The sequence below is a fragment of the Haliotis rubra genome, unplaced genomic scaffold, assembly GCF_003918875.1.
Source record: "Haliotis rubra isolate DU_JTF1 unplaced genomic scaffold, ASM391887v1 Scf66, whole genome shotgun sequence".
In the NCBI taxonomy this organism is placed as follows: Eukaryota; Metazoa; Mollusca; class Gastropoda; order Lepetellida; family Haliotidae; genus Haliotis; species Haliotis rubra.
The window spans coordinates 1,358,365-1,430,453 of NW_025767368.1; the positions used below are offsets into that span (position 1 = coordinate 1,358,365).

Below are 72,089 nucleotides of genomic sequence, written 5' to 3' on the forward strand. Positions count from 1 at the left end.
GCCTCTCATGACGAAGGCTGATTCGTGCTGCTGCTCAAAGTAGTGGGTTGATAGTTATAGTCATTGATGTAAGCCATTGACAACATTGACATAAGCCACTGACCATCCCGTACATGGATTCAATTATAAACCACGGAAGTGGATTTGGTACTGACTCCGCTGATAACACTACGCACAGCAAAGATGCTATGAGTGGCGGATCTGACATTGGTACCTAAGCTTGATCATTTAACTGTACCTCAATCTAATAGTTGATGTATAGATGTCGACCTGTGAATGTATCAAGGCGCCGCTTCACGAACCGACCGTAGAGCCAACACTTTGGTGTCACTGCTGTGCCCAGATGGGTGGCACTGACTAATTACCAATTTAGCACCGATATTTGTTATAATATATAGTGTTCAATGTCAATGCACCTATATAAGGATTGTGCATTCCATATGGAAAATAAGCCTATGACAAATGTTGAAAGGCCTTATCAGGAATCTCTTTCTTTTTGTGTTGGTGCGTGTCTGTGTGTATGCGTATGTGTGTAAACAATACATACCCTTCATCCTGTTTTTATCGTAAGGTTTAACATAAAGGTAAACGCAAGATCACTGCACTTACGCAGCGATATGAATGAACATATGTTCATAATTGCTTTTATTACCGACGTGGTCAACGTATGGGTAGTTGCATACTAATCTCGTACGTCACACGAGTATTTTATCGCGTTGACCTGTGTCGTAACGACTTCAGATTCTAACGATTTGATTGGATAACCGATGACCTCTCAATTAGTCACGTTCTGACGTAACTATTTTTTCATTCATAACATACACGTGAATTCATTCATTCTACAACTTATATGCATTGTGGGAATGTAAACATTGCGAACGTTGCCGTGTCGCTGTTTAATTGTGAGTCGAACTGAGACATAAACGCAATGTTTCCACCAGTGATGTTAGCCGAGTGAAGCAACTGCAAACCAAGAAACGGGGTGCTACGGAGTAGTTTAATGTAGGAGTCTGTACGAGGCGATGACAACTGACATGCATCGTGACGTCGGTTACCAAGGTAGTGACGTCATTACAATGTGACGTCATGCAAATAGTGTACTATGCTGGCTGGCCGCATGGAAACTCTGGGTAGGAGATTGCTACAGTGCAATACTCTTCCGCAACATCTTTAGGAAACCGGTTTCGGTTTGAAAACATAAAAATAACAGAAAATACGCTATTTTGTCAATTTAATGCATGTAAGACGTGGGTAATAAATAAAATACCACACTCGGTCTCATTACATACGAATTATACGAAACTCCTGACCTTCCTATGGTATCTGACCGAGCTTTCGCTCAGTCAGATACCATAGGAAGGACACTCGTTTCGTATAATACGTATGTAATGAGACCGAGTGTAGTATTCTCTATGTACGTCAGTCCGTATTTCTACAGTGCTAACCCGCTGAGTTTAACATGGGTACGTAACCTAGACACGGTATACGGACTCCGACCTGTCCTTGTCGGGCAACAACACATACCACGATCACACATACCATTATATTTGGGATAACACTTTCTCAGTATAGCACCACTGTCAGACTTCCATTTTTGAGAGGGTTAGATCGCTGACATTGTGTGCTGGCGATTAACTGCCTGACTTCGAGAGTGTGGCTCGGAATTCCGGACTAAACCTCTGAGGAGTAACATGATCTGTCCTTTCTTGAGAAAGTGTAATCCCCAATATAACGTCTGGTACAAGTGCTTTCTTTAAACGTCTTTCACTATGACGCTGCTACAGCTCATTGGTGGTCTTTTCTTACTGTGAGTGAATAAGTAGAGTTTTACGCCGCTTTTAGCAATATTCCAGCAATATCACGGCGGGGGACACCAGAAATGGGCTTCACACATTGTACCCATGTGGGGAATCGAACACGGGTCTTCGGCGTGACGAGCGAACGCTAAACCACTAGGCTACCCTACCGCCCCTCGTTTGCTACTGACTTTCAGGCATCTCAGTCAAGCGATTCTAGAAAGTTTATAATAAAGAGCTGTCTTCTTGGTTTGGTTGTATCTCAAGACAGATATACCATTTGTTACTAAACATCCAGCCTGACAAACTGATTATTCTTCTTTATGTTAATAAGAAGCGAACACTTTGGCAACATCAAACTGTGACATATCCCAACCTGGCAGAGAAGCTCACCCTCAATTCAACTACTATTGTCTTGTAATGCAACTGCTAAATTTGGCCCGAACCTCTGTGTAAACTCACTGCCGACAATGATATTTCAATCTGTAAAAAGTCATAAATATTGATAAACAAAGTACACAGTTCACGGCATAATTCAATTCCATCTTCGACATCAGCGTATGTCATCTACCAAATGGTTGTATTCACGTTCAATGGCATGTCGGTGACATCTGCCTATCTATCTTTTCCGCAGACCTACACACATATACATTCAGCTCATAAGTCACACCAGTCACGTGAAAACATTTACTGTTATCGCACAGGAAAATTCCCGAATTCACCCTATGGATACATCATTATTCCAGCTTGAAGAATATCAAGTAAGGACGAAACTCATAGCAGGTACATATGCTGACGTACAGAAAAAAAGCATACATCGGCGCTTTGGGATTATTTGAACGTCAGTTTGAATGACAGATGACTACGACTATATTCAGAAACACAAGCATGAGGAATAAAAGAAAATTCTAGAATTACATGTACGTGAATTAGTGAGTGAGTGAGTGAGTGAGTTTACTTTCAGGAATATTCCAGCAATATCACAGCAGGGGACACCAGAAATGGGCTTCACATATTGTACCCACGTGGGGAATCGAACACGGGTATTCGGCTTGACGAGCGAACGCTTTAAACACTTGGCTACCCAAAGGCCCCATATGTACATTGTTGTATGACGCTTCGTGAACGTTCATCGCTTAGACGTTCGTTACTCACGAACAGTATGTGGATTTTAAATCTCCATAATATTAAATAAATAAATTTTCGTTGTATTCATTGTAATTCCTGCATTCTGATAAGTTGGATTGGTCACGCGTTATTGCATTCGATTTCCAATGAATGTCACCCCAAACAAAGCGGATATGAAAGGAAACAACAAGTACCTGCAGGCTCGCTCATATGTGTTTCTTTCACTCGCCGGGGTTGGAACAAATGACGTGTTCGATTTTTAATCCTGAGTCGCATGTCTTCCAGTGTGTCTACCCGTTCTCAGGAACTGATTGAACTTGGCGGTTACTGACTGATTTGTATCGGCCATCTTTCTGCGTGAATCGGAAAACCGATATGCCATATCGTAAGACTCCACTACACAGTGGATCTGTAAATTGAAAAGTCGTTTCTCAGAAATTATACACGATATGTATATATGAAAATATACTAAGGGAAATAAATAAGGGAACACCTGAAAGTGCAAGTCTTCCTTTATTCTTTTCACAAGCTTTGTATTTCACTGTGGGTGAGAATCTGAGAATAAATACAGGGACACTACCATGAAGCTGTGTTCCCTTATTTGTTTCCCTCAGTATATATTGAAAGAAGCCGCGACATTCCAAATAGTTTGTTATAACCGTTACTACGGTATCTCCGTGTCAGTTATAACCATGGTCAAAAGACTTTAAGCTGAAATATTGGTTCGGAATAATTAAGCCGAATCAATACATTTTTGTTAAACCTCACATATTTTTTAAATACCTTGTGTTACATGGATGCTACACACACTTTGAACGTCAGGACTATTCACTTTGATGTTTAAGATGACATTAATGGACATTATGTATGCATTCCATCTTTATCACTAACCGCCATTATCGTAAGTGAGAATCTTCTTTGACATTCAGAATAAAGAAATAATTGTAAAGAAATATGTGACATATAGTTATTACATACGAGAAACAACTAATACGATAAATGGATGGTTGCATATTTGTTTCTCACAAAGTATCTGTAACAATGGGACTTTATCTTGTGTTACCATGTGACATACCACCAAAACCAGTTATACAGAACTGTAAACAAATATAATTAACGTTTATCAGAAACGAATGACTACAAATGACCAGTTTGGAGATTAAGGACAAATGTTGCACAATGTATTTTGCCCAATACGTATACTCTTAAAAAAGGTTTGGGACACTATGAAATAACTTAAACAATCAAAATTGTAATAGATATTAGTTTCCAGTGATAGTTGTATGATGATAAGGCAGAAGCTGGGAGCACCGTATTACCGATAATGAAGTATAACTAGCGCCACGATAGCTTTGTGAAACGAGGCCCAGTATGTGTCGAGTGCGTAACGACTAACGTAACTCCTATGTTGCAACATAGACTTACGACAGTCGTAGCGCTACGATAGCTTTGTGAAACGAGGCCCAGTATGTGTCGAGTGCGTAACGACTAACGTAACTCCTATGTTGTAAGATAGACTTACGACAGTCGTAGCGCTACGATAGCTTTGTGAAACGAGGCCCAGTATGTGTCGAGTGCGTAACGACTAACGTAACTCCTATGTTGCAACATAGACTTACGACAGTCGTAGCGCTAGCGATAGCTTCCACTATTAAACAATTATGCCCAGTATGCGCGTATTCGACTAACGCTCACTTAACTCCTATGTTGTAACATAGACTTACGACAGTCGTAGCGCTACGATAGCTTTGTGAAACGAGGCACAGGATAAGAGTCTTACAAATGACGATTAGAGATTGTCCCAGTTTGAAGGGGTAGTACAAAGCTCGGGGAACAGAGGATTGCTCGGACAAGCGAGCATCGATGTATTCCACCATTAAACAATTATGATCATGTCATGCTACCGTTCGGACAGTTTATTCTGAGCCCGAAGCTCACTTGACTTTCTGAACGTACATTGTAAACAAGTAAAACTGACGCAACTATAGGGAATTCTGTAAAATTAATGAGTGAGTGTCGCCGCTTTGAACATGAAAAATAATACATGAACAATAAGATTGTTTACTCCTGGGCGGGTTCATTCCATTTCCGGAGTCAACATGCTGTTTGATAAGCCCAGGAAATTGTGATTTCCTGGCTGATCAATCAAAAGCGTGTATTGTACATCATGGTACGATTGTATTGCCATGTAGACCTGCGTTGCTCTGGGCCCACCTAAACAAAGCGGTCTCAGGTGGCTTAAGTGATCATTATGTGGCATGTATGTACTTGACCCGATACGCCAGATATGACCACTGCATGTGTTATGTGCCATGTATGTACTTGACACGATACGCCAGATATGACCACTGCATGTGTTATGTGCCATGTATGTACTTGACACGATACGCCAGATATGACCACTGCATGTGTTATGTGCCATGTATGTACTTGACACGATACGCCAGATATGACCACTGCATGTGTTATGTGGCATATCATGTGCTTCATGTGACGTACGCTGATTGATGAGTTCTGGCTCTCACATAGAAGACCTTGGCTTCAGGGAGTAAAATTATTTGTTATTCAAGACAGTCACCTTCCAAACAGATACACTTCTGCCAATGATGTTAAGTTAAGTCAAGTCAAGTCAAAGTTTATTCTCATGAGTCATATACATGACATAGAGTAAAACAAATATATGTGCAAAACAATGAAACACATACATATTACATGTTAGAATAGAATAGAATAGAATAGAATAGAATACTTTAATGCCTTTTCAGGAATTTGTGTTACATCAGCAGAGCTACTGACACAATAGAGAGATACCAAACATATTTACATAAATTCTTTGATTTAGGTATGTTCACATTTGTTTAAGAGACATATGGTACTTGGAATAAAGGATGTACGGGCTCTCTTAGTTTTCACAATTGGAACTTTGTAGCGGCGGCCTGAAGGGAGGAGGTTGTATTCCGAATTTAAGTAGTGAGTGCGGTCAGATATGATTTTGACAGCTTGATTCACGATTTGCCGCTCATATATTGATGATAAACATTGAAATCTGACTCGAGCGATTTTACTTGCAGTGTTAACAATTTTGTCTATTTTAGATTTGAGATGAACTGAGAGAGACCCGTACCAACAATGGAAGGAAAATGTTAAAATACTACATGAATAAATGCTACATAAAAAGATGAGATCACAGATGGGTTAACATTAAAAGATCTCAGTTTACGCATGAGATGACACTTTTTGTATAGGGCTTCAGTGTTAGAGTTCTAGTTCAGCTTAGAGTCAATGAAGGTTCCCAGATACTTATACTCCGACACTGTCTCAACACATTCACCGTTGATTATCACTGGAAGCATTTCTGTGGGTTTACTCCGAAAGTCAATTATCAGTTCCTTTGTTTTTGTGACATTTATGAGTAAGTGGTTTTCTGCACACCAAGTCGTAAAATGATTAATGTCCTCTTTATACAGTTCTTCAGAATCAGTGTCGTTCAGTTTGCCGAAAATTGCTGCATCATCTGCGAACTTTACAGTTGAACAGGTTGAATTCGAGCTTGCACAATCATTAGTGTAGACGGTGAAAAGAACAGGAGGTATTACACAGCCTTGTGGTGCACCAGTGTTGGTGGTCCGTTTACTTGATACAGCCCCGTTAACTTTCACGTACTTCTGTCTATCCACAAGAAAGTTTTCGATCCACTTGATGAGGTATGAGTTAACGCCCATGTCTAACAGTTTCTGTATCATGATATGTGGCTGGATAGTGTTGAACGCAGATGAAAAGTCAACGAAGAGGATCCTGATGTATGACTTAGGTGTCTCTAGATGTTTATAGACATTATTAAGGAGTGACAGTGTGGCATCAACAACTCCTCTCCTTGACCTGTAGGCGAACTGGAGCGGGTCCAGTATGTCGGCAACTTCCTGACGGAGATGTCTCAACAAGATGCGTTCTAGGGACTTCATTGCTATAGATGTGAGAGCAACTGGCCTGTAGTCGTTGAGTTCTTTAGGTTGTGTCTTTTTAGGAACTGGTACAATTTCTGATGTTTTCCAGACCGAAGGAATAACGTGTGTATTCACTGAGAAAACTGTACACACTTGAAGCCTGCACTCCTTCAACACAATGCCGTCAAGGTTGTCAGGTCCTTTTGCTTTTCTGATGTTAATTCTGGAGCAGCTTTGAATGACGTCAGCTTCTGATATATGGATACGACTTTCACTATCCTGTACGGCTTCACTAACTTGAGCTCTCACATTGGTAAAGTCGTGACAATCAAAGCGGCTGTAGAAAGTGTTGAGGTCCTCAGCAAAGGTTTTATTATCCCCGGAGTTGGTTGTCTGTCGTCGCCTGCTCTTGCCAATCATCGTGTTCACGCCTTGCCAGGCTTGTTTCAGATTGCTTTGCTGAAACTGTCTCTCAACTTTCTCTTTGTACGCTAGTTTACACCCACGAACTTTAAGATTGATGTCCTACTGTATGCATTTGAGTACAGAGGGATGTTAGACACGTTTTGGAAAAGAGACTTTCTCTTGATTGTTTAATTGGTTCCCCACAGCTTACATGTCAATCGGAATGAGTTCTTGATGATCTTTGGAGATCTTTGATGAGTTGATGGTAAAATCAACCGTGACCAAGGTTATTAAACATCCCTTGCATACCATCAACTCATCAAAGATCCCCATCAGTCATAATCCCTGTCTTTATACTACAGGCTTCACTATCCATTTTTATACTGCGCTCTTCACGCGTTAAGGTTTCTATCTATCTTAAACAATGTGATGTCAACTGGCTTCTCTAGCTATTACAGTCCTAATTCCCATTATAAAGTACAAAACCCTCCTCACACTTACATGTATGCTCCCCAATCACTTGCTTTCAAACGGCGTTAGAACCTACAACGAAATGTCGCTCTCACTGTAATAAAGAAGTTGTTCATCCATATAGTTATCTTTCCTTAGCTTTGTTCATGTTTGCTAACAGGTGGAAGTCGTGACAGACTGGCCGACGTCAGCAGAAGGAGTTCAAAAACACACTCGTTGATTGTCCCTGAAAGAATGGCTGTTTTGTGCACAATTGTCCGAATGGAGGAACACATCTTTCTTCAGATTGCCATGCGTCTTAGTCGAAGACTAATTCCGTATTTGCTTCAAACTGCAACATAATGTGCTTATTGTGTGACCTTTTGAAATGTCATCCACAATGATATCACTCTGGGCATCTAAGACGATTGCTATAACCTTTCCAGCCTGAGCCAGTCTTTGTCTTTGTTACAGGTGATGTTGTCAAATGCTTCCATTGTTTTTTACCTGTTTGAAGTGTCGAATGCAGGATGCATATAAAGTCGCACATATTTGCAAGAACCTCCCTGGGCTAGCTTCATACATAGTTAGATTACCATAAGACCCTTGTTCCCGTTGCGCTTTTGAGATGTCAGAAGGTTCAGAACCACTGGCTAACGAGTTCATACGTTTGTCGTTGCCAGAATGTATGTGAGAATTCATGTACTCCGTCCTTGGGGATGCCTACTGAACCGGTAATCGGTTATCTCCTTGCCACTCAAAGAAGGTTATCTCCTTATCGATGATTCTTGGGATCATTTCTGATGCTACCGATTCCTCCTTCAAATGTACCCGTGAAATAGGCGACAAACGGGATCGGGTGGTCAGGTCCGCTGACAAGGTTGACACATGTTATCGTATCGTATCCCAATCGATGCTGATACTGTTGATCGCTGCGCTGTCTTGTCCGGACTCGGTTATTTACAGACAGTCGCCATATAGCTGGAATATTGCTGAGTTAACAACCAGCCAACCATCCAGCCAGCCGACAACCCTTCAGCTGTACTGCCTGTGCTTTTACGGTGGCTGAAGAAGGGGGCATTATTCCTCAGAGGGTGTTTTTTGGTGGGGTATTTTTGTGCACGTTACATAACTTTTGTCCATTGTCCAAAAGGTAACTGATTCCTGCTTATGTCACTGACATGCAACAGCGAAACATTTGCTCACCTGACTGAAGTTTTGGGTGGACTTACCTCTATGACGTGTGGTACTCACAAGAGGTTTCACTATGACACAGGTGTTTCATGTAAGGCATAGAACTAATCAGTTAACGCTCTCATCAACTCTGCCATGTTGTGTGTGAGGTTGCATTTAAGGTGTGTGTTGTATGAAAAAATGTAGCACAATATCATATGAGATGAAATCTCTTTATGATTAATACATCACCGGATATATGAAACTGATGTTCGATGTTGGTTGAAAGTGACATGTGTTTGTATCTCGTATTAAATGCACTCTTCTATGTTATATATGATGTGTTATAATTATATTTTACTACATGTCACGCTGTCGATGTCGATAATATTTATTAACGCGGATTCTTCAAAATATTGGATCAACACACCCAGATGATAAGTTTATTTGGACGTATGGGGATTTCGACAGGAGTGAGTGAGTTTAGGTTTACGGTGATTTTAGCAATATTCCAGCAATATCGAGGAGCGATACACCAGAAATGGGCTCCACACATAGTACCCATGTGGGGAATCGAACCCGGGAATTCGGCGTGACGACCGAACGCTTTAACCATTAGGCCACCCCACCACCTTACATCAGAAAGATAAACAAAAATATGGGAAACTTTGACTCTGCTTTAGTGTGCCCGTTTTGGAGTGCCTAAAGGAAATATGAATCCAGAAAAGAAGAGAAAACCTTTAATTTATTCTGTTTTCTTTGATATTCAGGAAATAAAATATACATACAGCAAAATATTTTTTTGTCAAAGATGAAGATTTTGAATCTACTACACTGATTGCAAGCACAAGCAACAGAGAACATCAAAATATTTTAAATCAGAGGTTAATTTCACAACAGAACGTTGGACACCTTAGTCATTAAAGGTTTCTTTACTCTTTAATAAATGTTAGTGTGCTCATACATCAAATGTGAAGAAAGAAGAATGTAAAATCCTAGCGCTCAGCCTTCTCGTAAAGTTTCAGGTGTCCTCTATCTACACCTTCCTCCCTCACTGACACAGGAAGCACGTAGTTCAATAAACTGTCGATATGTCCTTCGTTCCAGGTGGTGGATATGAAAAATCCTCTTTTTAAAAAATTTTCGGGGTGTTTCCGCCATTCGGTGGTGGGGGTGTTTCCAAATCGCTTTGTCAGAAGAGATTGTGAATCAACCAGTAATGTATACCCTCCCTGTCATTTGAATGAAACCATCCCCAAAATTCTACTCTTCTTGCAGAACTTCCTTGTGTTCCTTGAGTAAGCACTCACAGGCAACATGTTATGCTACCGTTGTCTCATCCATTACGATTTAATGATATCATTATTTCAAGAATAATACAGTGCCAGAATATTGTAAATTCTAATTAGAAAAATGTATTTTTTTGACTGGAATAAGCACATTGTCATATCGCGTTTTGCCTTGGAAAACATAATCCTTGTATCGAGACATGCAATAGTAATTTATCCATATATATGTTTTTTTAAGAACATTAACTAGAAATTACTTATAACTAGGGATTTCTTCTATCTCATAATCGTTACCTGGGATCACGTCCGTTTTAAGTCCCATGTCTTGCTGGACATCCTCTCAAGTGATGGAATACGTAACATGTGACACACAAACAAAATGAAAACAAATATTTATTCAGATAACAAAAATAGACTTAAAATCATGTGAAAAAGTGCAACATAACCAACAATAAGATGACGGTAACAACGAACAACGACATTTTACAATGATGACACAGTTTTAAATAAGAGGCACAAAATCTAAAATGCGTAACTTACATATTCCAAACAGACTTTCCCCTGGTACTTAAGTGCCGTGTCATCACCAGTGTCGGAAGTAGTATTGACGGACGCTAACCATAGTCTTAAAGATCTGTTGTGTGGCGCGGCTCACCCTCCGTTGCATTGGAGGACCAACATTAGGCCAGCCGTAATTTTTATGTGTTTCTCAACTCCAACTTCAACTAACACGGGCAGGCGAAAGGTGAAAAATGTAAATAAAATGCAAAATGAATACAAAACAAAATCTAAATGCGTAACTTATTCCATAAAACTATAGATGAAGAGGATCAAGCTGATTTTGGTTTTGCATGAGTGTGCAAGTGAAAGAGCATTTATTTATCACATTGGGGCATACATGTCCACAGCGGCAGGGGAATTCAAGATGAGAAGGTTTAACTTCGGAATGGAAATTCGGGTTGGAGTGAGGAGCAGGAAGTGGGAGATGGGACACACAGCTGGAAATGGGAAACACAGTTGGAGATGGGAAACACAGTGGGAGATAGGAAAGATAGTGGGCGATGGGAAACACAGTTAGAGATGGGAAACGTAGTGGGAAATAGGGAACATAGTGGGAGATGGAAATGGGAAACACAGTTGCAGATGGAAAAGATAGTGGGCGATGGGAAACACAGTTGGAGATGGGAAACACATGGAAATGGGAAACACAGTTGGAGATGGGAAACACAGTTGGAGATGGGAAACACAGTTGGAGATGGGAAACACAGTGGGAGATGGAACACAGTGGAGATGGAAACACAGTGGGAGATGGAAACACAGTTGGAGATGGAAAACACAGTTGGAGATGGGAAACATAGTGGGCGATGGGAAACACAGTTGGAGATGGGAAACACAGTGGAGATGGGAAACACAGTGGAGATGGAAAACACAGTGGAGATGGAAACAAGTGAAAAAACACAGTTGGAGATGGGAAACACAGTGGGAGATGGGAAACACAGTTGGAGATGGGAAACACAGTTGGAGATGGGAAACACAGTGGGAGATGGGAAACACAGTGGAGATGGGAAACACAGTGGGAGATGGGAAACACAGTTGGAGATGGGAAACACAGTTGGAGATGGGAAACACAGTGGAGATGGGAAACACAGTTGGAGATGGGAAACACAGTGGAGATGGGAAACACAGTGGGAGATGGGAAACACAGTGGGGGAGATGGAAATGGAGATGGAAACACAGTGGGAGATGGGAAACACAGTGGGAGATGGGAAACACAGTGGGAGATGGGAAACACAGTGGAGAGATGGGAAACACAGTGGAGGATGGGAAACACAGTGGGAGGATGGGAAAGACAGTGGGAGATGGAAAAACACAGTGGAGATGGATGGGAAACACAGTTGGAGATGGGAAACACAGTTGGAGATGGGAAACACAGTGGAGATGGGAAACACAGTGGGAGATGGGAAACACAGTGGGAGATGGGAAACACAGTGGAGATGGGAAACACAGTGGAGATGGGAAACACAGTGGGAGATGGGAAACACAGTGGGAGATGGGAAACACAGTGGGAGATGGAAACACAGTGGGAGATGGAAACACAGTTGGAGATGGAATGGGAAACACACAGTGGGAGATGGGAAACACAGTGGAAAGATGGAAACACAGTGGGATGGGAAACACAGTGGGAGATGGAAACACAGTGGAGATGGAAACACAGTGGAGATGGGAAACACAGTGGGAGATGGGAAACACAGTGGGAGATGGGAAACACAGTGGGAGATGGAAACACAGTGGAGATGGAAACACAGTGGAGATGGGAAACACAGTGGAGATGGGAAACACAGTGGGAGATGGAAACACAGTGGGAGATGGAAACACAGTGGGAGATGGGAAACACAGTGGGAGATGGAAACACAGTGGGAGATGGAAAACACAGTGGGAGATGGAAACACAGTGGGAGATGGGAAACACAGTGGGAGATGGAAACACAGTGGGAGATGGGAAACACAGTGGGAGATGGAAACACAGTGGGAGATGGAAACACAGGAACACAGGAGATGGGAAACACAGTGGGAGATGGAAACACAGTGGGAGATGGAAACACAGTGGGAGATGGGAAACACAGTGGGAGATGGAAACACAGTGGAGATGGAAACACAGTGGATGGAAACACAGGGAGATGGACAGTGGGAGATGGAAACACAGTGGGAGATGGAAACACAGTGGAGATGGAAACACAGTGGGAGATGGAAACACAGTGGGAGATGGAAACACAGTGGGAGATGGGAAACACAGTGGGAGATGGGAAACACAGTGGGAGATGGAAACACAGTGGGAGATGGAAACACAGTGGGAGATGGAAACACAGTGGGAGATGGGAAACACAGTGGGAGATGGGAAACACAGTGGGAGATGGAAACACAGTGGGAGATGGAAACACAGTGGGAGATGGAAACACAGTGGGAGATGGGAAACACAGTGGGAGATGGAAACACAGTGGGAGATGGAAACACAGTGGGAGATGGAAACACAGTGGAGATGGAAACACAGTGGAGATGGAAACACAGTGGGAGATGGGAAACACAGTGGGAGATGGAAACACAGTGGGAGATGGAAACACAGTGGGAGATGGAAACACAGTGGGAGATGGAAACACAGTGGGAGATGGAAACACAGTGGGAGATGGAAACACAGTGGGAGATGGAAACACAGTGGGAGATGGAAACACAGTGGGAGATGGGAAACAGATGGAGATGGGAGACAGTTGGATATGGGCAACACAGAAAACAATAGGGGCTGCCTCACATGTGCCATCGTGACGTTAGGACCACTTTCAGTTGCAGGGTGAAAGAAACGGAAGCTACAAAAGTTCGAGACTGCTTTCTCAGACTCGACCCAGTACTTCTTCTGATACAGGGATCTCAGCGATAGACGATTGCTACTCAAACTTGTGTAGACCTAACACAGTCATAGCACTCAGTTCCACCAATTCTGCTCCCCTCCTTGTGGATCTGTTTCTTTATGCATATCAATCAGTATTTCTGCTAGGGTTGGCAAAATCAAAACAGGGTAATTTGGCCAAGAAGTTTAACTTAAGCTCCCGATACATCGATGATCTAATATCGTTCAATAACCATCAAGTCGCCAATTGCCTTCCACTGATTTAGTCACCTGAACTTGAAATTAAGGAGACAAGTGAGACCGCCTCAACTGTTTCATATTTACATCTATACGTAAAGATTCAGAGTGACAGAACACTCTCCACAAGGCTGTATAACAAAAGGGATGATTTCAACTTTCCAATAGTCAACTTCCCTTTCATGTCGATCAATATTCCAACAGCTCCAGCCTTTGGTGTTTACATTTCACAACTTTTGAGATACAATCGAGGGTGCTCTTTCAATCAGGATTTCAAAGAGCGTCATGCCACTCTTGCTCAGAAGTTGTTTGATCAAGGTTACAACATTCAAGGCCTCAGTAAAGCTTTCAAGAAGTTTTTATGGTAGACATGTGGAGGAAATTTCTAATATTGATGCATCAGTGACAAAAATGATCTCCGATGCAATTCCCTATTTTGACTTATACCATACTTTCAGGAATTATTTCAGGTGAACAAATGACTAGACATACCATATGTTTATGACGGGTGCCACCGGTGGGGCAGGATACGCCCACCTTTTCACTAACACCTGGTATCATCGCTATTTCATAGTGATTCATAAACACACGCTGTGTCATGGTATAGCATGATGACATTCACTGGATTGTCTGTTCACAAACAACATCATACAGCTGTAATACTGCCGACACAAATATCTGCTCACGATATAGTCACAATTGTACAATCGACTCTGCTTTTGGAAAGGGTTTTGTCGCTTCTATTTGTAGAAGAGGACCCGGAGGTTCGTTCCACAAATCCATAGATGATGAAAAGGTGGAGAATTCAGGTAACAATGGCTGGTGGTCTCGTATAAAGGTGCATTGACGGCGAGGAATTGCACTGAAATAATGTAGGGACAAATACGGGCGATATGCCTTCGCTAGTCGCAATGCCATAAATGGACCATTGTACCAGTCGCTCAGCTGCTGGGCGAAAACATAAAGGGTAGTTAACTCTATCAGGTAAATATATTTAGGGACCGTTCATAATTTATGCCTGGGGAAGGGTGTCTGTGTGTGATGATTTGTATGGGGAAGCATGTACAATGTGCCCCCACCCCCCAAAATTTATATACTAAGTAAGTGACTTCCCATGCATATTTTTATGTGAAAAAGTGCTGTCCCCCCTAGTGCATGTGTACAAAATTGATGACCCCCTTCCTCCCAAAAACAAAATGGGTGACCCCCTAACACACACACCCCAACCATAAATTATGAACGGTCCCTTATGTTTATGAAAATTGGCACTTGACGGGTGAAAGTGTCTCGACCAGTTATTCATGTAAAAGTACCCTTCAACAATCGATTCGACATTGGACAGAGAAGTCTACCATGTGTCGGGAAGTGAAGGACGGACAGTAGGATGGATAAACATACACCTGGAGCTAATGGGGGGACTGAATACTGCCTCATTATTCACCATATAACAACTAACATTTGAAACAGTCGAACATATTTTGTAAAAACTCAAAGCAGTTGACGTTGTTGTAGAGGATAAGAACCGTACACAATGATGTACACACACATGTACAAAGATATACTCACATATACAAAGATATACTCACATATACAAACACAGACAAACAAATGGAAACGACAAAATAATTCCATAGAAACTACAATAAAACGTGTACGTCCTACACTGACGCGCAAAAGAAAGTATACCCCAATGTTTGATGATGGCAAAAATGAAACAAACGAAAAATGATCTATTTCAAATCGGGTATCGTCGTTGTATGTGAGACAAAAGGCTTGCAGTGTTTTTTTGCGACTGTTTTGATCCTTGTAAAGTTTTAATAAGGTTTGTAATGTTTTGGTCAAGTTCAGTTTCTTTGTGTATTCTTATTTCACCCGACAATTGGGGTACACAACCCACACAACAACCATCAACAACATGTATTCACTATCTCATATCGCCAGTCTTGATACATGGAATGGTGGGAATCGGAAACCAGTCGTACATCCTCAAATGTTAACAGCATTATCTATTAATTTGATGCTTTTATCATTTCATGATGTAGAGTCAAAACGATCTGAAACGATGGATATAGCAGTACGATGCTTCACAGTAAGGGCAGGTCACACATCCGGGTACTTCACACCCACGACTGGGGAGTATGGGAGTTAGAATAAAAGCGAGAACAACGTATATACGTCTTGTATTTTTGAGATCGGTAAGAGAACAACATTTTTAACTCTCGCCTGAAATATGCCCCTGTGATGCTGTACAAGAAGAAATTGATGCAATAATTAATATAGAAAATAGAACGAGTAATCCACAGTGTTCCTTGGAAATGTTCAAAGTCACGGAAGTCGTCGAATTTAGCTAAATGAACGAATTTGGAGGTGAGAAACAGCTTACACCACGTGGAGAAGTAGGGCACATTGAACACTATGAAACATAAAGACACCGCTAGGAGTATCAAGGTGAACTCCAGGCGTATGATACTCTCCTCCGTGATGATCTTACATGCTATCTGCCGCTTGTTCCTCCGAACCAGCTTCCTCACGATGAGCAGATTGAGGACTGTGATGATACAGAAGGGCACGAGAGTTATCATGACTGCGAAGATACTATCCAGGATAAACGACAGGTGTCTGTACTCCGGGTTAGTGGTACACATCCGACCCCATTTCTCCACATCGTTCACAATACTCAGTATTGGTTTAAAGATGTTGAGGACGAGCGACGCTATGACGAGTCCCCCTACGATACGTCTGGTGCTCGACAGCGTACAAACGTCCCGTCGGCGTAACGGATGACATACGCCGATGTAGCGTTCCACGGTGAAGGCCACGACTAGCCAGGCAGAGAGGAATCTGGATGCGTAGTGGAAGTACATTATCATCTGACAAATGCCATTCACGTGCATAAACGTCACCCGCTTGTCTGGGTGAAGTACGGGGATTCCCCTAATCAGCCATTCTATCATGACGTAGAACAACAACGCTGTTAAATCTGACGTGGACAAGGCGGCGAGGTAGGTGCTGGCGGAGAGGGTCCGCATGTTCTTCGACAAGAAGACGTTGAGAGACAAGGAGTTACCAAGGATGCCCACGATCATGATGATGGGGGTGAAGTAGGCGTAGAACTGGCGTCCCATGGTCAAGATGGCTGGTTTGCTGGGATCTTGGTGGTCAAGCCAGTCCATGACGTCGTCGTATGTACAGTTGGAAGAGTTCACAATCTCCATATTCGGGCTTTCGGCCCAAATTTTCACCATGGCGACGATGTCTGTGTTGGTTAAGCATCTTATGCTGGCGTTTCCCTAGAAATATATGGATAAAATAAAATTAGAATGAGGAACCACAACAACAACCCAAAAACAAAAACCAAGCAAACCCCACCCCCTCCAAAAATAGTAAAATATAAATAAATTAAAAAAAGAATATTAACCCAAAACGAAATAAACATCGCTCCCACGCACATCAAAAAGTAATCTATAAAAAAAGGAAAAAAGATTGAACAATACGAAATAAGTATTTAAAAAAGGGAAAACAATATAGCACCCCCAAGGGAACCCAAACCCTCCAACCTATAAAACAGTCCTACCCCCTTCTCCCCCTCAAATAGAATGCAACAAACAGAAAAAAACATAACAAAAACCCAACCCAAAGCCAACAAACCCCAAGAACTTCAACAAACACCACAAAAACAAACTTATGTAATGTGAAAAACACCAAATGAAACGGTGTTAGAAAGTTAGAAGATAGAAAACTTTAAGGCACAATGAGCAATGGTGAACCAAACTATTTTCTCTGTATTCTTCCCTACTCGTATCTTTAACTCGACCTTCTCACTGGGCTATGTGCTGACGGTGCCTTCCGCCGTGTTACCATACTGAAGCACATGTCGTAAATATATACTGCCATCACAGGAGTCGGAGGTCCACCCGGCGTCTTCATCTTTACACACCAGCGTTATCCTACCGTGCAGCTTTGTACGTTTGACCTGAACATGGTTTATGTGCATGCTCTATAGGTTATGGTTGGTTATATCCCAAAACTTCCACATCCCAATACTACCACACATTGTTAAAACAAAAACTCCTCATCACCCCTTTTTAGGTAATAGGATAGCCCAGGAAGTGCACTGAACCGGACTTAGAAGTAGAGATTTTAGTAGAGAAGGGAGCAGTAAGTAAATAAATCTGATTAATATAAATTCGTGCATATTTTATATAGGCAAAAAATGTTAAGTTTTGTTTTCTTGTTTTACCTTGAAATGTTGTTGATTACGTTCATAGTATTCTGAATATACAAAACATAAATTCTCCGAGCTTAATGTATATCTAATGTATATTAAAATAGGTAGTTTTACAAAATAATATGACCAATGAGTTTTGAAATTTTATATTTATTGCTTGAAAGGGGCCAACAAACAAAATAATTCCTTTCAATTTTGATTTGCAAATATATAGTAGTATGTAGCAAACAAATTCAAAATGAGAATGTGAATTGTATTATGCTTACTTGAAGCTCTACTACCAAACATACTTGCACTACCAAATCCAGGAATAAACACAAAAATGTCTGTGATATTAATCATGATATGATGACATCGTTATGCTTTTATTTATCAAACAAAAAAGAACATGCGGAATCATGCGGGCGATAACAGAGTGAACAGTTGACAGTTTTGCCCTGAACTATTATTGTTAAAGTACGAGGAAGCTTGCGTGTACTGTATTACACTATACATGGGGTAGAGCGAACTGAATTTCAAAGGGGGCTGATATGACATTCATGTTTGTACAATGCCAGGACCAGGAAAATGGTTCATCATTCTGTTGTCCCGTTGAACATCGAGTGAGTGAGTGAGTGAGTTTAGTTGTACGCCACACTTAGCAATATTCCAGCTATATGGCGGCTGTCTGTAAATAATCCAGTCTGGACTAGACAATCCAGTGATCAACAGCATGAGTATCGGCCTGCGCAACTGCGAGACTGACCACCCGATCCCGATAGCCGCCTCTTACGACAAGCAAGGGTTACTGAAGGCTCATTCTAACCCGGACCTTCACCCGTTGAAAATTGATATCATGGTTGTAATTACCATGTTATATGTAACGTATTCATACTCTATCTACCATTCACGAGAGCGGTCTTATTATATTTACCTGTGACGCAACCATTTTATACCTATCTGTGACGCGGGCATGTCATATGTACCTGTGACATGGTCACGTATATGTACCTGTGACATGGCCATATTATATGTACCTGTGGCATGGTCATGTTTTATTTACCTGTGACATGGTCATGTTATATTTACCTGTGGTATGTTCGTACTATATCTACCTGTGACGCGGTCATGCTATATTTACCTGTGACATGGTCATGTTCTATTTACCTGTGACAGGGTCATGTTCTATTTACCTGTGATGTGGTCATGTTATATTTACCTGTGGTATGTTCGTACTATATCTACCTGTGACGCGGTCATGTTATATGTACCTGTGACATGGTCATGTTATATTTACCTGTGACATGGTCATGTTCTATTTACCTGTGATGTGGTCATGTTCTTTTTACCTGTGACGTGGTCACGTACAATGTATATGTACCTGTGACATGGCCATGTTATATGTACCTGTGGCATGGTCATGTTTTATTTACCTGTGACATGGTCATGTTATATTTACCTGTGACAGGGTCATGTTCTATTTACCTGTGATGTGGTCATGTATATGTACCTGTGAGGTGGTCATACTATATCTACCTGTGACGCGGTCATGCTATATTTACCTGTGACATGGTCATGTTCTTTTTACCTGTGACATGGTCATGTTCTATTTACCTGTGGCATGGTCACGTATATGTACCTGTGACATGGCAATGTTATATGTACCTGTGACATGGTCATGTTTTTTTTACCTGTGACATGGTCGTGTTCTATTTACCTGTGACATGGTCATGTACTATTTACCTGTGATGTGGTCATTTTCTATTTAACTGTGGCATAGTCATACTATATCTACCTGTGACGCGGTCATGCTATATTTACCTGTGGCAAGGTGCTGGAGAGACCAGGGAGGGATGCCGGGATGCCGAGGTCAACTGCCAGCTCTTCCTCCATGGTGGCAGTTCAAGACACTAGTCACTGCAGGTTTACATATCTGCAAAACACAGAAAAGGAAGCGATATTGTACAGCAATTCACTCTGACATGAGACGGTGAACATTGAGTTGAGCGTTTACCAGTAAGTGTCAGCATTACCCCAGGATCAAGCGAGAAGCAGACATTGTGTGTGTGAGAGGAGGAAGGGTTGGGACGGATGGCGGTGTGGGTGTGTGGGAGGCAATCAAACCTGGGCCTGGATTTTCGAAGCTCTCTTAGCGCTAAGATAGTCGTAAGTGCCATACATTAACATTAACTTACGACTATCTTACCGCTAAGAGAGCTTCGAAAATCCAGGCCCTGGACGTGCATTCTATCGTCACAATTACAATGTACTGACATTAAAGGAACCCACACTAGCCTTCTCTACATGTATTTACTTATATGACCCAATCAATATACGTACAGTGTATTGAAATACGGAACTGAAGTATGGATCCGATGTAACAGATACACATACAAGGGCCTGTTGTGCTGAAAGATCCCTATCCATAGCTTCTGACCTTACATTGAAGAACAGTCAATTGAATTAAATGTTCATTAATCGAAGTGGATTAAATGAGTGAGTGAGTGAGTCGAGTCTAGTCTAGTTTTAATAATAATTCAGAATATTTATAACGCGCCTTTCCAGGCATCATAAGGATGCTCATCATTATTACCCCGGATAACTCAAGCTTCCTATGAGGCACTAGAAGGTAAATAATCACATGACTTATACCACCATTTTCTGGTGGGCGAACGCAGATAATTTTAACAAACTCACTTGCCTAAGGCGAGGGCACATGTATCACATGTGCTTCATGTGCTTGTAAACCTACACCACAGCACCGCAGGGTCAGGCTGAGGCAGTATGGAGGACATTTTATTCCAGAAACGGTTCATAAAACAACAGTCGTGATGACGCTATTGATCAAAAATGTATCTAATCATAAAGTCTATTTAAGTCTCACGTCTTTCGCATTAAGCTTAAGCAATAGTATTTAGTTAATCTATAATAGTCAGTTAGTTCCTTTGGATTTCTTTGAATTCTGTAATTTTCCTTTGTGATCTTCAGGTATAGCCAAGTAAAACAATTTCTATTGATATATTTATATTTATCCGAGCTTCTGATAACAGCCAATTTTTCAAATCATTCTTAACGTAGCGTATATAATGGCATTCCCTGAACAAATGGAATATAAACTCCTTTTCTGTAGAACAAAAGCTGCATAAATCGCTTTCAACGTCTTGTTTATGTGTTTATACAATGAAGTTTCAAGCAGTCAAACGATGTTTCATTGTACACAAATAACGAATTAATGCCTACCAAAATAAATGAAAAATCAAACAAAACCAACAACAACTCACAAAATGCCAAAAGGAAAAACAAAAACCAAACCAAAAACCAAACTAGAAATAATTAAAATGAAACAAAAAAACAAACAAAAAAACCCCATAAAGCAACAGTTAACACATGAGCAATGTGATCCCCTCAGTATCATGTACTGATTGTTCCCAGGGACTACTCCCATTTGCGAGAACTCCCAATTGTGAGACTCCCAGTTATGAGACAGTGGACTAGGTAATTAACAAAGAAAATACACCATACTCCCCTGTCTGATAGAATGGATTAACCCTAGCTTATTACTGATTTGAGATGTAAATGAATTTTGTGGAGGTAACTAAATGAAACTTACTTTATTTATATGTACTTAAAAATATATTTATGCAAAAGTCAATATCGCTGACGTCACATCCTCCATTTCATTTTGTATTTTATGTTGCATGGGAGCGGTGTTAACATAAGCAGTAATGCTTGTTCACCAATCCCAATTCATTTTCATAAATGATAATAAAATATGTTTAAACCAAAATGACTTTCAAACTTCATAATAGTGAATAAAAATGTGTTATCATAATTACTATTCTTCTGAATAAATAAAATATTTAATGAACTATTTCTTCTGTGTAAATATAATCTTTGATAATCTATTTCATTAATCAACTCATCAATGAACTATGCCTCCTGTGGGTACTCTTCAATAACTTGGCTGATCCCACTTTCATTGTAGGGATGTGGTAACACCACCTATGTGCACTGAACCATTAATTAATTTGTCTCACAACTGGGAGTCCTCACAAATGGGAGGACACCGTTCCCAGCATACCGACACACTAATCTAAAGCCGGCAAGTGTCATCGTCTCAGCGATGGTCACCCACAAAGAGTAGTCTGCAACACTTCTTCATGGAATGCAACTTAATCTATATGATCATATGTGCATACTGAATTCCACTTCAAACAGCCAGCACTTTTAACATATAATACCATGGGATCACATGTAACCTTGACTGAACTGTATTGATACGAACGCTGACAAACTGACGGCGCGGAATCCTGATGGAGACCAGAGTACGTTGTGTACGGTATGGAATCTTCATTATTATAGATAAAATACATGGAATATCATGAAACGGCCCTCCCATAATCAGAAATTTGAGGGCCGCTGCAAATGATATTGGACCGCTCAACCTTAACGACGGGCCACTATCAGTTCTGTTGTCAAGTGACGTCATAGTGGGTGCGTGGGCTTACGGTTCATTCGACACTGGCTTTGGACTGGCAGATATTCTGGGTCAAAGAAGTCAAAGCAACCCGAATTCCCGCTTTAAATAGCGGTAATATTGGCTTTCTTGCTGGTCCTAACCTTAACAATTGCACTATTAAGGTTGTTGGTGGACCAACACCGAACACTGACATAGTTTGACATGTTGCAGGCTATGGTCTTGTCAAAGGCCAAGGTCGAATATCGCCACTTTCTGTTGTGACGTCACTTAAATTGTTCGATGACGTAATTGCATTCGGGCAGTCAACCCCGTCAGAAGTTGGTTTTGAGTCAACTTACAGTAAAATTCCTTCATTGTTTCCTTTTTCTTTTCAACACAAATTCCATATATTTTAGTTATATAACGGTAATGTTATGCATATTCAGAAGCCCTTGGTCTTTTTCAACCGTTCGGGCAGTTAAGGGAAGACGGGCTTCTGCAAATGATAATGCCCTAAAAAATAGCATTACATGAAGTTCGAGTAATGAGGACGGGTTTGCATGTGAATATCTAGCTTTTCATGTTGCTCTAGTAATGGTGCTACATGTACTCTAACACAATTAGGGTAATTTTATTGCATACACACATGGAATTATTAAGTACGTCAACAAATACTTGACCTCTGCTGTTATATCATCATGCATATTCTAGTTATGACGACACCTACATGAATTATGCTCATTGGAACTTGTTCCCCATAAGTAGTAATTACAGGACATTAAAGATGCTGTATGTCAGATACCTTCTGAAATAATTAATGATTTCCAAAATTGTGAGAGAATTGAGTTTCTTGTAATAGTAATAGTTAGTAATAGTTCTAGTAATACATTTATGATAATAATGCACGGAACACTTCAAAAGATAGGGAAGTATAACAACATATGGTATGCCCACCAACGATCTTGACGGGCTGTATGTTAAAATGAGAAATATATTTTGATGTCTTTTTTTATCATTTTTGTCTATTACCGCCACGATTTGTTAAGCATTCATTCACTCGACGAGACATACTGCATATCAATATCCCAATGGCGACTGGAAGGGATCTGTCACTCTCCTCTTGCAGCGACAAATTCAACTAACGTGGACGGCGGCCTTTGACGTTCACGGCCACATATACCAGTCATGTTCCAGACATGGTGAGGGGGGTGGAGGTCTGGGCTACTTGTTGGCTACGGCCTTCAGTGGATGCTGTGCTACTGGACGTCAACACTGACGTTGATGTGAATCAGGACTCGTCTGAAAACATGGCATGTGACCAGCGACGGTAACTCCAGTAGACCATTAGTATGTTGGCAATATGGAGACTTGCATGGCTTGGGACAATATATGGCCGAATTTTAATCATCTGACCCGTAAGTCGAACTCGAGTAACCTGATGAAAGTTTGCAGCATTTTTCACGTGATCTGTTCGAGCCCGATTTGACAGCGCCTGGTTTCGGATAAGTCGAACCTTTTGGTTGACCAGGGACGCAGCGAACAGGATCGTTCGTCAAGATTTTGGGATGTGTCTGTACCTGGTTCACATGCAGCTTGTAACGGAATGTGAAACAACTATTTCTGCGAGGATATCGCATGCCAAAGGCCTATAGATGCACCTTGCCCTGCAGATAATCATGAACCCCTCCTTTGCTTATGTATTTGGCTTGTGATCCCATGAAAATCATATCTTAATCTTAATTAAATAAATAACAGACATATCCTGTAATAAAGCAGATATGACATACATGAAGCTAACGATACAGAACAGAGATATACCTTTGGTTAACCAAGTTCAATCTATCATAACATCAGTTTGCGAATGCATTATGTTAAATATACAGTCACTCAACTGAAATAAAGCATGCTATCTAACCGTCTTATTCCCTGAATAAGGACAACATTGGATGCCTCCATTGTAAATATGTAAAACTGGAATACGCTATGCTAAGCACAGAGTACTGGCAAACATAAATTAGTAGTATTCATAGTATCCGAGGTGAACCTGAGAGTATGTTTACGTAGTCCTCTTAGTATCCGAGGTGAACCTGAGAGTATGTTTACGTAGTATTCATAGTATCCGAGGTGAACCTGAGAGTATGTTTACGTAGTCCTCTTAGTATCCGAGAGGTGAACCTGAGAGTATGTTCACGTAGTATTCATAGTATCCGAGGTGAACCTGAGAGTATGTTTACGTAGTCCTCTTAGTATCCGAGGTGAACCTGAGAGTATGTTTACGTAGTATTCATAGTATCCGAGGTGAACCTGAGAGTATGTTTACGTAGTCCTCTTAGTATCCAAGGTGAACCTGAGAGTATGTTTACGTAGTCCTCTTAGTATCCGAGGTGAACCTGAGAGTATGTTCACGTAGTATTCATAGTATCCGAGGTGAACCTGAGAGTATGTTTACGTAGTATTCATAGTATCCGAGGTGAACCTGAGAGTATGTTTACGTAGTATTCATAGTATCCGAGGTGAACCTGAGAGTATGTTTACGTAGTATCTTAGTATCCGAGGTGAACCTGAGAGTATGTTTACGTAGTCCTCTTAGTATCCGAGGTGAACCTGAGAGTATGTTTACGTAGTATTCATAGTATCCGAGGTGAACCTGAGAGTATGTTTACGTAGTATTCATAGTATCCGAGGTGAACCTGAGAGTATGTTTACGTAGTATTCATAGTATCCGAGTATCCTGAGAGTATGTTCACGTAGTATTCATAGTATCCGAGGTGAACCTGAGAGTATGTTTACGTAGTATTCATAGTAGTCCTCTTATGTTTAGTATCCTCTTTAGTATCCAAGGTGAACCTGAGAGTATGTTTACGTAGTATTCATAGTATCCGAGGTGAACCTGAGAGTATGTTTACGTAGTATTCATAGTATCCGAGGTGAACCTGAGAGTATGTTTACGTAGTATTCATAGTATCCGAGGTGAACCTGAGAGTATGTTTACGTAGTATCCGAGGTGAACCTGAGATGTTTACGTATCCGAGGTGAACCTGAGAGTATGTTTACGTAGTATTCATAGTATCCGAGGTGAACCTGAGAGTATGTTTACGTAGTATTCATAGTATCCGAGGTGAACCTGAGAGTATGTTTACGTAGTCCTCTTAGTATCCGAGGTGAACCTGAGAGTATGTTTACGTAGTCCTCTTAGTATCCGAGGTGAACCTGAGAGTATGTTTACGTAGTATTCATAGTATCCGAGGTGAACCTGAGAGTATGTTTACGTAGTATTCATAGTATCCGAGGTGAACCTGAGAGTATGTTTACGTAGTATTCATAGTATCCGAGGTGAACCTGAGAGTACCTGAGAGTATGTTTATCGTAGTATGTTTACGTAGTCCTCTTAGTATCCGAGGTGAACCTGAGAGAATGTTTACGTTGTATTCATAGTATCCAAGGTGATCCTGAGAGTATGTTTACGTAGTATTCATAGTATCCAAGGTTTACCTAAGAGTATGTTTACGTAGTATCCATAGTATCCGAGGTGAACCTGAGAGCATGTTCACAAAGTCCCTTTAGTATCCGAGGTGAACCTGAGAGTAGTCTTAGTATCCGAGGTGAACCTGAGAGCATGTTCACGTTGGGCTCTTAGTATCTCAGGTGAACCTGAGGGTATGTTCAAGTTGTCCTATTAGTACCCGAGATGAACCTAAAAGTATGTCCACGAGGTTCAGAGGTGAACCAGAGAGTCTGTTCAAGTGGTCCTCTTAGCAATGTAGGCGCGGCGGGGTGGCCTTATGTTGAAAACGTCCGCTCGTCACGCCGAAGACCCGGGTTCGATTCCTGACATGGGTACAATGTTTGAATCTCATTTCTGGTGTCTCCCGCCTTGATATTGCTGGAATATTAGCCTAAGGTCATTCTGAAAGCATCTTTAGGTCATCCTGAGAGTATCGTACGGACAGCCTTAGAGCTTCCTCAGTTCATCTACAGCCTGTGTTCACTTAGGCCTGTGAGTATCCTAAGGTCATTCTGAAAGCATCTTTAGGTCTCCCTGAGAGTATTATACGGGCAGCCTTAGAGCTTCCTGAGGTCAGCTGCAGCCTGTGTTCACGTAGGTCTGTGAGTATTCTGAGGACACCCTGGAACTATGGCAAGGCCGTTCGGATAACATCCTACGGACAACGTGACCCGAGCAAATCCAAAAGCTTCCGGTTACAGAAGATCCCCACTCAGGTGAAACCTACAAACATGTGTATGACACGGGCAGATCATAGGAAACGAAGCTGATACAAACTCGCTTCCGGGGAAGACGGGCTGCCCCATTACTTTACAGACAACAATGTCCTCTTCTTCTTTCATTAAGTTCCGTTTCATGAGACAGAAATAGTTTAACAACATCGAAATAAAAGCTTGGATCACGGGATCATTGGACACTGAACATATAACGTTGAAGCTGGCATATATGCTGTGCCATAAAGTTCCGTGATAGACACAGTTCAGTTAGTGTCTGGGTCGAACATTAGAATGTTGTATAACGGTTAGGAGCTGGTGCTGCGGTTGTTATCACGAGAAACCGGGGACATCGATATATAACTTGACCTTCCTCTTGTGCTTTTATTGGGACAATATACATCCGAGAATCTTTACAAGGACAGGATCGTGATTATAGAAGAGATCTGTGTACATAATCATTTAGCTGGCATGCGGTGCACATCATTTTCTACCTTACTTACAATTACACAGAGATTATCCACTCAATGGTAGAGTATGGAGATGCTCTCTGTAGATTTAGAAAATTTGAATTGAAGTGGGGAATACACGTAGTCTTTGTAAATATTCGTGTCTGTTTGTTTTCATTCTCTAATTTCAAATACCACTTTGAAAAGAAAAGTTGACTCAAGATATGACACGTTTCAAAACGATATAGATTTACCCATGGTCTTGACAAGCCATTGGCTGTGTACAGTGTAAGATTACAGGCGAGGCGAGGCGAGGTGAGGTGAGGTGAGGTGAGCTTAAGATTAACGTTTGCTATTCAGCATTTGCACGAATAAAGCTACGTGCATGTACGCGTAGCGTGCGCGCGTACCCGTGTGTTTGTGTGTGTGTGCATGTGTGTGTGTGCGCGCAGATGTTTTTGTTAGCTCAGGAGGACACCGTATTTGTAATTGATCGGGCGAATGCGGTTTCGTACTGCCAGCTCACAGATACTCTTGGCCGAAGTTTATAATGAATATACTCACAGAGACACACAGTATACAGTCTCTGAGCCGCAACTCTTTTGAAAAGAAAAACCTTAGAAAATTTAATTTCGATCGTGTTGTAAAACGAACTGTTAAAGCATCTGCATGAGAAACGTATCTAAATAAGCAGTTACTGTTTGTTATGAGATTGTAAATAATATAGCATCAATCCAGCTATACAGGTTTTGAAGAGGCAGAACACTTTTATTGATGGACAACTTCTTTATTGCAACGTATGCGACGTTTCAGTGTAGATAGTGACACTGTTATCAAGCTGGCTTATGATAACAGTGTTAGGATCTACACCGAAATGTCGCATCCACTGCAATAAAGAAGTTGTCCATCCATAAAACGTGTTCCTCTTCATCAAACCAGCTTCTAAATGCCACTTAAGGAAGATATACAAGCTTTGCCCCATGTGGGGTAGTGGGGTAGCCTAGTGGTTAAAGCGTTTGCTCGTCACGCCGAAGACCCGGGTTCGATTCCACACATGGGTACAATGTGTGAAGCCCATTTCTGGTGTTTCCCGCCGTGATATTGCTGGAATATTGCTAAAAGCGACGTAAAACTAAATTCACTCACTCACTCAATTTGCCTCAAGGTGTTTCCTGTACATGTAGCTACGCGCTAAATCACCTTCACCGACAAAATGTGAACCGCTTGTCCATGCAAACACTTTGTTATCGACGCTATAGGTCTCTGAATTGTCAGAGGCAAGAATAACCAAACATCTCGCTACAGACACAGTGAAACATCTCGCTACAGACACAGCGAAACACAGCTGTGAGGTAATGAATAATAAGCTAGTGAAACATACAGAATATCATTGAGTGAGTGAGTTTAGTTTTACGCCGCTTTTAGCAATATTCCAGCAATATCACTAGACACACTCAAGTACGAATCAACATGATATAACCTGTTTGTGCCACTGTTTATTTCCTTTTAGCATATATTATTGACATAAAATGTCAAACGGGATGAGCAAAAGACCAATTAATAATCTGGTCGAGGGCAGAAACTTTTGTATGGGTGAGCAGCTGAAAACTGCAGTGATGTGATTCCAGCTATATTGATGACACGTGCATCGCATTCTTCAGCGCGAAGCCAGCTGCAAGTTGTGGAAGTGGAATCAATGGTAAACTAACAGAATTCCAAACCATTTCCTGGCATCAGATTCCGACAGGAACAAACAAGCCCATGTTCAGTACCATCCTCCATAAACCTTGACAGTACGAAACTTAATAAGTACTCAGGGGAATGCTTATTAGTATACATCAGACCAAACACTACAGGCAGCATTTTAGTCTGTCTCACAGTCCCTGAACTATGCTCATGCCAATAATGGTTGTCATCCCCTTCAATTTTTTTAATTGGAGAGGGGTGTGTGGTGTGTGTGTGTGTGTGTGTGTGTGTGGTGTGTTGTGTGTGTGTGTGTGTGTGTGTGTGTGTGTGTGTGTGTGGGTGTGGGCGTGTGTGTGTGTGTGTGTGTGTGACAACCATTATTGGCATGAGTATACATTAATTTACCTACAGCCTAGCCTTCCCTGCAGTGCTAAAGCCCTAAATGAAGCAAGTCTAGATTTCCCCAGGTTCTGAATCTCTGGTCTCCCTGAGGCTCCTTTTCAATTCATAATAGGTTTATTTGTTACTATCACAGTTATATCTATTCAGAGACTAAGCATTAGTCTAGCAGCATCTGTGGGCGGAGGCATGTAGTTTGATGACCTGGTGGGGGAACACATGAGGATGATTGCGATCAGACTCATGTGGCATAAGACGCCTCTTGTCACTGACAACCATAAAGACGAACATTTAACATTTTTGTCTGAGGCTACAAGTCCACATTCTGCCAATAGTATTCCTCTTTTACTGGTGAATGACATAACTAATGAATCACAATGTTCTCTTTCAGCATATTTGTCTGAGGCTACAAGTCAACATTCTGCCAATAGTAATCCTCTTTTACTGGTGAGTGACATAACTATCGACGTCTGAATCACAATGTTCTCTTTCAGCCTTCACTGTCATATATTATCCAAGCATACCAAACACCAATCTACACAAACCCTGCGCATTACGGGACGTCAATTCGATTTAGCATACGTCCATTAATGCAACTGTGTTTTGAAAATAATGCTAATCTCATAATCCTGTTCCTGATGAACTAGGAACCGTAAACTCCATAACATTGTGTTTCTCATGATACAGAAGCTGACATCCGAAACACTCTCCCTGTGTTTATCACATCTAAATGACGTTCAAAAACTAATACAAATCTCAGCGGTTACGGAGGTGTTCATCAACGCAGCTGTTTTGACAATAACATGAATCTCTACAGAAACGAAGAGGTCTCAAATGTCACCAAGCTCCCTGTACTAAATGGCCGGCATCCAACGGACAGGTCTACTAAGTTTTGTTCCTGTTGTTACTGCTGAGTTCAATAAGAACAGTGAGTGTCTGGCGGGCTCAGAGATCGGTACCATGAAACCAAACGTCTCGATTTGGGGATAGTAAAATACATACACCCGCGCACACATGTACATACATACACTCACACACTCACACACATATACATGCACATGCGCGAGCACACACACACACACACAAAAGTACATGCACACATTGACACGCACACAGACGTACCTGCACGCACACCCACAAAGAGAGACACACGCACACACAGGCACGTATACGCACGCACACAGACGCACATATTCAGGCAGATGCAACGTTACATCGCATCTAGTTTAGATTGAAATTCTGTTGCGGATTTATCTTATGACATACAATATCTTAATGGAATATGTCCTGATCCAAGTCTGTGATGTTTATATTCACGCGTTGGCGTAGCGTTCTGTCATGCAACCACTAATCCGGTGTAGATTTGTAGAGCTAGAAGTCCCCATACAGGACGAGTGCGAGATATAATAATATAATAACCCATTTACTGGAGTCCTCTATTCTCTGTATTAACGCGCACTGTATTTATACCACATAAACAATCTTTATCGACTCGAGCCACGGCTGGCTTCAGACCTTTATATAATTGTTTGATCGGCCTTAAGCCAGTTATTATAACGTCAACGGCAAGGGAGTTTCTCTGGTTTTATGATGAATGAACGCGTTGCGCAAAAATACATGTATAGACTGATATTGTTATGGAACATAACAGTATAAAATCTGACGGTTGCTAATAATATCAAATAGATAGCAGTTGTTTATATCTAGTATGTTAATGCTGCAGAACAAAATCAAATTAAGTAACAAGTGTAGTTTGTCTAATGCAAGGCAAAAGTTCTATCTAGTTACATACTAATGACCCAACACGTTGTAGCATTTTTTGTGGGTTCATGGAGAACGTGGTAGCTCAACATGATATTCATCTTAATATAATCACTCATATAATGTAACGTTTAGTTTTGTAGATTTGATAATCTGGATTAATCTTTGATTGAACCATTCAGTTAAATTCCCTAGTCTCATCCGCTGTGGTGTAACAGGTTTAACCGACGGCATAACGACATACTGACAAGAAAATAATATCATGATATGAACATCGTTGCAAATTCCTTGAAGGCCGGCATTTTGGAATGCTTGCTACATCACATCCGCGTATTAAAGTGTCACAAAGCATTTGTTTAGGCGTTAAAGACCCCACCATAGACAGGAACAAACACTATATCACCCAGAAATCATAGACTCTCAAACTCAATCTGCTTTAACCACTCTACTATGTAGACACACCCATGCCCTTATTGTAAAAACATACCCTATCATTGTATTCTGCTCTTTGATCTCACTGCATTGTTTGTACATACTTAATTATACCTCCTTTTTGCCTTGTATATACTCAATTTACATATCTGGCTTCCTGTACATCTATATATATACTGTACTGTTCACTATCACCATTATTCACCTGAAGAAGGGGCAAGAACTAGCCCAGAAACGTTGTGAAAAATAAACCAAGAAGTTGTTATCCATAAGATTTGTCTTGTATTACTACACCAACTTCTAAATGCCTTTGAAGAATTTTAAACACTATATAATCCACTGAACAGTCTTATGTTTAACAGACAGAAACTGGACACCGACCACGGAAGACACATCTTATTACTAATTCCGTGCCATGGTTTACAACAGCTGAATATGATGAAGACTATCATGTCATCAAAGCATCTACACGGGTGGTGAAACATGTTATTTACACGAGCGACATACACATGTTCTGAAATGGAATCCTGTTTTATTGTTTCTGAAAGTTTGAGATAACCTACCTGGCCTGAAGATCCGATGGTTACGACCGGACACTGTGATATGCTTTCGCCAACTCACCGCGGATGGATAATAGCGACAGATGACAGGTGTGACGGTCGATCAATACCGACGCTACAACGCAGAATCCCCCCTGACAGACCAGTTTAAGCTGAACGCACTGGCTTGGACAGCACAGCCCCAATAAGGACATGTTCGCGGTACTACATGTCTATAAATACAGCGTCAAATAAATGGTACTTCGGAACCGCTCAAGTATACCATCTCCAGAGACATGTATAATATATAGAGAAGACAAGTCAGATACGTTTGGTTTGATGTCGGTAGTTGTGCACGTTGGGCTTATACACGACCCTTGGAACTTATATATCAATACATGATCTCTATAACGTCTTTGACTGGCATTCTAGAAGTTGGGTAGATGAAGAATGAGGACTATTTTTATGGATATGCAACTTCTTTATTCTGTATAGGCGACGTTTCGACATAGATTCTAATGTCGTTGTCTTGCTTGACAACGACATAAGAGTCTATGTCGAAACTTCGCCTATACAGAATAAAGAAGTGGTATATCCATAAAAATAGTCCTCAATCTTCATGATCTCTATAGCCCTATAAAATGATTAAAATCGACTTGTCTTGGAGGATAAGAGGCGTCTCACGAGATCTGATGGCCAGACTTACTGACTTTGACTGGTGCTCTATATCGTATCCCAGTTGCGTAGCTGGGTGTTCATGACATCAATCACTGGATTGTCTGGTTAAGACCCGATTATTTACAGACTGCCGCTGGACTATTGCTGTGTGTGACGTTAAACAATAACCCCCCTCGAAACGAGTGTCTTTCCTATGGTATCTGACCGAGCGAAAGCGAGCGAAATGGTTCGATGACGAGGAGGCACACTAGAATGGCGCAATGACGGGATAACGTCATTCAATTGTTACGTCATCATATTGTCTGATAATGTATTTTTTTTTCGATTGTTCAAACCGCTAGGCATCTTAGAAATTGAGTTACATTGGGAATGTTACAGAATTATACTGTGGAATTAAGTGTAGCTTTATGAACAATTGTTCTTTTTTCATCCGTAATTGTTTAGCATCGTTGAAAAATTGATAAAACGGAGAGATAGTAAACTGGTCATTCCCGCATTCAGCGATGTGTTTGTTTACATTTATACATCGCACATTTGGATCTGAAATTTGCTGTATATGTACAGTGACTCAGTCCTTTAGTTGCACTCCAGTTTCTCCAATATATTTCTCACCACATCCCGCACATGTTAAAACATATTATATGCTGCGGCAGTTCATGTTGGTTTTGATAGTCAATACTTTGTCTTCCTAAAATGTACGTTTGCATTCTTCAATTAAGATTGAGCAAATTCAACATTGAGGTGTGTGACATTTTGTTTCATTGTTTGTATCTTGTGAATATTTAGATGGACAAAGGATTTGTTTTTAACATTTTTAGGCTGCATAGTGTTACGCTTAGAAAAGGTCACTAGAACAGCAGGTATGACATTCGACAGGTGATTTAAATAGTCTGTTTCATCTCGAAGAAAACTTGGAAGGACTTTGTTTGTGAGTGGTTTCAATATTACATCTGTGGACAAGTGCATAATGTAATTACATTTTCGTAGAGGAAATCCAAGTTCGGCAGTTAAAGTTTTTATATTTCCGTTTAGTTTTTTTAATATTTCATTTCGCGTTTATTTACCTATGCGACTTTTGGTATTGACCATCGCAAGTTGCCGTTGAGTGGCAGACGTTCAAAGCAGTTAATCAAAAGATCATAAGTAAGTATTATTGATGCTTAAAATATAGTTAGCACTTTATGTCATTAATAATAGATGTATGTACATTTGGTCCACCACTGGCCTTGGCTAGGAGGAGTTTTAATTATGTGTTTTATTATACCAGTTTGAGTGTTCAAATCGTGAACGTGAATTTACCTAACCTTTTCATGTTCAAGTTCAACAAATAAACAGTGATAAAACTGTAAACATGTGTTACCATTGAACCTGTCTACACATCTATGAAGTTACTTAAACGTTGAGTTGGACTGTTCGGGCTTAAACAAGATAGATCTAAATGATAAGTACTTGGGCATCTTTATTTCCACATATTCACTATCTGTTTCATTTTAACAGAAATTATTTCTTGACTTTTGTCATTTGGGCAGTCTATAAAAGTTTGAGGAATGTAATTAAATAAATACTGTTGTTCCAGATTCCAGACTCAGTATGTATTTGTGCTCTGAAATCACGATGTATTTACGTCTAACACTATAATTACTAACTGAAAGTAAAAATACCCCACTTTACTGTCACTTATGACGACGTTTTGCGTCCACCGCTATTGTCACTAACTGTAACGTACTACGCATGATGACGACATAGACACTACCGTTATGCGTCGCCCGTGACAAGTTATTAACAGTGCATGTGACACGCGTATTCCCTCGTTCATTATGTGAGAACCTGGAACTTATAAAAGGGTCGTTATGTCCATTGTTTGAATCAGGAATTGTCAGGCCGAAACAGCTTCTGTTTAGAGTGAGTGACCGAGTATAGTTTTACGCCGCATTAGCAATGTTCAAACAAAGTGAGTGAGTGAGTTTAGTTTTACGCCGCACTCAGCAATGTTCCAGCTGTATGGCGGCGGTCTGTAAATGACCAAGTCTGGACTAGACAATCCAGTGATCAACTACATGAGCATCGATCTGCGCAATTGGGATTCCAACAAAGACATATATACAGTGTATATACGTATTTGATTCCAGCAATATCAAGACGGGATTCACCAGTTACGTTTCAAGCATTGTACCCATGTGGTGATTCGAACCGACCATCGTCCATTCTTGTTATGTTGGTCTTCATTCTACTTAGGTCAGTCTTCATTTCTAGTTAAGTGGGTCTTTATTGGAATTTTACTGTCTGTTTTAATAACATCCGGAATTCATTTACCGCGAATGATGTAACACAATGGTTGTATGATAACACGACCCATTCCATTGCCGAACACAATGTGTTAAACTCTGCATTCGAGAAATGTTCAGTCCGTTGATCTTTACGCAGACAGTGATATAATTGTATCATACATCCAGACAGCTATTTCTTAGTAAGTCATTTGACAGTTTAGCTACATGATATTGTATAAATCCTATAGCGGTGCAAGATGAGCAAGTGGGGGCATTAATGTCACAGTAAGAAGGTATAAAAGGTTTTCAATGCATCCGACACCGAAATCACCACGTGCGTGTACTATTAGTTGAGCCTGAGACCATTATCGTACACAAAGACTATAATTTAAGAACCCCTGAACATATAGTGTAGTTGTTATGTACTATTCCCCGAAGACATCCGGGTATTGATCATCTGTCCGACAACACTCCGAGAAGTGTGTCATGCAACTGCATGTCCGGGGTTACTGGATATCTTGGGACTTAGCCGTTATCAGGCCTCCTTCGATCGGCTGATTCCTCTTCAAGTGTTCTGTGTCGCCCGCAGTTGCGACACAGTGTTAATGCTGTCTATTTATCTAAATTTAAAACAAGATTGTTCTTCGCTCAGTAATAAATAGATATTACACGAGCAAGTGTGTCATACCAACTTGTACGAAACGAGTGTGACATTTTTGCACGATTTTCGTATAAGTCGTGTGACACACGTGCTCGAGTGTAATAATTTCTTTATTATCCATTTTATTCATGTATATTTGTGCAGTAAAACACGGTAAGCAAGTGTGACGGCCCTCTTCGTTGACGTCACGTTCAATTGTTTAATGGCGTCACAGACGACGAAAAAAAGAAACAATGGTTGCTAGGCAAAAGTGATATGTGTACGTATGATATACACTAAACGCCAAAAGAAACGTTACCCTCCTACCTTTATGAATTACTTAAAAACTGTCAAAGATAGTTAGAGGTATTAGTTTACAAGAAAGCTTAACAACACAGCTTTATGCAAAGCACGACAAAAAATAATCTCAAATGCATTCATATTTAGGTGAAATGCATCTTTTTCAGAAGAGTTAAATTGTCCTATTTTCGCCCATGCCGAAATAAACCAATAACAGTGATTTAGATGTCAAAAGAAAGGTTGAACTAAAATTCTGCTTTGGGACAAAGATAAACCATTTAAAGTCAACATTTTTCAACTATTAAAACAAGAAACAACTATTGTAGATTTTGTAAAATTGTAAAATACTCATTCCTATGATTTCAGTCTTTTAAAACATTTTCTGCTGATTTGCATTAGTGAAAACAAGTAAAACGTATCTTGGATATTGTGAAAAATGTTTAGGAACATCTACAATGATCTGTGTTAACATTTTTGCTTGCAAAGTAACATTTTCCATTTTCTGTTTACACATTGCAATATCAATCGCCAAAATTCAAGCAGTGTTTGCATCCATTTCACATGTAGAATGATTCTATAGGGTATGAAGAGAGCCTAGAAAAGATGACATGATACACAAGTACGAGAAATATGCCACGATTAACAGCAGAAGAGAGAGAAAGAGCCACTGGGTTGGTGCAGATGAGGTCGACATACAATGTTGTTTGCCAACGCCCTCGGATGCCACCGTATCACGTATATAAGACTTCTTCAGGGCTTCAGACAGACTGGGGTCACCGTAGACAGACCAAGAAGTGGACATCAACGCATCACAACGCCAGTTGAAGATAGGTACCTCCGTCATTAGGATGGAGGGTAACGTTTCTTTAGGCGTTTAGTGTATATGACACGGGTTGTTTCACCATATGTGGTAATAAATACACACGACGAACTGTTTATTTTCTAACCCCACTACTCCCGGAATATTGGACCTGTAAGTCTCGTGAGGCGCGACTTCCGGTACTATGTTGGGTCCCGGCACCCTTTGAGCGCGCCAACTTGCGATATGCAAGACGGGGCCAAGCTTACTTCCGGTACCAGATTTCCGGTGACAAGCCTATATTCAAGAACCAGTTCTGATTCCAAATTGCGCGACCGCCAGATATGACTTCTAGACCGGACCATGTGTACAACCATGCTTGGCTGTGCAGCTGTTTACAGTCGTAATGGTTGGCTAATTTGGGGATGGTTAGATCGGAAATTTGTTATTCCTGCAAGGATTATCGGTTCCTTACTGTCAGCTGACAATCATGAGACCATTCGAATTGTATGAAACGTTGTCACCGGAAGTACTAAGGTTTTGCGAATTGCCGTGACCAATTTATGGGCCCTATAGTTGAAAGTCCCAGAGGGCTGCAGTAGCCTGTAATAGCTCCGAAACATCTGTCTGCATACAACACACCACAGCACGTCACTGACCATCCACTCGTACAATGTATTACAACCCGGAACAAGTGAGCTACACGATCAGAATCCATGGCAGGCTTGATACCAGTCCCCACGAGACCTCACTAACATAGAGTTGTTTGCAATGCAGTCGACAACGAGACATCCTGTGCTGCCTCAACGTCAGGTCAGAAAAGACGCCAGTAGGCTCTGAATCAAGTCGGTTATACCAACATGCGTCACAAAGATCATAAGCTGAACTAGAAAATTAACGCTACAAGGAAATTAACACGTAGACATAATCTCCAAAGGCCGTTAATCTCATATACAGCCATAAACTACGAAGGCCGTGAGTCTTAAATGCAGACGTAAGCTCCCAAGGCAGAGAGTCCCAAATATAAATACAAGCTCCGAAAACCGTGAGTTTCTTCTACAGACATAACACCCGTGAAGGTCCGGGTTAGAATATTGATATTCAGTAACCCATGCTTGTCGTAAGAGGCGACTGACGGGATCGGGTGGTCAGGCTCAGGTTCCCAATTGCGCAGATCGATGCTCATGTTGTTGATCACTGGATTGTCTGGTGCAGACTCGATTATTTACAGACCGCCGCCATATAGCTGGAATATTGCTGAGTGAGGCGTAAAACTAAACTCACTCACTCACTATAGACATAAGCTACGAAGGCTGTGAGTTTCATCTACAGACAAGTTCCGAAGGCAGTGAGTTTCAAATGTGAACATATTAGCTTCGAAGGCCCTGAGTCCTATGTACAATGTATAAACATCAGTTCCGAAGACAACGCGTCTCCTATAAGGGCGGTGGTGTAGCCTCGTGGTTAAAGTGTTCCCCCGTCACGCCCACACCCGGTTTCGATTTCCCACATGGGTAGCACGTTATATGGCTGGATTATTCTAACACGTAATGCGTATAACCACTCACTCACTCATATATGGATATAAGACTATACATGAGCCAAGTGTAGATATAACCATACGCTTTGAAGACAGCAATTCTAAACTGTAACAATATTTTTTCACAAGGTTGGTTTCATCAGTTACATTTCATGAGCATGCGTTATACTGTGTCGCATCGGTGACAAACCTGATGTTCAATGAAAGTCCCCATTGTGACTAATATCTTATGAAATGAAATTAACCATGGGATGGCTACGTCACCTTGGTCTACTCGTACTAGTGTAAACAGGTCCATGGCACTATATAGTCATGAACAGAAGTAACTGCCCATGATTAACTTCCTAGTTTGAGATATCGACTAAGACGTCACGAACAATAACAGTAATTCTCTTCCAGCTGTGATCAACAGGACATTTCAAGGCCGTCACCACGTGAGGTTTTACGGATTATGGGTTTACAACATATTCTATCATTGATTAGAACCGTGTTAATTTGGTTCTGTTCCATTCACCCCGCCAATCAGACCCAGTTCAATCAAATCCTGCCACTACGTCGACGCAAGGTTACCACTAATACCCTTGTAACGGAGGAAACGGTTAATGAAGGTCAGAGACGGGTCAACACTTTGGACGGGCGGGGTGGAACATGCGCTGCGACATGTCCGTTATATACTGTCACTGACAGTAAAGGCAGGTGTCCAAACTGGTCACATGCTGTTGCAGTAGTCGCGGTGAACGCTGTTGTAGTAGTCGTGGGTATTAGTGGATGAGGTCGGTAACAACAATGTCGTCAGGACAGGATAACGACAGGTTTATTGAGTGAAACACAATCTTCAGGTCGTACAACCGAAGCTACAATAAAACTTGTTAAAACGCAAATGTTACAAACAAAATTTTACGGAAAAAAGGCAATATCTGGATTAACTAATCATGATTTGGTGATATTTTCTTTCCTTTATATGTAGACATCACAGACAGCAATGTTCGTTAGACTAACTAGATGGAGTGGTCAGGCTCACCGACTTAGTTTAAGCATTTCATCGTATCCCATTTTCGTAGATCAGTTCATGGTGTCTGTCTTTGGCTTGTCGATTATTCGAAGGCACTAAAAATCTCTAATAATATATAATGCATTTCTCTAAATAATACTAACTATCAGCCCTCGGGGAAGGTACCATATAATTTATTCTCCCCCAAAATTACGCATTTAGATTACAATATTAAATTTAAAAGTTCGAATGAATTAATGCAACTTTGCATTTAATCGACTCTCGCGCCCTCTACCGGTCGAACATTATTTCAAGCGAATCCCATAGAGTTGTGTCCCTTAGAGCGCTCTTTACGAACATCCTACGCACAACATGTGATTGAAACCACAGGCCCTCGTGTCTTTGCTTCGACCACACACCCGTTTTGTGCGGACTTTCGTCATCCATTTGTGTCAAGATCGTTTAGCTGAGAGTCAAAATCAGGCTTCAAGCGACTTGCAGAAATAACAATAAAGAATTGGTAGGTTTAATGAGTGATGATCGATAGGCCAATCATCCATGATTATGTTTATATTAAGTTTTAATCGATTGCATGCGACGGTAGCGTAGCGATCGGCAAAGCAGGCGGGTGGGGTACACCGAAGTGTCCGGCCTTGTCATAATGTACTGTACTGTGAGGCATTTCGAGTTGGGGTCATCTCAAATGTTTTATAACACGAGAGCCTGTGATTGATGATGATTTTATGGAGGAGCATGTACAATGTGGATGGCAAGTGTTCTAAAATTTATGTACAAAATAAGTGACCCCTGCATGTCAATAATTACAAAATCAATGACTCCCTTCCCATAATTTCTAAGCACAGTTTACAAACATATAAAATTTATGTACAAAATTGATGACCCCTACCTCCACCCAAAATGGGTGACCCCTTAAAATCATCATCACACCCCAAGTACGAATTGATGAAGCTAATCGGAAGCTAAAGTAGGTGCATGTATCCCAATATATTTAATATAAGCCAAAATATTGTCGAAAATGTGTGTGACATAGTGCCTTTAAGTGACCGCCGTTAAGTATGCTGAATACTCGTGTATGCGGCATTAAACAGCACACTGAACTAACAGAATGCCAGTACAATTGACGTACTCTGAACACATTTTAACAAACATGTTATAATCCATTTTTGAACATATTGTGTTTGTTTGAGGATTATTTGACAGCTTTTATCATTAAACTGAACACCTCACCCTTGTGTTGCCACGTGGATCCATCTAATAACAGCCGTATACACATGGACTATGACTATGACTATGTGCACTAACACAGCTTGTACAATATCAGTTAAATCACAGAGTGTCTATCTAATTGTGAGGACAAACAGATTGAGATATTCAGAAAACGATGCAAGAGTTTTAAAACTATTTTTAATGTCGCAAAAAATATCTCCACGGTGCTGTTGCACAAAGCCATATTAGCCACCTTAACGTACACTTACGGTAGTCGTAAATGAGTGAGTGATTTTAGTTTTAGGCCGCGTTTAGCAATATTCCTGCAATATCACGACGGGGGACACCAGAAATGGGCTTCACACATTGTACCCATGTAAGGAACGCCTTCGGCTTGACGAGCGGACGCTTTAATTACAAGGCTGTCCCACTAGGCTGATATCGATACACAAACTTGGTTGACACGTATTCATTCTTACCCTAAACTAAATTTATATTGTGACATTAAACTTTCATTTGAGAGAGAGATGTATTTAACTTGCCTGGATGTACCAGCTTATCGTAAGGCTCTTAGTATATTCCGTTGTTCAGGCTATCAGTATAATGATAGAGTCTGGAAGAAAATCTGGTCTGACAAAAATTCTAGATTATGTCTGTTTTGTGTTATACCTGTAATTGAGACAGAATATCACATGTGTTTGGAATATCCTTTTTCTATAATCTCAGACATACAATTTTGCCTGGAGTTCAATTGTACTCATCCTTCTTATGATAAACTTGTATTACTTTGAACATAATAGGATTTAGGTATTTTAAATCGATTAGTGAAGATTTTGTTCCTCGCATTCAAACAACGTAACAATCATTATAATAAAACTGGTACAACCCATTAAGTGTATGTTTATTGACCTTGTACAGTGTTATGGCGCTCCAGATTTCTATGATATGACTTATGTAACTGTATAATGGGCCTATGGCCCCTTTATTGAATAAAGCAATTACTAGGCTACCCTACCGCCCCTTACGACAGTGGTAGCGTTGAGGTTGTTTCGCACAACGGCACACAGCATAGATTGCCTTACTTACATCAATCTATTTCGTAATGTAGCCTTTTATTATTGTATATATACATTCTCGTAACGCCATACTGGTGGCTCGTAAAACCTAAGTTCCTTTATTTATGTGTAAAATATGCATGTTGTATATGACGAGTGACTGTAACAATATTTCTGTCTCTGACACTGCCTCAGGACCGTTACAACCTCTCTGAATCCAATGAAGTGGGTAAGGTTCCGGCAGACCATTGGTGACAACGAGGCTATCGTGACTTAAATACTATGAAGACACTATTTGACTTTCCTGGCTACAAGATCCCTGTCGATGTTAATGTTCATACGTTGACCAATCTATAACCAGAACACTCCTTGCACCAATCCCAGACAGGGACGCAATGTGAAACAATGAAGATTGGATGGTTATAACAGTGAATAACTTAGCTGATTGTGTGTTTTATTGTCCCAACGGCATTAATCAACGCACATGCTATCAACCACTAGGTTACCGGTAACCAATGGCGATCGTAGTTTCAATGCCAGTATTACTCCTATACTTTAAATACAAGCGACAAAACCCTTTCCACATTCATAAGAAATCTCTGCAAAAAGCAGATCGATTGTACAATTGCGACTATAGCATAAGCAGATATTTGTTTCAGCAGCATTACACTTTTTACAGCTGTATGATGTTGTTTGTAAACAAATCCAGTGATTATCACTATGCGATACCATGACAGCATGTGTTTATGGATCACTATAAATGGTGATGATGAAACAGTGACTATGAATAGGAGAGCGTATCCTGCCCCACCGATGGCACCCGTCATAAACGCATGCTAAGTCTAGTCAATTGTTCACCTGAAATGATAATAAGTATAGTATATACCAAAATAGGGAATTGCATCGGACATAATTTTAGTGACTGATACATCAATTTTGGAAATTAAAACAGGAATTAATCGGTGAGATTGTTTTATACAAGTTCGTGAAGACACGATTTTTCACATACAGCGGTTTCACAGCTGCGGTATTGCAGAGTTCGATGTACGACAGCACCCAAAGGTTGCGTGGTCCAACACACTTGACTGGGAAGCAGTTTTCTTTCCCACGGAGATACGTGAGAGGCCAGTTGTCGCTGAGGCGATATAATGATGCTAATTAAACACGTAAACTATGACAATGTCACCGATCCCCCGAGAAACATAAAGAATCTATATCTGTTCCTCCCTCTGATGAACACGAACTGCTGAATGGTGTCATGTACGACTGGGCACGACAAGGCGACGACTCAATTGTCCTTACCAATTCAAGTCATACTTTTCTCTCAACCAACTGATGGTTCAACATTATTCATCTCTGAAACTACAGAGTGATAATTAGGTGGAGATTATTTCCGTTGAAGCATATCACCAGTTATTCCACACAGAGAAGGCCACCTTTGTGTTGAGATAGAGTTAATAGCTGTAGTCTAACAAAGGAAGAAATTAAATATTCATTCAAGGGATCTACGATATAATCATCTTCTAACTGAATCATTATTGAGAACTAATTTCAACAAAACAAAAATGGCAATACATTCAAATGAGATACTAAGTAGTGTGCTTCTGTTGTAAAAAGTAGGATGAAGGCAAGGAAATCTTACAAAGAGCCCCCAAAGATAATACAAAAATAGAAAATACAGTTTGTGACTACAATTATTACGTAAGTCTGGATATGGTGTCAGTTCGAAGATTTCAAATAAGTTTTACCTTGACATGGAATGTATCTATCAATGGATTTTCCCGCTAATATAATAATGCATTACATTATTTGTTGAATGTACGCACCAGTGGTGATGTCATTTGAATTGTACACCAAGTAACCTATTTCACTGGCAGCATGCCTAGTTAAATCAGAACATTATCTTACCTTGATTGCACTCCCAGAACCGCCCGTTATCTGTGAAATGTTCTTTCAGTGAACTCTCATTGATCGATCGTATTTCACACCGGTCACTTATGTATTAATTCTACCTTCACAACCATCCATCATTTTCTGCTGTACGCCATAACCATCTATTAGCCTTCGATTATACTCCTCATATCTTCTGTCCTCTATCAATAACACGTACGTTTCAGTTGACAACGCCTCATGTCAATCAGCTGACTGATTATGTTTCCTTGCCCATCAATGATCAAAGGTCTATGCTTAGATATCTACTATGTCTTGAACACTGACCAGACACATGTATCCCTCATAAAAAGCCATTGAAACACATGCACAGTTGTCCATCATCGGTAGATACAAGTTCCACACTATACATCATCTGCTGGTACACGTGCATCCTTATCCATCATTTGTTGATACTCGAGAATCCTTATCCATCATCTACTGAAACAGTCATCTGTTGATACACGTGCATCCCCTATCATCTGTTGATACATGCACATCCCCTATCTATTATTTGTTGATACACGTGCATCCCCTATCCATCATCTGTTGATACACGTGCATCCCCTATCCATCATCTGTCGGTACACGTGCATCCCTTATACATCATCTGTTTATACACGTACATCCTATATCCTCATCTGTTGATACATACATCCCTTATCCATCATCTGTTGATACACGTACATCCCTTATCATCATCTGTTGATACACGTACATCCCCTATCCATCATCTGTTGATACACGTGCATCCCCTATCCATCATCTGTTGATACACGTACATCCCTTATCTATCATCTGTTGATACACGTACATCCTTTACTGTCCATCATCTGTTGATACACGTACATCCCTTATACATCATCTGTTGATACACGTACATCCCCTATCTATCTATCATCTGTTGATACACTTGCATCCCCTATCTATCATCTGTCTGTTGATACACTTGCATCCCTTATATATCATCTGTTGATACACGTACATCCCTTTATCATCATCATCTGTTGATACACTTGCAACCCTTATCTATCATCTGTTGATACACGTACATCCCTATCTATCATCTGTTGATAAACGTACACTTGATCCCCTATATATCATCTGTTGATACACTTGCATCCCTATTGATATCATCTGTTGATACACTTACATCCCTATCATCATCTGTTGATACACGTACATCCCTATCCATCTCATCTGTTGATACACACGTACATCCCTTACTGTCCATCATCTGTTGATACACGTACATCCCTATCTATCATCTGTTGATACACGTACATCCCTATCTATCATCTGTTGATACACGTACATCCTTATCCATCATCTGTTGATACACGTACATCCCTATCATCATCTGTTGATACACTTGCATCCCTTTATCCATCATCTGTTGATACACGTACATCCCTATGATCTTGTTGATACACTCCCTTCCATCTATTGATCTGTTGATACACGTACATCCCTTGATCCATCATCTGTTGATACACGTACATCCCCTATCATCTTGTTCTTTCTCATCTGTTGATACATGCCCTTTCTTGCATCCATTATCCCTATCCATCATCTGTTGATACACTTGCATCCCCTATCTATCATCTGTTGATACACTTGCATCCCCTATCTATCTATCATCTGTTGATACACTTGCATCCCCTATCTATCTATCATCTGTTGATACACTTGCATCCCTATCTATCATCTGTTGATACACGTACATCCCTATCTATCTATCATCTGTTGATACACTTGCATCCCCTATCTATCTATCATCTGTTGATACACTTGCATCCCTCTATCTATCATCTGTTGATACACTTGCATCCCTTATCCATCATCTGTTGATACACTTGCATCCCTATCATCATATCCCTTTGATCACTTTCCATCATCATCTCTGTTGATACACGTGCATCCCTATCTATCATCTGTTGATACACGTACATCCCTTTATCCATTATCTGTTGATACACGTGCATTCCCTATCTATCATCATCTGTTGATACACGTGCATCCCTATCCATCATCTGTTGATACACGTTGCATCCCCTATCTTATCTGTTGATACACGTGCATCCCCTATCCATTATCTGTTGATACACGTACATCCCCTATCTATCATCTGTTGATACACTTGCATCCCTTATCCATCATCTGTTGATACACGTACATCCCTTATCTATCATCTGTTGATACACGTACATCCCCTATCCATCATCTGTTGATACACGTACATCCCCAATCATCATCTGTTGATACACGTACATCCTTTATCCATCATCTGTTGATACACGTACATCCCTAACTATCATCTGTTGATACACTTGCATCCCCTATCTATCATGTGTTGATACACTACATCCCCTATCCATTTCATCATTCACTGACCATTTAACGAACACGCATTACATTATTCAGAGATGTTGCATTTGTACTGAATGTTTCATGAGTAAATAACATCAAATTTCTCATTATTGCCAAAGCGTTTCTTCATTCAGTGAATGTAGTCAAACTATATGTACACTTTACGTGCGCCTCTAACACCCCCGGCATCAGTAGGCACAACACGGCAAAAAACATAAACATATTCAACAAAACCTAAAACAGCGTTGTAAATGATTCTCAGGAATTCTAATATAATCACATTAAGATGAAAGGAACATAATAGAGATAAATTCTTATTAAGTCTGCCAGCACGTTTTGCCGTCAACAAATGTGCTGTTCTCCTATTTCCGTTGTTTCCCGTTGTTGCCTTGACGCCCTCTGTGTGATAGCGACGGGTAGGCGTCTACTGCTGCGTAAAACATATTAAACGACAATACTCTCTTCAAATCTGAAGAAGTCTCTACTAATAGCAGAGTCGATTGTGATTGTATCATGGGCATGTGTCACAACTAACAAATCGTGATGACACCAGGTTTGTGCGAAAAGCTGAATGCTCATCACGAACAACTGCAAAGGCTAGTCACCTGTTCACTTGTAAAAAATACGGGACACATGGTACAGGTCCAAATAGGGAACTGCGAGCGCCAAATTTGGAAATACTTCCTGATACTGAAATCCTGGTAAAAGGAATATGCGCGAGTGTACCTCAAACGTTGTGAAACACTTTAGGCTCGAGATGCAGAAAATTAGAGAGCATAAAGGGCGAGTTGACATTTGGAAAGTTGGAAAGGAATCTTGCAAAATTGAAATTGAGGCTGTAAATATACACATTATTCTCTTATATAACACAATACACGACGACAGAGACTTATACATATGCCACATATATAGAAAACTTTGCATGTCAAGAGAAGAGCTTGCAAATTTGTCACGATGATGACCATGGTAAGATACACTGAAATGAAATGACGCTTTTTGCAATATTCCAGCAATATAATCACGGGGAACACCAGAAATGGGCTTCTGGGCTTAACACATTTTACCAATGTCGGGAATCGAACCCGGGTCTCCGGCGTGAATGAGCTAACGCTTTAACTACATGGCTACACAACCGCCCCTTCACTGAAACAGGTGACCGAAGTTGATCGGGTGGTCATGCTTGGTATATGAATCACACGTAATATCAACCACTTGTTTGTCTGCCCCAGACGCCATTAGTTACACGTCGTCCACGTACAGCTGGACACTGAAGCTTCAGCTCAAATCTCAAATAAGCAGTAAAATCACTTGCTAGTCATAGAAAGGAAGAATCATAACTGCGCCTCCTCTCGTTAGTTTCAGGGCTTACGAAACAACATTATATCACCATTTACGAGTCATTGTACCACTACCCCGTCAACGTCGCACTACCTGGTCAAATCGCCTACACTGTCTAATGATGTACCTGAACTCATTAACTATTCAGTTAACTAACACTAAACTAATTAGTCAGTCGGAAAAATCCAACATGTTAATGTATCAGCACTATCCAGTAAATGTTACTGCCGTAACTAAACTGTGTACAAGGACTAACTAGACAATGTACCAGGACTTACTGGACAGTGTACCAGGACTTACTAGACAATGTAGCAAGACTTACTAGACAGTGTACCAGGACTTTCTGGACAGTGTACCAGGATTTACTAGACAATGTACCAGGACTTACAAGGCAATGTACCAAGACTTACTAGACTGTGTACCAGGACTTACTAGACAGTGTACCAAGACTTACTAGACAGTGTACCAGGACTTTCTAGACAGTGTACCAAAACACTTACTAGAAAATGTACCAGGACTTACAAGGCAATGTACCAGGACTTACTAACCGTTTGATTGGCCTCCTAGATGTTAGTGAGTAAAAAAGGAGGCATACAACTTTATGGATGACAGCTTCATGTTTATTGCATCGAAACGTGGCTCTATTTAATAAACAAGAAATTGTCATTCATAAAGTTGTATGCTTCATTTTTCAAGACTAACTAGACAGTGTACCAGGACTTAATAAACATTGTACCAGGACTTACTAGTCAGTGTACCGGGACTAACTGGACAGTGTACCCGGACACCATGACAGTGTGCCAGGGCTAACTAGACAGTGTATCAGGACTAACTAGACAGTGTATCAGGACTAACTAGACAGTGTATCAGGGCTAACTAGACAGTGTATCAGGACTAACTAGACAGTGTATCAGGGCTAACTAGACAGTGTATCAGGGCTAACTAGACAGTGTATCATTACCCACTAGACATTGTACCTAAACTAGCTAGACAGTGTACGAGAACTAACAAGACAGCGTACCAGGACACCAGGACTAACTACATTGTGTACGAGAACTAACAAGAGAGTGTACGAGAACTAACAAGAGAGTGTACGAGAACTAACTAGACAGTGTACAAGAACAAATTTGACACTGTACAAGGATTAACTAGACAGTGTAAGGGACTAACGAGACAGTGTTCCGGAACTAACTAGAGAGTGTATCATGACAAACTAGTCAGTTATACCGGGACCAGCTAGTCAGTGTACCGGCACTATCTACTAAATGCACAAAGTTATTACTGTGCTGGAACTAAAGCGTCAGCTGTACCCTAACCGGGAGTAATTACAGAGACATCTGGTAACTCTGAAAAATAAAGGACGACAGGACTATACTCTATTCATGTAACAAAGATCACACAGAATGTAGTCATGGGTAACAGCGTTATCAATTGTTGACCGAACATTTCAACCATTACAACAACCTCAAACAATGAATTGTAAGAGTAATGACTGCCGTCACACTTGTTACCTCAAGTGTTCGATAAATACATGCAAGATGGTTCACCTCATATCCGTCGAACCAAGGTAACGAAGGACATCAAATATTCCCACACAAATAAATGAAGCACGTTCTCACCCCCACCCCCACCCCGGCCGACAGCGTCCTCCAGCAAACAGGAAACACTGTCAGCACGGATGCCACAAGGAAACCATATAGGCAGCAAGCACACTCCTTAATGATGGATTTAGCAACAGTTATGAAACACCCTAGTCGAAGTTAATGATATAATTAAATGAATGAGATTAAATGACAGCAAGCATTTGCAACACTACACTATCATTTTAGATAATGATGGTGTTTTTTTCGTCACAAAACACTTTTTGGTCTGCATTTTTGTCAGCATAGCAAATAACAACGTGCAATTAACGTGGACTAGGCATGACAGATGAACGAATCAGAAAGGTTTCACGAACAAATAAATAAATCGTTACTCGGTCGTCAAGAACCTAATGGTTACTGGTTGAAAGGGATTGTACATTCTGATGTGTTTATTGGGAAGAGATCTGTGTATGTTTTTGTAAAGACATGCTGGCATCTGCCAATGGTATTAGATATTAAACCATTATTGTCTTCATGCTGGAGAGATACGTATTGAAGGGAAAGTATGAGTTTGAATATATGACAGCAAACATTAGCAGATGCAATCATTTAAGAATTGAATGTCAGTTTGTGTGTTTGCACTGAAAAATGAACGATGTCAAAGCGGTGTTCAAACTCGTGTGAACGAGCGAGTTTACGAGCGAGTTCACGGAGAGTTTGAACAACGCTTTGACATCGTTCATTTTTCAGTGCAAACACACAAACTGACATTCAATTCTTATAATTTCGCACTTTGAAGTTTACACATACGTTTTCCACCCACTTGTAGATGATCATTGTTTAGTGTGTTTTAATACCTGTAAAATGTTGTAATGCCATTTGGTTCAAGAACGTACGTATTGCAGCGATGTTTGTATACACAGCGATTTTATTTTTACACATGTATCCCAACCCTTGAAGAAATAGTTCCCAAAGTATTCGATCTTTAAAATATAACAACAAATTCGTTATGAGGTTTGAAACTGCTTTAATAAGTATAATCAATAACAGTATCAAACAGAAACAAATATCAGAAGCAATAACAATACCATTTTAACAAACTGGCATTGTACCTTTTCACTTGTAAATACCTTGTTTGACCGCGTAATAATACACTGACCGACTTCGAAGTTGTGCGGCGTGGCGAATAGGAAACAGATCTTGTTGTATTCTATTTATTTGTGATTGTTTATTGTGAAATTTATTGAGCAGTTGTTAAACAGACCTCGGGGCAGAAAACCGCCGGATGAAACTGCGAGACATTAAACTCCTGTGAAAAGGAACAATGTTCGGCAATCCGTTTGGTAGTGACATTGCCAAACTTGGGGTGACTTGAAACAGGTTCGTTCGCGAAATATTGGTATCACCAATTATTGGGGGTCCTTGAAACCGAAGCGAAAAACGTTCACACACGTATGAACGGTGTTTACACAAGTATGAACGATTAGAGGGGTTCAAGAGTAATGAACCTTGAAATTTAGATCACATGACCGCTCTCTCAACCAACCAACGTTCGGGAATCTGTGTAAACTTGAAAGCACGAAATTATTGATCAATGAGTGTCGAATTCGGCCTATTATACTGTTAGGGTTATACCACACCATATAACTAATTACACCGCTTGTGCGGGAGAGTTGGCATTATATCTGGCTTTGGTATGACAGCATGGACTTAACCCTATTGTGTTTTCATTTGAAAGTTTCAAAAAGTCAGTTTCGAAATCTCATGAATTTTCAGGTGTTGAATACACGTTTGAAACTCCTAAACTGAAAATACTCACTTACTAACATATATATTGGATGAAGTTGAAGATACGAAAAGGATACACAACTGATGTTTATTCTGTAAAAAAGCATAAGAGCAAAATTCCGGAATCATCAACTATTATTCTTCAATTTTGTAGTTTGTAATGTGTGAAACTGTAACAAGTGTCATGAGTATTTAGAGTACAACTAACTAGCTTCAGTGACAGAGAGATTAGTGATGTCATGGCAACAGGTGACGTCATAATGGTCTGCAAAGCTGGCTGATGCACTCTCATTGATCTCCTACGGGATATAGGTTGATCTATATGGCACCTAAGCGATATCGCCAAACATATTTATTCGTTCTCACTATAAAATTGACAGGGACTTTCCGACATCACTTATTCCTATATTAGTATTAACATCACCCTCAGTAGCCTCGGTAATACAACAGAACAGACTGTTATTGCATTTCAGTACAACCATAAATGAACTACCTCTTCTTACGCTTAAAAATGAAAGACAAGATATGCCATTACGTTGTTTCTCAAAGGTAACATTCCATTAAACATTTCATTTCATTTTCATCTACACAAATCACGGATGGAAAGCTATGTCGATTTGTTTATGTCATCCATCTAATTATAGTAATCATTAGAGCATAGGTTATGTATTTAGGACACCTACTGTGATAAGGAACGTGTGATAATGCTTGTGTTGCACTAAATAGTGAGTAAATTGGTGTTATATTGCCACCAATAAAATGCTTTAAAAACACAACATGTAATCTGAGGAAAATACAAATAATTGTGATTATACTCGGCTTGTAATATGTCACGATGTGCTCTGTTTCTAAACGCATTATATATGACATCAACAATATACCACAATCAGGGGTGCAAATAACCCACTGCCCGACGCCCGAGTCCAGTATTTTATTCTGTCGGGCAAGCAAATTTGTATGTCACACTGTACCGGTATCCAGTTGACTTTCCAATGTTAATTATGTTCTTTATGAAAAAAATCAACAAGAAAACAGCTGGTATAGTGGAAAAATTATCAGGGCAAGTGATGTTACATGTGCCACTGTACAGGAGTACACTGGCAATTTTAAAGTTATTTCCACCCCTGCACAATTCTTAATAACCTTGAAGTAAACCATGGTCTTTGTACTTCGTGTCCCTGGGTAGCAGCATGAGACCAATTTGGCATGGCAACTACATACCAACATTTACCCGAAAGCCTTACAGTGTTCAGCCTGAGACATGTGCCTCAATAAATAATACCATTTGACGAAATATAATTTTACTGATATTACAAAGTATAAAGGCAAATGTGGTGGTTCTGTAATATCCGAATGACATCCCTGACAGTGACAAGCACTGGGAGGGCGAGAGAGACAGCCAGAATGGCGGTAACACACTCCATGCGTTACTGGTGCATTGTTAAGCAATACTCCCTGTACACCGTCTGCATAGTTTAAAAGGCTTATGTAAATATTTATACAGGCGGAGGTAACAGTAAATTTAAACCAGGAGAGCTTCGCCATCATGGCACACCCGACAGTATAATGCAGTGTAATCCATTTCATGGCATGATTTGATGTACGAGTTATAATGGATATAGCATACACTTCTAACGGGGCATCAACCACCAACTTCATGACACAGTTTAAACGAAGAAGTGTTGTAACTTACCACAGTGTCTGATGTTGTAATAGCCTTGGAAGTAAAAAGGCGTGGTTCCTAAAGATATCCGGCCTTGAGAGAAGGGGGTGGTCCGCTGACGTGTGAGGGAGGGTATTGCCCCCTGATTCCCCTACAGACCTGTGTGCGTCTGCATCAACCCACGGCACATCTGGTGCCTGTTCTGCTAGGTCGTGTTCTCAGAGATCGCCGGTTGCTAGTTATGGATTCTTTAACACGGTCGAGGAATTGGAATCTTTCGTACGACACACTGACGGCTGGGCTACAGCCTAGCGTCCTATACCTCACGGCGTTCCCTTTAAATGCTTAGCGTGGATCAGTTTCTCCCTCCCTCCAACCTCTCTCTCACTCTCGCTGTGTCTCTCTTTCTCTGTCTCTCTCTCTCTCCCTCCCTCCCACCTCTCTCTCACTCTCTCTGTGTCTCTCTCTCTCTCTCTCTCCCTCCCACCTCTCTCTCACTCTCTCTGTGTCTCTCTTTCTCTGTCTCTCTCTCTCTCTCCCTCCCTCCCCTCTCTCTCACTCTCTGTGTCTCTCTCTCTCTCTGTCTCTCTCTTTCCCTCCCACCTCTCTTCCACTCTCTGTCTCTCTCTCTCCCTCCCTCCCTCTCTGACTCTCTCTCCCTCTCTCTCTCTCTCTTCTCTCTCTCTCTCTCTCTCTCTCTCTGAAAGTACTTGGCACTTAGAACTGCTTGTAGTCCAACACTTGTAAATTCGCACTTGATACTTATAAATATACCTTATGACTTGCATGTCCATTTTTTGCTGCATTTCGAGGAATAAATGGTCATTCGGATGAATGGTCATCTGGAAATCCGTTATCACAGGAAATATAAGGTGACGTGAACATCCTTTATATTAACATATATCTTGTTGCTGAATATCCTTTATCACAACATATCCAAGGACGCTATTGACTATGTCGGAGTAGACTCGAGTATTGCAGGTCATCTGATGTGACACATGCATCTAACTAAAGTGTAATTGTGAAGGTTTTCAGACCAAGGTGACTGGCATGTCCAATAAGCAAAATGTCACGGGTTAAAAAACAGTAAGAACTGGGTGTTTATGTAATTACTACAATCTAATTACAGAATTAACACGAGGTTATAACAGCAGGATGCCAGCCACACACTCCAGACTACACCCAACAAGTGCCCTATCAATTGCAGAAAAACATCAAGATTTCGACACTCAGGTGGCAGCAACTTGACATCCTTCATCAGAGTATTTGTGTTTGTAGGAACATATCTCCGCATGCAATGTCTCGGTGTAACACAAGGCGTCTCTAACGGCACAAGACTGTTGCCACAGCCTGTTGATCTGAAGCTATCACAGGAACCTATCTACACGGGACTCGTCAGTCTTTGTCTCCGGCGACATCAAAGTGATTGTAAAATAACGAGACCCCGGCTGTACTCATCACTGACTTAACTAATCTCTACATTATAGAGTGTGACATTTCCCTGCTTTGAAGAACACAGCGATGGATTATTTTAACTAACGTGTATTAATAGCGGCGTAATTTCAGAAAATATCAAGAACTCGGCGAGACTTCACTGACCGTGACTAACGTATGCCTGAGACGGCTAGTAACCTACATATATCTGTGTGGCTGACATATAATTTAATGCTATTTTTTCCGAAACCACATACTTAATCTCTACATATATCGACCCGTGAAGGTCCGGGTTAGAATGAACCTTCAGTAACCCATGCTTGTCGTAAGGGGCAACTAACGGGATCGGGTGGTCAGCCTCGCTGGCTTGGTTGACACATGTCATCGGTTCCCAATTGCGCAGATTGATGCTCATGCTGTTGATCACTGGATTGTCTGGTGCCGACTCGATTATTTGCAGACCGCCGCCATATAGCTGGTATATTGTTGAGTGCGGCGAAAAATTAAACTCTCTCTACATATATCGGCGTTACTTTCGAATTATTGGTGTACGATACCCAGGGAGAACTGTTATAGTATTCGTCTTCAGGAACTCACAAGGGCATCCAACCTGCCTAGATCGGTACTCATGCTGTCAGTCACCGGACTATCTGCTCCAAACTCGGTATTCACAGATATTTCCACTGAATAAAATGAGTTTTTAAATTAACAAACCTATACAGTTACGAATCTTCATAACTACTTTCTACATACACATATTTCTGAATTTTGTTTGATTTAAGTACTTAGTAATTCTTGAGACCATTATCTGCATATAGAGGTATAGATAACATTTCTAAAGTTCTTAATTTCACTAATCAGAGACAAAAGTTTATCAACATGTGACTAGTATCTGTCACATTCTCAATGACAGACTTGGGCGCTTGCTCTATGCACATAACTGTATCGCACATCAAGCATTCAAATCTTCTAAGACAGACTTTGGCCCTCGCTCTATGCATATATCAATCATTTAAATTCCCTATGACAGACTTGGGCGAACGCTCAATGCAAATAACGATATGATTCATAAAGCGTTCAAATTCTTTAAGACAGACTTTGGCGCTCGGTGTATGCATATAAGGATATGACACATGACGCATTCCAATTCTCTAAATCAAACTTGGGCGCTCGCTCTATGCATATAAGGATATGACATGCAAATTGCCTATGACCGACCTGTGAGTTCGATCTCAGCATGTGGCGGTATGATACGTGAAGCTATTCCCTTTGACAACCCTAATTATTCCACCTCTGCATATAACAACAGCACACGGGAAACATTGTTCTTCTGCATGAAGCCACATGAAATGCCCTCTTTCTTCAGGCAACTACAACGTGTTTTTGGGTGTGAAAGTCAATATGAGATAAGAAAAGAGGTATTGCCCAAGGACACAGACCATTATTCATGGCAATTTCCCGAGATTTATGCTGGGATTTACCATTCTTTACCATTACATTCTTTGAACATGGAATGATTTGTGTGCAAATGTAGCTCTATAGGTGAGTGTTGTGTGGCGTGTGAGAGAGAGATATTGTGTGATGTTGTGGGATCTGGAAGCCGGGGAAGGGGAGAGAGGGAAAAGGGTGAGGGGGAGATATTTTTGATTCTGGGATCACAGAGATCAATGTACGCCGCGCTAAAAGTTCTATTTCAGTCCTGATTTGTGAATCCTAGGTTTATTTAATAAAAAATAATTGAATACAATCTCTGCGATGAGAGATGCATGGGAACCACGTCAAAGGATGCAGCAATAGTGATTCAGAAGCCTTGAGCCACCACTAATCTAACACAGCATGCCCATCTTCTCATGTCGGCGATGGCTCGGGAGGCTTGCATATGTTGTTTTGCCTGATACGCCTGGTGTTCTGTGTTCCTTCGGATAACCGAGACTGGTTATTCTCTGGCGTTGATGCTGTATAGTTGCATTGGGGTGCAATGGGGTTTAACGTCGTACTTGAGAATATTTCGCTCATATGACGACGTGCATGCGTGTGTATGTGTGGCTGCATGTACTAGTTCAGACTTAAACTGGTTTTATAGTGCTAGCCAACTGAGAAACCATGCCCCAGTTTACCATGAATACCCCACTCAGACACATTATACCGACTCCGAGCCGACCAGTCCTTGTTGTACCCATTAATGCTGAGCGCCAGAGACCAACGAGTGCCATATTTTAATGTCCTTTTGGTATGACGCGACCGGGGATCGAACCCGCGACCTTCCGCTCTCCAGGCGGACGCTCTAACCACTGCACCACGGAGGCGGTCCTTATATATATAGCTGCATTGGCCACATTGCATGACTCATAGTGATGGTACACACAGAGTGAGGGTAATAGATTATTCCAAACATACCCACTGACGTCATGCCAAGTATCAGTTCCACGTCGGACAAGACAGCTTAATCATTATTTGAATAAAGTATGAATAAAGCATTGCAATATCTGTCAGGTGTATTGATGGAAAAGCATTACAGTTTACAATTTCTCAGTGGTATGTCTCAAGGACAATGCAGGTAATAAATCTGTTGATTCAAAAGTAATGCCGGTGAATAATGTCGATAATATTCACTAATTTCGATGATTCACACCGACTGACTGATCACATAGATTCCCATACATTAAATGATCATATTGATTCCTTCAAAATCATCGCTGAAGTTGATTCCCTCACACTGATTATATTGATTTCCTCTCGTTCAATTAATATATTGATTCTTTCACATTGACATTGACATTTGATTAGTTCATTTTCACTTTATAATATTGACGGACCCGTGAAGAACTGGTCTTCAACATTCCACGCGTGTCGTAAGAGGCAACTAACGGGATCGGGTGGTTAGGCGCGTTGATTTGACTGGCACATATCATCGTATCCCGAACGCGAAGATCGATGCTCATGACGTCAATCACTGGATTGACTGGTCCATACTCAATTGACGTTACAGATATTTACAGATAGCTGGAACACTGCTGAGCGCATCGTTACACAAACAAACAAACAAACAAAATAATTTTATTATTTCACATTCACTTATTATATTGATTCCCTCACATTCCATCAATGTCATTTATTCGTTTAAATGGACATCCCAGCACAAATGAGTACCCGGTGGGATAAGTCATGTGACTATTAACCTTCAAGCGACTCAAAGGCACGCACTTTTTATCTTGATTCCATCACATTCGCAATTGCAGTGACTGGTCATATTAATTAATTCACATTTATTATTCTTATTGATAAATCAAACCGATTCACACAAAGTTATTATTTGTAAAAAGTATATAATTTCTTCATATTTACGAAATCATTGATTCCCTGACATTCGATAAGTTGATCCTGGTCTCAAAATGCAAAATACAAAATACACTATCTTTTACATGATTGCCTTTGGAATCTGAAGACAATGCTCATATCGACCGAAAACTGCGTTTTCACCCCAATTCAGGTTCCTATGAGATCAAAGATGATTTGTATTTTTCTTGAACTTTAAGAACGTTCTTGATGTAACATTCTATGACATTTCAAATCATGTGAACATTCCACAGCATGTATACATGGAATCCTTACGTCTCCTTGAACGAGTTAATGTCGAAACTGTTATGGGACAGATTTGCAACGTAATCGAAAACGTAATCCAGAACATAGTTTAACAACGTATCATAGAGATCGATATGGCTTTATACACATACATTTGACGGACATGAGGCCAATCTTGCCAAACATCTAACATTAAGAAACGTGACCTACAAAGTTGGAGGGCATTCTCGTGCCTCATGTCAGGTCCATGACGCGGTTCATTGCGGCAGTACCCGTGAAGATCCGGGTGAGAATTGATCTTCAGTAACTCAGGCTCGCTGACTTGGCCATCGTATCCCTGTTGTGTAGATCGATGCTCATGATGTTGATCACTGTATTGTCTGGCCCAGACTCCATTATAGCTGGAATATTGCAGAGTGTGGCGTAAAATTAAACTCCCTCACTCATTACTGAAGTAAAAGTCTTAATAATACTGCGTTGCCCACATGTTTCAACTCCCCAACACGCAGACACATGAGAAGATATTTTGAAGGTGTTGTTTAAACGTCTAAATTACCAGACAGTATATTTACAGACATTACATTTAATATAATTCCACTTTTAATGACACCAGCGGTTTATCCCGCAGTCCTTCACTCAGAAAGGTTGGATTCAATTAAGGACTTTTATATGTCCGCACTCGTGGTCGTTAATAATGTCTAGATATTATCGAATTCTTCCAACTTGGATATTGATATATAGGCGTCAATATGACCGGTCACGTAGACATAGATCAGTGAGTGCACTTAATGATACCGATTTGCGTCACGTCGTGAAGTCAAGATCAACAACTGTTTGAGTGTATATAGGAAATCCCGGTGGTTGGATTGTAAGCGCCACCTGGTTATGGGGTCTTGTCAGTGACACCGTGTTTATTTTTCGTTTTCTTTATCCAAATTAGCTGAATGTCTGCGCAGACCAATATTGTTTTTATTAGTTTGAACAAAATCAGTAAACGTACTATCTTGCCAGTCGATTTACTGATTGTCTGGTTTGTTTATAGGAAGCCATGGCATTTTGTGCAATATCTTTTTATGCATATTTTCTGAATAACCGGTGCTACCTCATGTTCAACCTTTTCGCCAACACCTGGTGTCATCACTGATTTTGAGTGGCACTCTCATATACTCGTCACAGCTGTTTAGCCATTTATGAGTGAGTGAGTGAGTGAGTCCAGTTTCTACACCACTGTTATCAATATTCCATTAATATCACGGTGGGGGACACCAGAAATGGGCTTCACAAATTGTACCCATGTAGGGAATCGAACTCGCCGGCGTATCGGGCGAACGCTTTAACCACTAGGCCCCACCCAACACCCCACACCCACACGGAACGACTGATTAAACTGACGTTTAGTGAGCAATTGTTATTAATAGTGCCCCAAAAGAAAAAATGAAATACACAAAACACAAAATACAACAAAAAAACAAACCCCCAAAACAACAACGAATAAACAAACAAAAATTCGTCTATATATATTTTGAGCCCTATTTAGTGTCACATAATTGCCAATATCAAATCATCAATCTATTCATATCAGTTTGTTTGAGGGCTTTCAGAAAACACATTGCCATAATAGCAATAGGTACTGATGTTGCACTTATACCCAAGGTTTGGTTTCGTTTGGTTTGTTGTTTAACGCCGCACTCAGCAATATTCCAGCTATATGAAGGCGGTCTGTAAATAATCGAGTCTGGACCAGACAATTCAGTGATCAACAGCCTGAGCATACAGCACATGAATATTTGATAGTAAAAAATAGTATGACACTGATGTTCTTTATGCGGGTCCCTACTGACCTTAGTCAATTCTGAATCCTGCAACTGTCTGAAACAAAATAAATGTTGAAGACTTATAATGTAAGGAAATAGTTTATTACAAATTGTTATCTTTATCACAACGGAGAGAACTTATGGATGTTAAAATATTTATTCTAAGGAATACAAGGTTTCGGAGTATGTACTAACTCCTTCACCATATAAATGAAAACTATGGTGTAGAGAGCTTATGAACAACAAAAGGTAATAAGACGAGAAAGGTCGGAGCATCTGTAATCCAACAGTTCAACATCCATATATTCTCTTCCCCTTCTAAATGTCGTTCAAAGATGTATGTATCGGTAGATAGATACGTGAGGGTAATTTGATTTGCACTAAAATATATTGCAATTTCATCTGATCACCAGGAAGAACCATTGCCTGAGCGCTATACATTAATTGGGAAATACTGTATTGGTGCCTCCTTCAGCTGACTGTCACAAGGGAATATTGTTATTGAGCAAAGGACCAACTTTATTGTTGGCAAAGGCTGTCCAAATCTATTCGCTTCAATCTAAGTAAACGATGGGGAAAAACGCATTTATTTCCAGCTATGTGTATGGAGACATGGGAATGTATAGTATTACAGTTATCAGCTCTATTAACTCTATTCATATAGTGGTCAACGTACATTTATTAATTGAGTTCATCAATTTGTTTATCAAAACCTCAAAAATAGAGAACAATCGGTCAAGAGTATCTAAAGAAACCGATTCAAAAGGCAAACTGGTGAAGACAATTGTATGACTGTGTTACTAGAAATCAGCGATCACACCAGATGTTCGCGAAAGGGGTAAGCACGGGCTATTGACAGTTTCTACTGATATCGTACCTGGGTGTGAACATTCATCATACAAGTAATAGCATCGAATAGCAACACATACTATTTTGATGAGCAACGTGAAATATTTAGTACATTCCCCTGGGTGCCTTTCGGAATCCTTCTGGAATTGAAGGTGAAACCTTGTTTAAAAAACCCAAAGTCTTGGAGTAAGGTAAACTTTATGTCTTCCAGCGTTAGAGGATAAAATGTTAAAAAGAATGCTTTAAAGTGCATACCCAGCTAAGACATGTAGACGCCATGTTTGCGGGGCTGATTGTATAATTATCTTGCTAGACACTGATTGCAATTTACGTTGAAAATAAGCCCTCTTGCACAACTTTGTAGAGGTGTAGTAATTATGTCGAATAGTTTCCGAGCTGCAGACATTGAGGAAAATTAAGTAATTTCAATTCTGACTTAACACTGAGAAACCTAGTACATCCCACACAGATTCCATACAATGTCATTACCAAGTATATGCAGACGGTGCGATACATTTCATTCTGCCGTGCATTCAAGGCTCATGGGAACAACTGTTAATATATAATTTATCACCATAATTCCAGCATTGTTAGATAACGTTCTCACAAGGACAAACCAGTTTGCATTAATCACACAAAAGAGAATCATACAAGGAGACAATGGGCAATGTTCTACTTTAATGTGATTGAGTCATGGATACATAGCACACTGTAAGGATACTCTCCTCAGGCGAATGTTTTCATGGAATAGGTTTGCGGAGTAACCATGACGACTAGTTTATGCAACATCAGCAATGAATTTAAATGTGATATGAAGGATGGTAACGAATGCCATAAAGCTTGTTCACATCTGTCTTTGCTGACACCCGACACTGCATGTCCCCATCTGTCTTCCCTGACTCCCGATACTGCCTGTCCCCATCTGCCTTCCCTGACTCCCGATACTGCCTGTCCCCATCTGTCTTCCCTGACTCCCGATACTGCCTGTCCCCATCTGCCTTCCCTGACTCCCGATACTGCATATCCCCATCTGTCTTCCCTGACTCCCGAAAATGCTTGTCCCCATCTGTCTCCCCTGACTCCCGATACTGCTTGTCCCCATCTGTCTTCCCTGACTCCCGATACTGCATATCCCCATCTGTCTTCCCTGACTCCTGATACTGCATATCCCCATCTGCCTTCCCTGACTCCCGATACTGCATATCCCCATCTGTCTTCCCTGACTCCCGATACTGCATTTCCCCATCTGCCTTCCCTGACTCCCGATACTGCATATCCCCATCTGTCTCCCCGTGACTCCTGATACTGCCTGTCCCCATCTGTCTTCCCTGACTCCCGATACTGCATATCCCCATCTGTCTTCCCTGACTCCCGATACTGCTTGTCCCCATCTGTCTTCCCTGACTCCCGATACTGCATGTCCCCATCTGTCTTCCCTGATTCCCGACACTGCGTGTCCCCATCTGTCTTCCCTGACTCCCGACACTGCTTGTCCCCATCTGTCTTCCACCAACTCCCGACACTGCATATCCCCATCTGTCTTCCCTGACTCCCGACACTGCTTGTTCCCATCTGTCTTCCCTGATTCCCGACACTGCGTGTCCCCATCTGTCTTCCCTGACTCCCGATACTGCCTGTCCCCATCTGTCTTCCCTGACTCCCGATACTGCATATCCCCATCTGTCTTCCCTGACTCCCGATACTGCTTGTCCCCATCTGTCTTCCCTGACTCCCGATACTGCATGTCCCCATCTGTCTTCCCTGATTCCCGACACTGCGTGTCCCCATCTGTCTTCCCTGACTCCCGACACTGCTTGTCCCCATCTGTCTTCCACCAACTCCCGACACTGCATATCCCCATCTGTCTTCCCTGACTCCCGACACTGCTTGTTCCCATCTGTCTTCCCTGATTCCCGACACTGCGTGTCCCCATCTGTCTTCCCTGACTCCCGATACTGCCTGTCCCCATCTGTCTTCCCTGACTCCCGATACTGCATGTCCCCATCTGTCTTCCCTGACTCCCGACACAGCCTGTCCCTATCAGTCTTCCACCAACTCCCGATACTGCCTGTCCCCATCTGTCTTCCACCAACTCCCGACACTGCATATCCCGAACTGCCTTCCCTGACTCCCGACACTGCTTGTCCCCATCTGTCTTCCCTGATTCACGACACTGCGTGTCCCCATCTGTCTTCCCTGACTCCCGATACTCCCTGTCCTTATCTATCTTCCCTGACTCCCGATGCTGCCTGTCCCCATCAGTCTTCCCTGACTCCCGATACTGCATGTCCCCATCAGTCTTCCCATCAGTTTTCACCGACTTACTATACAGCTTGTATGGGACATAATTAAATCTCATTTACACCATAACAAAAAACCTCCGAATTAGGTCACAGTTGGTGCCATTTTCTGAAAGATTAAATGCATGCAAAATGTCTTGTAATGAATGGCGAACAGTCTCAAATAACACCGCCCATTTTCTGCACAGCACGAAAGGATTAATGAGATTCTGGGCAAAACCACATCTTTATCCCAGTTGATTTTGAGTCAACTATTGTCCGATTAAAACACACATAGTTTTTTTCTGCCATTCTGGAGTAACAATTCCACACGGGGGAAATCTACAAATGAAACGCCAATTTCCGAAGGATCGCTCTGAAGCGGTTTAGCAGTATTTGTTGAGAGCAGGCCAAAGCACCGCCAGGTATAAGGAACATTAATAGCTCTGCCATTAAAGAATAGGAACTATATATCTGCTCGTTTAGGACTGTGTATAGACAGATCAGCAAGTACTAAAATCCGGAAGTATAAAACTTAGAATGTGATCTTAATATCAAACCAGACTAAAATTAGGTCGTCGGGCTCATTAGTACCTAGATTTTCGTATCTCCATACATCCGGACATGTGACGAGCAGTGGACAGGGTTTATTGTTTGACTGCCAGATGGGTGCTATTGTTCACTTTTGTGGTGTCCCAATTACTGCATTACTTTCAATTCAGCAATGAAATGGAGTGTTTGCTTTTGCATGCGTTCATGACTGATTCATTATGCATGCATGTAATACATTCGGAATTTTGAATTTGAGATTTTCTAACCAGTATGGAAATGGGTTCTAGTTACATGCAGCAATAAACCAGCAATAAACCAGCTATATGACTGACCCCCTATAAAAGAGTGAGTGAGAATGGTTTTATGCAGCTTTTAGCAATATTCCAGCAATATCACGACGGGGAACATCAGAATTTGGTTTAACATATCTTACCCATGGAGGATAGAACCCGGGTTTTCGGCGTGACGAGCGAACATTTTAACCACTAGGCTACTCCGTCGCCTCCTATAAAAGATATACACTTATATCAATATTTCCCACTCGATCGTCATTAATTGACTCTCCCAGACCTTTTTTGTTCTGTGCGGCAACGTACCTATATATAATATTACACGTGCCATTATCGCTATATCAGCTACGACATTCTACAGCAACATTCATGTCAGGTCCGCTGCTTTCTTTTACGAACGCAACGACAACGTGGAAAATAGGAAATCGTTTTTGTCCTTAAAAAGACAGATTACACTGAAATACCTGGTATACACAAATGTAAATGGTTTGGAAACTAGGTAATTTATATTTGTCAGTGATTCCTTTATCTCTGTCCCAGGATTGGAAAACATTGTTTCAAATTGCAACTGGCTCTATAAGAATGTTATTTGATACTATGGCAGATATGAATCGGCGGCCAGTGTTCCAAGGTAAGTACACATAAATCCGTAACTTCGGTGTCGCATGTGTTGGTCCTCGAGGACCATTCTCTTCCAGTATTGGCATGATTATCGCCCTCCAAGCAGGACAGAAAGGAAGGGCTTCTACATATTCTACACAACATGTGCTACGGGGAGTAACGCCGTGCATACTGCATCTAAAGCGAGATCACTAACTATCGTCACAGCGCCCCCACTACCTTACACGTTTATCTTCTTTTTTAAGTTCTGTGGTTCTCGTCACTGAGAACAAGGTCAAGACTTAACCAGATAAACTGAAATCGTATCTAACTGTTTATCGTACTAACTGCACCAGTCCACTACCTCTGTGTGCCTTTCTGGCGGACTGTTCAGTAACTGCTTCTGTTAAGGAAATTGCCCACGTAATAAACTCACAAATGTCCAATAGCTGATGTTCGAGACGTGATTCCAGTAGATAATGTGATGACTGGTAGCACTCTCGACCCTGGTTCTACTGTTACATCATCTATTTTCAGGGGTCGTTTAAACCTAACGAATTAATTACATTTACATCGTCAAGGACGAATGGCCTTGGTGTGGAAACAAAACGTATAACTGAGTATATGATATGCGGTTACGTATCTAGATGCCGATGTTGTGAACATTACTTACTTTCACCAACTTAATCAGACATGTTTACCCTGAACATCTGGTGGTACCACTGATTTCCGATCCATTCCTATATTTTGTGATGCCGCAAATTTTGCTTGTTGTGCCCAATGAATTCTGATAATGGAGGCTGTTTGTTCTCTTGTTCTCGTATTGCACGGCTTCGAAGAAACCCCTTTTGTCTGCCCTTTACCTTAACGTTTGGTCTCATATTTCTAGAAGGAAAGACGTTTTTCTCCTATCGCTGACCTTAACTCTGCCTCTTGTATTGCAAGGTCCAGATGTATATTCTGAGATTTTCACCTTCCTTCTTGTATTACATGGTCATGGAAATCACGACCATTCTTATTTGTCTGAACTTCCTCTCATATTTCATGGGTCAAGGAGACATAAGTCACTCTGTTATTCTTTGGTGATCAGTTATCTAATTCAGCCATTACATCCCTTAATTAATGGATCATGGAATGTCTATTTTCTTGTTTTGGACATCTCTTTCATGTCTAAGATCAAAGGACTTTGAGATGACCGTCTGGAAATGATACTGCAATTGATTCATTGCTTGCTTGCCCAGTTTATTACGTCGAATAATTAATGTTCTTTTTACGTTTTTATGGTCTTCAAGAGGATCCCTGGATCTACTGATGGCCCGTCTGAACAATGGTATATATTATCAAGTAAATAAGAGGTACAGTGAATGATACCTGTATTCTTTGTTTCTTAAAGCACGCCCATATCAGTGTCTTTACTTCTAATTACGCGAAGACAGTTGCAAGGATGATGCTCTCATAACGTTTAATAACGGGCAGATAGCCAATCCGCTTCCACTGATTAACCACCAAGCTTAAAATAGATAAGTGCATAAACATTAAGAGTGACAAAAACAAACTCTCCCTAAACTGTATGACAAAGGGTATATCTTCAACTTTTCAAAAGGCAACTAATGTTTATCGTGTCTACATATTACTAAAGTTGGGGTACAAGATCTTTGACCACGATTACACTATTCAAGCCTCTGCAATGCTTTTTAAACGTTTACAGGGGGATGAATGGAGTACATTGCCAAATTTGACGCGTCATTGACAAAAATTGACCTAAATTACCTAGTTTGACTTGTATCGTATGTTCCCGTTCTTTTTCACTGTTATAAAAAAATAAATATAGATAAAGAAAGATCAAGCTGATTTGGGTCTTCTTATGTACGTACAAGGTTAAGAGTAGTTTTATAATCAAAATCGTGCGTATTGTCCACAGGGGCGTGGGAATTTTATTATTTCCGAAAAGTGAGGGTGGGCAGAAGATGTGAAGCACAGAAAAAATACGGAAGCCTTGGATTAATTTTTTTCTCCGCACACACATGCACGCACGCACATGCTAGATTTCTTTGTTCTTCCTCGTTTTTAATACTGTGTACATGTATATACTCATCATAACGATTTGAGCAGGCAGTTAGTGCCTGGAGGTTTTAGCGCTTTATAAATTTACTCAATATTATTATGACATACACTAGTGTTTCCCGAAGGCATTGTTTTGCAGGGCGCCCTTCCCTATTTCTAAGGCACCCTGCCGTTTTGACAATGTTTTTGCAAAATTCCTGTCCAGAGAGAATAGAAGAATATGAGACTGAACTCTTTCAGTGTGTTCAGTGATTTCTGTGCAAAAATAGAATAATTGATGTGAAAACTTATTTGTATATAGTAAAATGGTTTATATCATATGTTGAAGTTAACTGAATGTCTCTTTTAGCAATATTCCTGCAACATCACAACGGGGATACCGGAAGTTAAGTGAAATAACTGTGCTCTTTGAACCTTTAAGAATCATATGCATGGATAAATTAATACTTGAACCCTGGTCTCTGGAATAGGGGTGCCCCTTTTGAAATTCTGTGGCTCTGCCCTGTGTAACACGCACACATCTACTTATCTGTCTGTCTGTCTGTCTCAAATACCTATTTTGATTTAATCCCATGTTATGTGATGAACAACTGACTCTCCTCTGCACCTGTTTCTATATCAGGAAAATCCGTAGACAGCGGGCGGTGGAAAATGAAATATTGCACCTCTAGCAAATGTCGCGTCACAATGACGTCACATGTTTCGATGAAGGGGATATAACGTATGCTAGGGGATATAGCGTAATAAACACGTTAAAGCTGATATCATTCAAGGATGCAAAATCAATATGGGACTAACCTTCCCCACCTATGTATTATCCTTTTGGACTAAGCAGTCTGGTCAGGCATTCTCTGCTCGTTTGGACACTGGACACATTTCACCGCTCAGCGGAACGTGTTAATTCGTTAGCCACAGACGGGTTTGTGAAACTCAATACTCTTTGAACACCACAATCTGACAGGGAGACAAAACACATCTTAACATGCCATTCTGCTAATTCAATAAGTTCAGATTATGCTGCATTAAACAGGCGGTGAAATCGACACTGACACTAAAGAGAGTCATGACACTCTCGTCAGTGTGACTGTGTATTTGAATCTGGAACATAGTTTCTTACTATAGAACGTGTATTATACACAAGGAAACGTGTAGGAATAAATAAATGTATATGACGTAACACACACGAGGACAAAAATATCGCATAGCATACAGGAGAACAAGAAGGACATGTAGCACACGCCAGGATAAGGACATATGTAACACACACGAGGATAAGGACATATGTAGGACACACGAGGATAAGGACATATGTAGGACACACGAGGATAAGGACATGTAGCACACTCGAGTAAAAGAAGGACATATGGCACACACGATGATAAGGACATGTAACACACACGAGGTTAAGGACATGTGACACACACGAGGATAATGACATGAAGCATACACGAGGATAAGGACATGTAGCACACTCGAGGATAATGACATGGAGCACACTCGAGGATAATGACATGAGGATAAGCACACGAGAGGATAAGGACATGTAGCACACACGAGGATAAGGACATGTAGCACACTCGAGGATAATGACATGTAGCATATTCGAGTAAAAGAAGGACACACGATAATGACATATGTATCACACGAGGATAAGGACATAGACAGGATAACATATGTATCACACTCGAGGATAAGGACATGTAGAGGATAAGGACATGTAGCACAAAAAAGGACATGCATAGCATAAGGACATGAACAAGTAAAAAGAAGGACATGTAGCTCACACGAGGATAAGGACATGTAGCACACACGAGGATAAGGACATGCAGCACACTCATGTAAAGAAGGACATGTAGCAGCACACATGAGGGATAAGGAAGGACATGCAGCACACATCGAGGATAAGGACATGCAGCACACTCGAGGATAAGGACATGCAGCACACACGAGGATAAGGACATGTAGCACACTCGAGGATAAGGACATGTAGCAGCACACTCGAGGATAAGGACATGTAGCACACTCGAGGATAAGGACATGTAGCACACTCGAGGATAAGGACATGTAGCACACTCGAGTAAAAGAAGGACACATGGCACACAGGATGATAAGGACATGTAGCACACACGAGGATAAGGACATATGTAACACACATGGGGATAAGGACATGTAGCACACGCGAGTAAAAGAAGGACATGCAGCACACTCCAGGATAAGGGCATATGTAACACACATGAGGATAAGGACATGTAGCACACACGAGGATAAGGACATGTAGCACACTCGAGGATAAGGACATGTGAGGATAAGGACATGTAGCACACTCGAGGATAAGGACATGCAGCACACTCGAGGATAAGGACATGTGAGGATAAGGACATGTAGCACACTCAAGGATAAGGACATGCAGCACACTCGAGTAAAAGAAAGACATATATAAAGACTCGAGGAGTGTAGCATACACGATGGCAAGTAAGAAATGTGGCGCACACTTTGACAAAAACGAAATGTAGGACAATTAAAGTGAACCGTGCTACACAGCAGACCCAGTATGGCACCAAGCACAGACTAGTACAAGTACAATATGTGGCTAACACAAGGACAAGTATGAACCTTAGTGCACACTAGAAAAAGTAAGACATGAAACACATGAGAGCAAAAGAGACAAAACATGTTTATAAACAAGGACAGGTGGATTAATTTGTAGTTTCGAGTCGGATATGTAGGCCCAGGAGCGCCTGTCTTCTGTATACAGCTGAATCGGAGCCGTATCTCCTGTTCAACGGGACTATTGCCAAACGCCATCGTCACGCTAACTTGGACATGGTACATAAATATTTGGGTCGCAGTTCGCTTAAGCATGGCGTCATGCCCGCTGAAACGTTCCGCCTACAGCGCATGTGATGAGGAGGAGGTTGCTGTGAAATACTGAGATTACAAAGACGTGAACATCCATGAGGCAGAATCACGTACATGTAAATACCCAGCATCCTGCTTTTTGACCACGCCCATAGACAACAATAACCATATGTAATGTGTATAATGACAATGAGTGAGTGAGTGAGTTTGGTTTTACGCCGCTTTTAGCAATATTCCAGCAATATCACGGCGGGGGACACCAGAAATGGGCTTAACACATTGTACCCATGTGGGGAATCGAACCTGGGTCTTCGGCGTGACAAGAGGCGACAGAAGAGAAACCTAGCCATAAATTAAAAGTACACATATTCTACGATTAAAAACCTGGTACACTTAAATTGACTAAATGTTTTGGGACTTGCATACCCTCTCAGACACCAGAAATGGGCTTAACACATTGTACCCATGTGGGGAATCGAACCCGGGTCTTCGACGTGGGTCTTCGGCGTGACAAGAGAACGCCTTAACCACTGGGCTACCCCACCGCCCCGTATAATGACAATGACTCATATTACATATTACGACATCCTGACATTTGAAAAATAATTTCCATTTGAAGCTCCGTGATTTGTCAAATATGAAACCAGACACAGCTATATTGGAGTTGTAACACGAGTCCTCATATTTGTCATACACAATAATTACTGTTATATGTTTCTTTACGATGCCATTAGACATATACTCCTGGCGTTGTTACAGTGGAAAGCATCAAATTCAGCAATAAGTTTCAGGAATAATATTCAGTTTCCATGACAATACATGAAAGCAATTTCTAAATGTGTAGAAAACGAGGCATCATGGTACGTCTAGAACAAATACAAGTTTACGTTTACCATTTATTGACAGTCGCTGTCAACTATTAAGAGAGTGAGTGAGCATGGTTTTACGCCGCTTTTAGCAATATGCCAGCAATATCACGGCGGAGGACACCAGAAATGTGCTTCACACATTGTACCCATGTGAGGAATGGAACCGGGTTTTCGGCGTGGCGAGCGAACGCTTTAACCACCAGGCTGTCCCAACGCCACCGAACCTAAAGCTTATTGTGCTCTGCGTGGGTGATCGAGTTTGTGCGTCACATTAAGCTCTATTGTGGCCAGTATTTCAGTTATATAACGGCAGGTGGGTTTTATTTAGGAGGGACGCACAACGTCGTGCAGCTTAGAGATGTTTACGACAACTGGTAATCCCACTGCTAACAAAACAAGAATAATAAAATGAAAGTCCGGAACTCGACCCAACGGTCATAACTAACTTGCTTAGAATTGATCTTCAGTAACCCATGCTTGTAAGATCGGGATCAGGTGGTCAGAGTGGCTGACATATAGCATTACAATTGCGTAGATCGATGCTCGTGCTACTAATCACTGGATTGCCTGGTCCAGGCTCGAATATTTACAGACCGCCGAAATATAGCTGGAATATTCCTGAGTGCGGCGTAAAACATTGAACTCACTCAGTCAGTCACTAACTGGCTCGCTCTACTGTCTCATTACCATACGCAGTAAACTTCACAGAAGGTTCTAACTGTGCCTTGAACTAAAAGACCTATTCTGGTATCATTCACTTAGGAAACTTAATTGGAGACGAAGGGCATGAGCATTGTACTGTATATATATAGCCAGAATTCTGCAACAAGATGTTTTGCTAAATGAATATATATCACGTTGTCATTGTGAGTAGTCTGTTAACTGTAAATGTCATTGCTTCCTGGAGTTGACGTTGTTAATGAGTGTACGTCTGACAACGTGTTGAATAATGGTATATTGAATAGTGGAGTCTGATTTTGAAAGCGTATTGGAAGAGAGAAATATGTTAAGGTTTTCTTTAAATACGTTTTCTATGGGTATACTGAAAATGTGACAGAGTAGAAATGCGTATTGAAAATGTGTGTCGGAAGTAAGCTGTGTCTACATAACTCTGTATATCCTTGACCTCAACAGATGTTGACAGTAAATGTCCACAACAAGGCAGGTCATTCTGTATATACCTTGACCTGAAAACAGATGTTGACAGTAAATGTCCACAACATTCTGTATGTACCTGACAAAAGATGCTCACAGTAAATATCCACAACAAGGCAGTATGTACCTGACCTGTAGATGTACCCACAACAAGGCTGACCTGAAATATCCACAAGGCAGGTCATTCTGCATGTACCTGACCTGAAACAGATGCTGACAGAACAAGGCTGATGCTGACAGTAAATATCCACAACAAGGCAGGTCATTCATAAATCTGTATGTATGTACCTGACCTGAAATAGATGTGACAGACAGTAAATGTCCACAACAAGGCTGGTCATTCTGTATGTACCTGACCTGAAATAGATGCTGACAGTAAATATCCACAACAAGGCAGGTCATTCTGTATGTACCTGACCTGAAATAGATGTTGACAGTAAATATCCACAACAAGGCAGGTCATTCTGTATGTACCTGACCTGAAATAGATGCTGACAGTAAATGTCCAACAAGGCTGGTCATTCTGTATGTACCTGACAACAGCCACAACAAGGCTGGTCATTCTGTAAATAGTCCACAACAAGGCAGGTCATTCTGTATGTACCTGACCTGAAATAGATGTTGACAGTAAATGTCCACAACAAGGCAGGTCATTCTGTATGTACCTGACCTGAAATAGATGTTGACAGTAAATGTCCACAACAAGGCAGGTCATTCTGTATGTACCTGACCTGAAATAGATGTTGACAGTAAATGTCCACAACAAGGCTGGTCATTCTGTATGTACCTGGCCTGAAATAGATGTTGACAGTAAATGTCCACAACAAGGCTGGTCATTCTGTATGTACCTGACCTGAAATAGATGTTGACAGTAAATGTCCACAACAAGGCAGGTCATTCTGTATGTACCTGACCTGAAATAGATGTTGACAGTAAATGTCCACAAGGCAGGTCATTCTGTATGTACCTGACCTGAAATAGATGTTGACAGTAAATGTCCACAACAAGGCAGGTCATTCTGTATGTACCTGACCTGAAATAGATGTTGACAGTAAATGTCCACAACAAGGCAGGTCATTCTGTATGTACCTGACCTGAAATAGATGTTGACAGTAAATGTCCACAACAAGGCAGGTCATTCATGTACTGTATGTACCTGACCTGAAATAGATGTTGACAGTAAATGTCCACAACAAGGCAGGTCATTCTGTATGTACCTGACCTGAAATAGATGTTGACAGTAAATGTCCACAACAAGGCAGGTCATTCTGTATGTACCTGACCTGAAATAGATGTTGACAGTAAATATCCACAACAAGGCAGCAGGTCATTAGTTGTAAATGTACCTGGCCTGAAAACCTAGATGTGTGACAGTAAATGTCCACAACAAGGCAGGTCATTCTGTATGTACCTGACTGTATGTACCTGACCTGAAATAGATGTTGACAGTAAATATCCACAACAAATATCCACAACAGGTCATTCTGTATGTACCTGACCTGTAAATAGATGTTGACAGTAAATAAATAGATGTTGACAGTAAATATCCACAACAAGGCAGGTCATTCTGTACAACAAGGACAGTAAATCATTCTGTATGTAC

At 40.9% G+C, this 72,089-nt stretch overlaps 2 protein-coding genes across 2 annotated transcripts; both read right to left on the minus strand.

Moving 5' to 3' along the window:
* Window positions 1-15,384: 15,384 nt before the first annotated feature.
* Window positions 15,385-32,065, minus strand: LOC124257437 (probable G-protein coupled receptor 139). The gene is made up of 3 exons (XM_046691487.1): window positions 31,996-32,065; window positions 19,850-19,961; window positions 15,385-17,111 (listed from the first exon to the last, which is right to left on the minus strand). The coding sequence occupies exons 2-3, from the start codon at window positions 19,919-19,921 to the stop codon at window positions 15,939-15,941; spliced, it is 1,245 nt and encodes a 414-aa protein (XP_046547443.1). The 5' UTR covers window positions 19,922-19,961; window positions 31,996-32,065; the 3' UTR covers window positions 15,385-15,938.
* A 28,553-nt stretch (window positions 32,066-60,618) lies between these two features.
* LOC124257379 (type I inositol polyphosphate 5-phosphatase 12-like) lies at window positions 60,619-62,177 on the minus strand. Its single transcript, XM_046691425.1, has 2 exons — window positions 61,296-62,177; window positions 60,619-61,146 (listed from the first exon to the last, which is right to left on the minus strand). Exons 1-2 carry the CDS (start codon window positions 62,175-62,177, stop codon window positions 60,619-60,621), a joined length of 1,410 nt encoding a protein of 469 aa, XP_046547381.1.
* Window positions 62,178-72,089: the final 9,912 nt, after the last annotated feature.

Excerpts from the sequence above, each read along its gene's own strand:
- LOC124257437 (XM_046691487.1), bottom strand. The coding sequence starts at position 19,921 with ATGGAGGAAGAGCTGGCAGTTGACCTCGGCATCCCGGCATCCCTCCCT. Across the intron at positions 17,112-19,849 it reads TCTCCAGCACCTTGCCACAG|GGAAACGCCAGCATAAGATG; the intron begins GTAAATATAGCA and ends ATATATTTCTAG.
- LOC124257379 (XM_046691425.1), bottom strand. The coding sequence starts at position 62,177 with ATGAGATTTAATTATGTCCCATACAAGCTGTATAGTAAGTCGGTGAAA. Across the intron at positions 61,147-61,295 it reads GGGGACAAGCAGTGTCGGGA|GGAAGACAGATGGGGACAGG; the intron begins GTCAGGGAAGAC and ends ATCGGGAGTCAG.